The 72,089-nt window shown below is 42.7% G+C and overlaps 3 protein-coding genes across 11 annotated transcripts; 1 reads left to right on the top strand and 2 right to left on the bottom strand.

Moving 5' to 3' along the window:
* Positions 1-10,515: 10,515 nt before the first annotated feature.
* On the bottom strand, positions 10,516-11,462 carry LOC120942851 (olfactory receptor 146-like). Its single transcript, XM_040355776.1, has one exon. It carries the CDS (start codon positions 11,460-11,462, stop codon positions 10,527-10,529), a length of 936 nt encoding a protein of 311 aa, XP_040211710.1. The 3' UTR covers positions 10,516-10,526.
* A 12,971-nt stretch (positions 11,463-24,433) lies between these two features.
* LOC120942942 (olfactory receptor 1019-like) lies at positions 24,434-27,007 on the bottom strand. The gene is made up of 2 exons (XM_040355919.1): positions 26,246-27,007; positions 24,434-24,725 (listed from the first exon to the last, which is right to left on the bottom strand). The coding sequence occupies exons 1-2, from the start codon at positions 26,968-26,970 to the stop codon at positions 24,497-24,499; spliced, it is 954 nt and encodes a 317-aa protein (XP_040211853.1). The 5' UTR covers positions 26,971-27,007; the 3' UTR covers positions 24,434-24,496.
* Positions 27,008-43,250: 16,243 nt separating this feature from the next.
* On the top strand, positions 43,251-65,380 carry LOC120942940. Of its 9 annotated transcripts, none has more exons than XM_040355908.1 (13): positions 43,251-43,385; positions 47,625-47,663; positions 47,922-47,966; positions 50,139-50,183; positions 51,223-51,267; positions 52,528-52,566; positions 52,812-52,856; positions 53,631-53,675; positions 55,108-55,146; positions 55,366-55,410; positions 57,145-57,472; positions 61,793-62,012; positions 65,105-65,380. In XM_040355908.1, exons 1-12 carry the CDS (start codon positions 43,383-43,385, stop codon positions 61,981-61,983), a joined length of 909 nt encoding a protein of 302 aa, XP_040211842.1. In that variant the 5' UTR covers positions 43,251-43,382; the 3' UTR covers positions 61,984-62,012; positions 65,105-65,380. The 9 variants fall into 9 exon arrangements, with proteins under 9 accessions (XP_040211842.1, XP_040211841.1, XP_040211843.1 ...); XM_040355907.1 differs by having other exon boundaries at positions 43,252-43,385; positions 65,119-65,380; XM_040355909.1 differs by lacking the exon at positions 50,139-50,183 and having other exon boundaries at positions 43,252-43,385; positions 65,119-65,380.
* The last annotated feature ends 6,709 nt before the right edge of the window (positions 65,381-72,089 follow it).

The following is a 72,089-nucleotide window of genomic DNA, read 5'->3' as shown; positions in this document are numbered from 1 at the left end:
GCCAGCAGGGGGCCCCGGGCAATCTGAACAGAGTGCAAAATAAAAAAAAAGGCCTTTCTGAATTACAACCATGATCTGACCCCCCGCCCCTTCCTACTAACTTGGTTAATTTTTTCTATCCGTTTTCTGGGCCCCTCTGTTCCTCTGTAATGTGATAGTGGGTGGGACTATTTGTTCTGTTTCGGCACATGTCATAACCCCCCAACCCTGAATAATACAGTTACACTATGGCAGCACTGTGCTACTCTTATGTCAGAATGCTAGAAAAAAAAAAGTAAAAAAAAGAGAAGAAAAATGTTAAAAAGGAAAAAAGTTTAAATAAGGATTTTTTTTTTTTTTTTTTAACTATTATTCTTTATTTTGATAAAAAAAATTATAACAGAGATTGGTTATTTGATTTTTTTTTTACTTTTTTTACACACTGGGCCAGATTCAGGTACAAATACGTTACGCTGCGGCGGCGTAACGTATTCCATTTACGTTACACCGCTGCAGGTTAACAGCGTAAGTGCCTTATTCACAAAGCTCTTACCTGTAAACTTGCGGCGGTGTAACGTAAATCCGCTCGGCGCAAGCCCGCCTAATTCAAATGGGGCGGGCACCATTTAAATTAGGCGCGTTCCCGCGCCGAACGTACTGCGCATGCTCCGTCCGTCAAATTACCCGACGTGCATTGCGCTAAATTACATCGCAAGGACGTCATTGGTTTCGACGTTAACGTAAATGGCGTCCAGCGCCATTCACGGACGACTTACGCAAACGACGTGAATTTTAAAATTTCGACGCGGGAACGACGGCGCAAAATCTTTATGGATTCGAACCAAAGCCAGGTAACGTACGGCGGCGTAGCGTATCTCAGATACGATGCGCCGGGGCAGATCTTTGTGGATCTGCCCCTATATCTTTCACATAGACTAAATAATATACGGTTATTTGGGTTACTTTTACCCCAAAAAATTGCAAAAAACATATGTTCTAAACTTATGAAGAAAAAATATGTGTTTGCAAAACTTTATAACAGAAACATATTTTGTTTTCCGAATTTTTGGTATTTTTTTCTTTTACATAGCAAAAAATAAAAGAATTTAGCAAAATACATATGTCCTAAAGTTATGAAGAAAGAATATTTGTTTGCAAAACTTTATAACAGAAACAGATTGTGTTTTCATCATGTTTGGTATTTTGTATTTCATTTATATAGCAAAAAAAATATAGCAAAATACATATGTCCTAAAATTATGAAGAAAAAAAATTGTTTGCTAAACTTTATAACAGAAACAGATTGTGTTTTCATAATGTTTTGTATTCTTTCTTTTACATAGCAAAAAATAAAAGAATTTAGAAAAATACATATGTCCTAAAGTTATGAAGAAAAAATATGTGTTTGCAAAACTTTATAATAGAAATAGATTTTTTTTTCATATTTTTTTTTTTTCATTTATATAGCAAAATACATATGTCCTAACGTTATGAAGAAAAACTTTATAACAGAAACAGATTTTGTTTTCATAATTTGTGGTATTTATTTAATTTGTATAGCAAAAATAAAAGAAATATAGCAAAATACATATGTCCTAGACCTAAAGTTATGAAGAAAAAATATGTGTTTGCAAAACTTTATAACAGAAACATATTTTGTTTTCAGAATTTTTGGTATTTTTTCTTTTACATAGCAAAAAATAAAAGAATTTAGCAAAAATACATATGTCCTAAAGTTATGAAGAAAGAATATTTGTTTGCAAAATTTTATAACAGAAACAGGTTTTGTTTTCATAATTTTGGGTATTTTATTATTTATATAGCAAAAAAAAAAAAAAAAAAGTGATGATCAAATACCGCCAAATAAAGCTTTATTTGTGTGAAATAAAATAATATAAATGTTAATTTAGGTACAGTGTTGCATGACCAAGCAATTACCAGTTAACGTAGCGCAGGGCTGAAAAGCTAAAGATGCCCTTGTCATTAGGGGGTAAAACCTTCCGAGGTCAAGTGGTTAATCATCTAAAATTCATATAGAAAATAATGAACAGTGAATAAGGAAGTGACATGATCTCTTTAATGTATCAATATATATTCATCTCTCTAAAATATTAACACTTTGTTATCTACTAACATGAGCAGTAAAATACACAATCCAGGCAGAGGCCATCTTTAATATCGATTGGACCCTGGGCAAAACTTTTCTTGGGGCCCCCCATGCAATTTCGCTCTCCACCTGCTCTGCAGCATTAGTAGCAGCACTTCACACTGAGATATTGGGACACAGGACAGGACTAAAATTTCAAGGCACAAGGGAATTTAAACCAGGATAGTTGGTAGCAGATGCTTTGGGCCCCAAAACAATGACAGGGCCCAGGGCAGCTTCCCCTTTTGCCCCGCCTTAAAGACGGCCCTGAATGCAGGAAATCCCTTTAATTAAAGCGGAGGTCCGGTAAAAAAAATAAAAATAATAAAAAATAAAATTCAGCAGCTACTAACACTGTAGCTGCTGACTTTTAATAAGGACACTTACCTGTCCTAGGCGCCAGCGATGTCGGTCCCCCCTGAGGCCGATCCCTCGATCCTGGCAGCTCCAGGCGCCGCCATCCACAGTAAGGGAAACAGGCAGTGAAGCCGTGCGGCTTCACTGCCCGTTTCCTACTGCGCATGTGCGAGGAGCGCGGCGCTTTGTGAATGGGCCGGCTGCTCTCTGGGATTCACACAGTTCCCAGAATGCAGCACAGTTCCACCGCGGGACTTCTGCATAGCAACTGTTATTTTGGGTAAGTACATTTTTTTCTTTTTTTGGTGTAAATTTTTTTTTTCAGGGAGGAACTTCAGTTTAAACATAAAATGGATTGTTAAGTTACTCTCAACTAAAGGCACAGATGAACATATAAAATGAGTGTAAGATGTGACAAACATAATTGAACTTATCAATTTGGACCTGATGCAAAATGTGTTTGTTTTCACATAATGTAATCATTTACATGTGTCTGCTTATCTGCACAGTATCCTGAAGACCAAAAGACATGTTAATAAATGGCAAAAATCTGCCTTTTTTAAAGTATAAATATAATACTCAATTGTTTTATTTGTTTCAACTCGAACATACAAGAAAAACAAATCCTGAAAACATATATACAGTACAGTATATCAACCAGGCTTTACAAGCTTTATAAATTGACAAATGGCAATAGTTTATTAAAAAATGCCAATAAGGGATTAAAAAAAAAAAAATACCTGTGAATTTCCAGGCTGGTAAAATTAAAAATTTTCTTTGTCCTTGATACCTCCAGCAGAGGTCAATTCTGATGGAAGAGGGGTTGGAGGGGTCTCCTCTGTAGGGTCCAGCAGTTCTATCATGGAGACGCTTCACAGATACATTACATTCATTTTACAGAAAATAGGAAATATACAAGAATAGAACATCTGTGTGGCATTTCTTGTTATAATGCCATTTTATTAGCTGCACATACAGATATTTATAATACAGAAATCCCCCCCTGACAGCAACATGGCACACAGGAGAGTACATTGTATCTGTATTCATCTGAGATTAATCTAAAACACGGGTCCCCTGGAAAATGAATCTCTAAAAGATAATGAAGCATCTCCTTAAATTAATGCTTTCTTGATTAACACTCACATTTAACCTAAATATAAAAAAAAAACGCAAAAATTACTGATTTTATTGTGTTCCAATTTACCCTTTAACCACTTAAGACCCGGACCTTTATGCAGGTAAAGGACCTGGCAACATTGAAGAGAAGAAGCTGGGACAGCCGCACTCCAAAAACGTTCCTTTTTATTAAAACTGGTCACAAAACATCACACGCCACAGCAAACAATCAGGAAAAGGCTAACGCGTTTCGCACTTTGCTTCAGTGCTTATTCATAGCTCATGAATAAGCACTGAAGCACAGTGCGAAACGCGTTAGCCTTTTCCTGATTGTTTGCTGTGGCGTGTGATGTTCTGTGACCAGTTTTAATAAAAAGGAACGTTTTTGGAGTGCGGCTGTCCCAGCTTCTTCTCTTCAATTTTGCATTATTTGCATTGCCGGCACCCACGGTTTGGATCCAGTGAGTAAAAGTTCCTTGGTTTATCTGAGCGGTTACTTTTCTTCTCATCTATCAAAGGACCTGGCCAGTTTTTTGCGATTTAGCACTGCGTCCCTTTAACTGACAATTGCGCAGTCGTGCGACGTGGCTCCCAAACAAACTTGGCGTCCTTTTTTCCCCCGAAAAATAGAGCTTTCTTTTGGTGGTATTTGATCACCTCTGCGGTTTTTATTTTTTGCGCTATAAACAAAAATAGAGCGACAATTTTGAAAAAAAACAATATTTTTTACTTTTTGCTATAATAAATATCCCCTAAAAAGATATAAAAAAACTTTTTTTTCCTCAGTTTAGGCCGATACGTATTCTTCTACCTATTTTTGGTTAAAAAAAAAAATCGCAATAAGCGTTTATCGATTGGTTTGCGCAAAATTTATAGCGTTTACATAATAGGAGATAGTTTTATTGCATTTTTATTAATATTTTTTTTTTTTACTACTAATGGCGGCGATCAGCGATTTTTTTATGACCGCGTCATTATGGCGGACACATCGGACTTTTGACACATTTTTGGGACCATTGTCATTTTCACAGCAAACAGTGCTACACAAATGCATTGTTTACTGTGAAAATGACAATTGCAGTTTGGGAGTTAACCACTAGGGGGCGCTGAAGGAGTTTGGTGTGACCTCATATGTGTTTCTAAACTGTAGGGGGCGGGGCTGGACGTGTGATGTCATTGATCGTGTTTCACTGTATCAGGGTACAGACGATCAATGACACTGCCACAACGAAGAACAGGGAAGGTGTGTTTACACACACCTCTCCCCGTTCTTCAGCTCCGGAGGACCGATCGCGGGACGCCGGCGGCGATCAGGTCCGCGGGTCCCGCAGGCGCGGTCACCGAGCTTCGGACCGGGACGCGTACAGGTACATGGATGTGCCCAGCCGTGCCATTCTGCCGACGTATATCGGCGTGAAGGGGTCCTTAAGTGGTTAAATTACATTTTTCCAATAAATGTTTTTCCAGTTTATTTTTTTTATCTATTTCATAAAGTTTGAAATGGGAACTTTTAATACTGAAGTCAAGTATAAAAAGGTTAATCGTGAAGCAGTTGTCAAAAAAAAAGTCAATAAATTGCAAAAGATCAAAAACATCAGAATAAAAAAGAAATTGCAATGACTCCTTATTGAAAGTTGATTTTCTAGCTGCCCTCATTTGAAAATAATAGATGACCTTTTGGAAAGAGATCCTTGAAATTGCCTCCAAAATTGTTTCTGATATTGGTACGACCAGACCCATCTCCCAAAATACCAGATTGCCCGTCTGCAAGTTGTCCAGAACACGGCAGCGCGACTGATAACAGGCAAAAAAACCCGGGAATCGATTTCCCCCACCCTGAGGCCCCTCCATTGGCTGCCCGTCAAGGACCGAATCACATTCAAGGCCCTCTGCCTAACGCACAAATATGTACAAGGCATCGCCCCCAATATCTATGTGGGAAAATAAAATACCACAACCCCAATCGCGTCCTCCGATCAGCCAACCAAAATCTACTACAAATCCCCAAGGCCCGTTACAAAAGCAAAGGAGAACAAAGATTTGCAGTCCAAGGACCTCGACTGTGGAATTCATTACCAACTCATTTACGAACGGAAGAGAATCATCAGGCCTTCAGAAAGAAACTCAAAAACCATCTTTTCTGAAGGCTTAATAGAAGGAAAATGGATACCAAGCGCCTTGAGGCGATTCAGTTCGCATTTGTAGCGCTATACAAGTTATTCACTCACTCACTCACTCACTGCACTACTTAAAGGGGTTATAAAGGTTGTGTTGTGTTTTAAATTCATTTTCTGGGTTTTAATTTTAGATAGAAAATAAATGTTCAACTTTTGATAGGTAGAAACAAGGTCAAACGTTGTCCAACCACTGCGATATGATAGCAGTGCAGAATATCTTAACCATAAGACATCTTGTTTAGAGTTAAGCGAACCGAACTGTAAAGTTCGGGTTCGGTACGGACTTTGGGTTTTTCCCGAACCCGAATAATTGGAAATCGGATCGGAGTTCGGGAAAAATAAAATGCGCGGAGGTCCCCGCAAATTCAATAACCAGACCCTTTACGTCTGGTAAGGATATTAAGGGGAACCCCGCCGTCAATTAAAAAAAAAAATGACGTGCGATTCCCCCTAAATATCCATAACCAGACCCGTTATCCGAGCACGTTGACCTGGCCGGCCGCAGAAAAGAGGGGGGACAGAGTGCTGCCCCCCCTCTCCTGAACCGCACCAGGCCACATGCCCTCAACATGGGGAGGATGTCCCCATGTTGATGGGGACAAGGGTCTCATCCCCACAACCCTTGCCCGGTGGTTGTGGGGGTATGCGGGCGGGAGGCTTATCAGAATCTGGAAGACCCCTTTAACAAAGGGGACCCCCAGATCCTGACCCCCCCCCCTGTGTGAAATGGTAATGGGGTACCCCTACCATTTCACGAAGGAAGTGTAAAGTCTTGTAAAAAAAAAAACACACACCGTAGAATAAAGTCCTTTATTAATAAAAAAAAAAAGAAAAAAACTCCAGCGGTGATAATCCACTCGTTCCCGGCTTCCTGCTTCAACGTTGTCCTGATCCAGCGACGGGTGCGGGTGATCTCCAGCGATGAGAAGATCCAGCAACGGGTGATCTACGGTCCAGCGATGAGAAGATCCATTCATCCGGAGCGCAGCATCGCCGACCTCCTCTCACCACTGGACACAGCCCAGCGAATGACGCGCTGAAGCTGTGACATTACTTATATATGGGAGGCAGGGCCACCCGTCACGTGACCCCGCACCCTCTGACGTACCCTCTGATACGTCACTGGGGAAGCCCAGGAAGAGGGAAGACTTGTTTCCAGTCAATTAAAGTAAAAATAAAGTGGAAATAAATCGATCTAGTCCTATAAAGAAAGAATTGCTATACTTACCTGTTCCAACCACAGTGGTGCCCTCTTTGTGCAGGAAACAACAGCTGGGAAATGCCTGGGAAGTATCCGAATGAATGAAAACCAGTTTAACCACTTAAGGACCCCTTCACGCCGATATACGTCGGCAGAATGGCACGGCTGGGCACATCAACGTACCTGTACGTGACTCTTTAAGCCCAAAAAGATACTAAAATCAATAGCAAAGGTAGGGTGGAGTGGGACTTTGTATGCACCTTGTAGGGTTTATTAAAGATATATACCACAGAGAAAAAATATAATTAATCTTTATTTTCCATATCAATGGTGAAATAAGAGCATTTTACAATTATAACAGGTTAAAATCACAGTTACTGCTATTTGGTCCAGGAAGTGCTGATTCTGACTGAAAAGATCAAGACAGTGACAGATGGCCTACATGTTTCACAGGGAACCACGCTTCGTCAGGGCCTTAAAGTAGCACAAATTTGGTACAAATATTGTAATAACCTATGAATGAAACATTAACAAGGTTATGGGTAAATATCGATAAATGCTTGAATCATTATAAGAGCAGAGAATTTAAGAAATTCGTCCAACAGCCAAATTTGCAGGGTCTTTGGTGGGTATCCGCCCTGCTAAACACCCTGCAATGCACTGCGCTCTGCACAGTGCATTTTGCACCCTGATTTGGCAAAGCTTTGCCCAATTAGGGCTCAGTATAAGCTGGCTGTTAAGGAGTGGGCCAGGAAGCTGGCTGCGGCGTCCTTAACCACAGACGAGTCATCAAGCTGTCAATGAGTTTGCTCTCTGACAGCTAAAAAATAAAAATTGCTGGTTAAAAAAATGGAAAAAAAACGGCGTGGGGCCCCCCAGGCCATACCAGAACCTTCGGCAAAAGGAATTGTCAAAAACTGTGTGTGTGTTTTTATTACTTTTTGAAACTTTTTTGGTGAATGGGTGGGGGTACTATGCACCAGATACCGGATCTGGGGGCCCCCTTTTTCTCCACAGACCCCCACAACCCCTGGCCATGGTTGAGGCCCTTGTCCCTATGTTGATGTACCCAGGATGAGCTCCCTGCCCCAAAGCACCCACCCCCCATGTTGAGGGCATGTGGCCTGGTATGGTTCAGAAGGGGGGATTTCTCAGATTACATGCCTAGATAAGGGTCTGGTATGGATTTTGGGAGGACCCTGCTCCATTTTTTCTATTTTGGCATGGGTTTCCCTTTAAAACTATCATGACTGCGACATTATGGCGGACACATTGGACATTTTTGACGCTATTTTGGGATCACTGTCATTTATACAGCGATCAGTGCTATAAAAATGCACTGATTACTGTGTAAATGACACTGACAGGGAAGGGGATAACCACTAGGGGGCAAGGAAGGGGTTCAGTGTGTTCTAAGGAGTGATTCTAACTATGTGGGGGCGGTGCTTCCTGTGACACAACACTGATCAATGCTCCTGATTACAGGGAGCAGACAATCAGTGTCCTGTCATTAGGCAGAACAGGGAGATGCCTTGTTTACAATGGCATCCCCCCGTTCTGTCACTCCGTGTCGCAGGACATCGAGTGCTGGGGTCCCGTGGGCACGGTCACGGAGCTTGCAACGGCACGCGCGCACCCGCAAGATGGAAATTTCAAAGCAACGTACCCATCCGTTGCTTTGCACACACAGCCATTCTGCTGACGTATATCTACTGGCGGCGGTCGGCAAGTGGTTACTTTCTGTATATTTATTTATATATGAAGTCTCACTTCTCAATTAAATTTTCTTAGTGCTGGACTTTTTTTTTAGTGCTGGGGGAGACATCATGCCCGAACCCCCCTTTTTCCTTGGCAGATACGGGATCTGGCCTTGAGGCTGTATAGTAAGTCTCCCAAATGTCTCCACCTTATTGGGACATAGTCCCTGTCCTCCCTTATTCATAAGGCATTATCATTTACCCTTGTTTATTTTTCTTTCCAGTATATTACTTTATAACTCTCCTGGTGAATAGCTGAAATGACAGGAAACGTGTAAAGTGCCATTAGATGCCAACAGTTACCTGTCTCTATTTCATATGTTTTTCAATTGATTTATCTTACCATGTATACCTGCCATGTCTATTTTTCATTTGTATGGAATGCCATGAGCAGCATATTTAGAGTACCGTATATAGTCGAGTATAAGCCGACCCGAGTATAAGCCGAGGTACCTAATTTTACCACAAAAAAAATGGAAAAACGTATTGACTCGAGTATAAGCCGAGGGTGAGAATGCAGCGGCCACTGTAAGCGGAAAAGAGGGTCAACTGCCCATTTGCACGCCTCACTGTGCCAACCTCACTGTGCCCATTGCAACATCACTGTGCCAATTGTCACTGTGCCAATTGTCACTGTGCCCATCCTCACTGTGCCAATCCTCACTGTGCCCATTGTCACTGTGCCAATCCTCACTGTGCCCATTGTCACTGTGCCAATCCTCACTGTGCCCATTGTCACTGTGCCCATCCTCACTGTGCCAATCCTCACTGTGCCCATCATCACTGTGCCCATTGTCACTGTGCCCATTGTCACTGTGCTCGTCGTCACTGTGCCCATTGTCACTGTGCCCGTCATCACTGTGCCCGTCGTCACTGTATCTGAAATTGAAAGGCTACGGGCGTCCATTCAATGTTTAAATGTCTCCCCCTGGTCCCCTCCGTGATAGGCGTTTCTCAGCTGACACAGTTCTGCCTATCACGGACATTCTCTCATCCTCGGACTCAGTTTCCCAGCAGACACTGTGTTCAGTGTTCCGCCAATCACGGACATCCTCTTGTCCGAGGATGAAAAGGCATCCGTGATTGGCGGAACACTGAACACAGTGTCTGCTGGAATGGGTGAGGATGAGAGAATGTTTGTGATAGGCGTTTCTCTGCTGACACAGTTCTGCCTATCACGGACGTTCTCTCATCCTCGGACTCAGTTTCCCAGCAGACACTGTGTTCAGTGTTCCACCAATCACGGACGTCCTCTTGTCCGAGGATGAAAAGGCATCCGTGATTGGTGGAACACTGAACACAGTGTCTGCTGGAATGGGTGAGGATGAGAGAATGTTCGTGATAGGCGTTTCTCAGCAAACAGAGTTCTGCCTATCACGGAAGGGGCAAGAGGAGGCCGCAAGTTTTAAACGATAGACGCCAGCAGCCTCTCAATATTTCTAGGTACACTGACTCGTGTATAAGCCGAGGGGGGGCATTTTTTTTAGACCTAAAAAAAAGGGCTGAAAATCTTGGCTTATACTCGAGTATATACGGTAAGTCTTGTAACTACCTATCTATTGGATACAAAATATCTGATAGGTATTCAAGATTGTACTGTAACTTCATTTGTATGTTATTATTCCCTTTGACATGGCATTTCCTCACTTATAGTCCTACATACCTTTCTCTTCTATCTTTTTGCATGTTAAAATTTGATATCAATAAATTGTTTTGCTGACTACTTCAGCTATTGGTAACCTGAGTGCAGGAAATATTTTTTTTATATAATGAATTAATTTAGGTGAACTCTATATTGCATTGTGTATAATCTTCCTCACAACATTTCGGAATGCTGATTTGAAGTCCTGGTTTCTCAAACTATAAATCAGAGGATGGAGGAGTGGAAGTATCACGGTGTAAAACATGGACACCACTTTGTTACCACCGAACTGGTGACTTCCATTTGGTTGAAAATAATTAAAGCAAACAGAGCCATAATATAAAATCACCACGGTGAGATGAGGGGTACATGTAGAGAAAACTTTACTCCTATTGACCTTCACTTTTGTTTTCAGGACAGTTTTGAATATATAGACATAGGGGAAGAAGGTCATTATAAGATTCCCAACTGTAAGGATGCCACTCAAGAAAAAGATGAGCAGGATGTTGATGTAGATGTCACTGCAAGAGATCTGAAACAACTGGATCAGGTCACAGAAGAACGTTTCTACGACATCTGATTCACAAAACGTTAATTTAAAAGCATAAAATGTGTGAACCGAAGAATAGAAAAAACTGAGACACCAGACACTGCATACCAACTGTACACAGACTTTCCGACTCATGATCTCTATGTAATGCAACGGCTTACAAATAGCGATATATCGATCATAGGACATGACGGACAACAGAAAAGTCTCAGAAGAAACAAAAAATATAAAGAAAAAGACTTGGATCATACAATCTGTTGTGGTAATCTTTCTCCTCTTGGTGTGAAGGTCAAACAACATTCGCGGGACGATGACCGAGGAACTACAGAGGTCCAAACCGGCCAGGTTCCCAAGGAAGAAATACATAGGAACATTGAGATGAGAGTCGATGACTATGAGGACGATGATCAGCAAATTCCACATTAATGTCAGAAGGTAGATGAGAAGGAAGAAGAGAAAGAGCGGGAGTTGAAGAGGCGGAAGGTCAGATAGTCCACTGAGAAATAATTCCTTCAAAGTTGTCTGATTCCCCATTGCAATAGAACTCACTGATAAGACTGGTATAGAAAAAACATTTAGAATAAACACAGTAATATACAATATATACCCGAATAGAATGCACATTTTAATTCAATTCATAAAATAAATTGATGTATTGCTAATCACAACTATGATGTATTGCAATCATAGATATGGTTGAGTTAATTGTAGCCATATTAGAGCACTCACAACAGAAACAATTGAGTTCTGTCCGTGTTTTTTATTTGCACTAACATATAATTTTTATGAGCTGAGAGGATGAGACAGCCGCTCCCCGCCCCTCCACAGCTCAGCGCACCAATGAGCATGGAAGAGCAGAGCAGGAGAGATGCTGACAGACAGTCAGCAGCTCTTCGCTTGAGGGAGGTGAGAGAACCAAGCCATCGGCTGGGTTTGTGGCTCCTTTCTCAGTGAAGAGGCGGCGGGGGACAGATGCAGCATTGGTCTGATGCTGCATCCACCTAGATAAGTATAATTATGAAAAAAAAACATACTTCTCTTTTAAAGAGGAAGTTAAGTCTATAAAAACAAATCCTAAAAAAAACCCCTGCAAGACAAAGACATCATGAACTAGTATGCATAGCATACTAACTCATTATGTAATACTCACCTCAGATCGAAGCCCCCACAGCCGTCCTTGTACACCGCTCGGGTGGCCAACATCTCTCCTGTGACTGACTTCTGGGTATGGCGGCTTCGGCGCTGTGATTGGCATGCGCACGGGAGGCGGCAGTCACGGCATGGCCTCCATTAGAAACGGCACACTCGCCGTTGCTAAAGTGTGTCTGCGTTGTTGTCTACGGCGCATGCACCATAGACATTGGCGGCTGTAATTTTTGTAAATATCTCCTAAACCGTGGAGGTTTAGGAGATATTTCAAGCACCTACAGGTAAGCCTTAAGCCTCGTACACACGATCAGTCCATCCGATGAGATCGGTCTGAATTGGTTTTAATAGAGGTTCACTAAGACCTAAAGATGCTTTGTGAAGTTCCTCATGTCTAAAAAAGGTTGAGGATGGTTGCTGTAATTCTAAAAAATAATAAAAAAGTTCTGGAACATCAAATGGTATGTGCCTTTAAGAAAACAATGTTGAGTCCATTAGTCTAAATAAAAACATACTTAAGGGCTACAGTATAGAAGGCAGTTATCCCAGGAGTGTGTTCAAGACTTTGTAAAATAGCAGAAAAGGAGAGAGGGGGAGGGTGCCACCTAAGTGCAGTATTAAAATTTCAGCATTTATTGCACAAGTTAAAAACGCTCACAGGATAGAAGTTATATTCATGCTTATCAAAGGTACCAGTCTAGTGGTCTCACCATCCTGCAGACTCCAAGGGCAGTCCAGGAAGGTTGGAAGGAGATGTGGAGAGGCTGGAAGGCCAGGTGTATACAATGAAGTCCACGATAACCACCGTGGACCGCAGAAGTGGCGGGAGTCGGGATCAAGACTGTTCAAGTAACAGGCTAAGTGCTCGGAGCTCATAGCTCCTTCTACTGGTGAGTAGACCAGGGGCCAGTAGAAGGAGCTATGAACCTAGATCAAATAGCTTGTTATTTGGACAGCCTCCAGACTCCTGCCTCTTTCGGGATGTCACTGATCAGTCTCGTGGTCTCCACCATCCTGCAGGCACCACAGGTGGTCCAAGAAGGTTTGAAGGAGATGTGGAGAGGCTGGAAAACCAGGTGTATACAAGGAAGTCCACAATGACCAGCATGGACCGTAGAAGTGACGTGAGTCGGGATAAAGACTGTCCAAGTAACAGGCCACGCGCTCAGAGCTCACACTCCTTCTACTGGTGAGTAGACCAGGAGCCAGTAGAAGGAGCTGTGAGCTCAGAGCGCGTAGCTTGTTATTTGGACAGCCTCAATCCCAACTCCTGCCTCTTCTGAGGACATCACTGATCAGTCTTGTGGTCTCCGCCATACTGCAGGTTCCACAGGCGGTCCAAGAAGGAGATGTGGAGAGGCTTTAATGCCAGGTTACATAGTTACATAGTTACATAGTTACATAGTTACATAGTTAGTCAGGTTGAAAAAAGACACAAGTCCATCCAGTTCAACCACAAAAAACAAAATAAAAAAACACAGTAAAATCCTATACACCCAACTTCATACCCACAGTTGATCCAGAGGAAGGCAAAAAACCCCAGCGGAGCATGATCCAATTTGCTACAGCAGGGGAAAAAATTCCTTCCTGATCCCCCGAGAGGCAATCGGATTTACCCTGGATCAACTTTACCTACAAATCTTAGTACTCAGTTATATTCTGTACATTTAGGAAAGAATCCAGACCTTTCTTAAAGCAATCTACTGATCTGGCCAGAACCACCTCTGGAGGGAGTCTGTTCCACATTTTCACAGCTCTTACTGTGAAAAAACCTTTCCGTATTTGGAGGTGAAATCTCTTTTCCTCTAGACGTAAAGAGTGCCCCCTTGTCCTCAGTGATGACCGTAAAGTGAATAACTCAACACCAAGTTCACTGTATGGACCTCTTATATATTTGTACATGTTGATCATATCCCCCCTTATTCTCCTCTTCTCAAGAGTGAATAAATCTAGTTCCTCTAATCTTTCCTCATAGCTGAGCTCCTCCATGCCTCTTATCAATTTGGTTGCTCTTCTCTGCACTTTCTCCAGTTCTCCTATATCCTTTTTGAGAACTGGTGCCCAAAACTGAACTGCATATTCCAGATGAGGTCTTACTAATGATTTGTACAGGGGCAAAATTATATCTCTGTCTCTGGAGTCCATACCTCTCTTAATACAAGAAAGGACTTTGCTCGCTTTGGAAACCGCAGCTTGGCATTGCATGCCATTATTGAGCTTATGATCAACTAAAACCCCCAGATCTTTCTCCACTACAGACCCCCCCAGTTGTACTCCCCCTAGTATGTATGATGCATGCATATTCTTAGCCCCCAAGTGCATAACTTTACATTTATCTACATTAAACCTCATCTGCCACTTAGTCGCCCAATCAGACAGAGCATTGAGGTCGGCTTGTAAATTGGAGACATCCTGTAAGGATGTTATTCCACTGCATAGCTTGGTGTCATCTGCAAAGACAGAAATGTTACTTTTGATCTCAGACCCAATATCATTTATAAATATATTGAAAAGTAAGGGTCCCAGCACTGAACCTTGGGGTACACCACTGATAACATTGGACCATTCAGAGTAAGAATCATTAACCACGACTCTCTGAATTCTGGCTTTCAGCCAGTTTTCTATCCATTTACAAACTGATATATCCAATCCTGTAGACCTTACCTTACACATGAGCTGGTGTATAAAAGGAAGTCCGTAGACCGCGGAAGTGAAGGGAGTCGAGATCAAGACTGTTTAAGTAACAGGCCACGCGATCAGAGCTCAGATGTCACTGATCAGTCTCATGGTCTCCACCATCCTGCAGGCTCCACGGGGTCCAATAAGGTTGGAAGGAGATGTGGCGAGGCTGAAATGCCAGGTGTATACAAGGAAGTCCTAGATAACCAGCATGGACCGTGGAAGTGACGGGAGTTGGGATCAAGACTGTCCAAGTAACAGGCTACACACTCAATGCTCATAGCTCCTTCTACTGTTAGTAGACCAGGAGCCAGTAGAAGGAGCTGTGAGCTCAGAGTACGTAACTTGTTATTTGGACAGCCCCAATCCTCACTCCTGCCTCTTACGGTGACGTCATTTCTTCTTCTGCATTCCATGGTGGTTAGCATGGACTTCCTTGTATACACCTGGTGTTCCAGCCTCTCCAAATCCTCTTCCAGCCTTCTTGGACCTCCTGCAGGATGGCAGAGACCGCGAGACTGGTACCTTAAATAAGCATGAATATCACTTTCGTCCTGTAAAGCCCTGTACACACGATCAGTCCATCCGATGAAACGGTCCTTCAGTCAGTTTCCATCGGTTTTGACCGACCGTATGTATGCGGCCTAAGTGTTTTTAACTTGTGCAATAAATGCTGATTTTTAAACTGCACTTAGGTGGTGCTTCTCCCACTCTCCTTTTCTTAATGGCTTCTGTACAGAGAGCTCATATAGCTCCAATGCCTGTCAGAAAGGGGGACATGACTATAGTACATTGTGAGTGTTTCTTCTGTCTCTAAATGGAATATAGATGGTGCCACCATTAAGATGTTACAAATAAACACAAAACATTTAAGCATGTTAAATTCAGTATATATATTTTTCCAAATCAAAGAAACACAATCTTAGGAGCAAAACATTTGTGTATATCTTGTCTGTTGGCTAACCAAATGTTTCTAAGTAATAATAACACAGTACCTATAAAGAAAAAAACAATTTTGTGATTTTATTGTTTCAGCTTCTTCCCAGATTTTGATTGTGATACCTTCTGATAGAAGAGGGATAGGGGAGTCTCCTCTGGAAGGATCAATTCAGTGGCAGCAGGTCCAATGTGGAGACATTTTGCTGAAGAAAATTTAAGTAATTTAACAGAATATCGGTGTGACACTTTGAGTAACAATACAGCTTCATCATCTCCACACACATATTTATAATGCAACCCCCCCCCCATGAGATCTTTAGAGCACACAAGTGTGTATGATGATTCTAAATTCATCTGAGATTAATCTTCTAAATAAAAATTATTCTCAATCTCTACAGAAAATAATGCTTTGCCTGAATTAATTTACCCCTTAGTGACCCACATGTCAGGTCAATGCACTGTATACAAAAAATAAGTGCATGGTGTATTAACACAGTTGATTGATATACATTTTTTCAGAGATAGAAAGGAAAGTTGTGTTGACCAAGTGTTATTAGGAGTAAACTAAAGTTTAAAAAAAGTAAAATAAATAAATGCATAAAGAATATATTTGTCTTGTTTTAGATCAGTGTCATAATTGTTGGGATTTACAATCAAAAAAAAGACAAGCCTTCATATACATTCCTTCTGAATTTGTATTTATTTATTTTGGGGTGCTGAGAAGGCACCTTATAAATGGGTTACCTATGAAAGCCTATGTGAGATAGCAAGACGAACTTTTAAAAAAAAAGTTATAGTCTGACATTGTCAATCCATAAAGGTGTGGAGGAGGAGGGGAGGCCAATAAGTTCTTACCCCAGTGCCCCATGATGACATCACCTCTGACGAAACAGTGTAGGGAGGAGCGGCGTGCTGACGTCCCCACGTTAACGCAAAGTCCCGGAAGTAATGGGCAGCTATTAGGAGCCGGCCGGCTCGACTATCTTTTGACACGCTATTTTTATTCACGGCAAATTGTAAGTGCAATCCTGTTTTTTAACCAATAAATGATTTAAGGATTTACACTATGGTAGCCTTTTTATCCTTACATGGGGTCTAATTGACCGCTGTAAAATACTGGGGATATCCAGCGAGGAAGATTCTGGGATTCTTTCTGCCAAGCACAGAGACCCGGGGCTGGGGAATAAGCCACAGACTTTTTTGATCTCCCTAATAAGAGATCTATTCAGCTGGTAGGCTGCAGTGATTTTAAAGGTGGAGGACCTTTCCTATCCTACCCTCTCACTTCTTCTTGGGTGTTTTGGTCATATGTCACCGTGGATGAACCTGTTGAAGAATTTCATATGGATTGTTGCTTTGATTCTTTTATGCTAAAGAAGAGTGATGGAGTCCATTGGGAACCCAAAAGAGTATAAGTGAGCTGGACATTACTAGTAGGGGTATTTATGCATCTGTTGTCCTGCATGGGGGCAAGAAGCATATATGGGGGCTTAATGGATGGCAAACATGCTGTTTTTTTTATTTTTACTTGCATGTTCTTCTCAGAGCTAGAGCAACTGCATTTGCAGTGCCCATACTATACTTCTAGTTGGGAATTTACCAATTGGGACATGAAGTTGGGCTGTCCATTCCACCCAGTCAATGTCGGAAAAGTTGAACTACCTCATTATGATGACATTTCCCAGTCTCACTGATGTTTCTAACTGTGAAAGAAGATCCATCTCCACCTCTTTCCTTAGGTTAGGGGGCCTGTAACATACCCCTACTAGTAATGTCCAGCTCACTTATACTCTTTTGGGTTCCAAATCAAGCTTCGTAAAAAATGTTGCTCCCTTGAGGCGGTCAAATAACTCTGTAATTAATGGAATCAGATATGTGTTTTTAATCGTGGAGCGATTGAGACCCCTATGATCATTACAAGGTTTTAGATCACCATTCTTCTTTTTCGCAAAGAAGAAACCAGCACCAGCAGGAGACGAGGATCTGCAGATGAATCCTCAAGCAAGTGTATCAGCCACATACTACTCCATGGCCTTGTCCACCACCAAGACAGACAAAGGGTAGACCCAACTATGAGGGGGTATGGCACCAGGTTGAAGGTAAATTGCGCAATTATACGACCAGTGTGGAAGTAAACTTCCAGAGCCCACCCTATTTTAATGCCTATTAGACCCTCTGGCTCTAATCATGTGCTTTAAACCCCCCCATTAGAATTTATGCATCTGTCGTCCTGCATGGGGGCAAGAAGCATAGATGGGGGGCTTAATGGATGGCAAACATGCTGTTTTTTTTATTTTTCCTTGCATGTTCTTCTTAGAGCTAGAGCAACTGCATTTGCAGTGCCCATACTATACTTCTAGTTGGGAATTTACCAATTGGGACATGAGAGTCTCTGTACTGCTGTGTTTCAGACTTACCATTCTCCCAATGCTGCTGGCCACCCAGGGAAGAATCAACTCTTTTGGGTCATTTCCCAACAATTCTGGTGGCCTAGTCAACACAGGGTTGCCAACTTTCAGTAAATTTACAAACAGTTTTTTAAAATCCATAATTGTTGCATCTGCCCATGAATGTCAGTGACGGACATGCAGCCTACATGTCCGTAATGGACATTCAAGGACAGATGAAAAAAGTACAGATTTTACAAACGTAAACGTAAATTTACTGAAAGTTGGCAACCCTGAGTCTACGTGCTGATGTAGCCGCCTTCATAGCTCCTTGTTCCGTGTGTGCTCAGATTAAGACACCACAACACCTTCCAGTTGGCCTCCTACAACCAATACCCAATGAAGAGAGGCCTTGGACCCACCTGTCGATGGATTTCATTGTAGAGTCTCACAATCTGGTGATCCTCATTCTATAGGGGTGTGGATCAGCACTTGTGCTATTGGTGAAGGATCTATGGTGTTCAAAATGTTCAACTTTATGAAGAGTTGCATTATTTTCACAAATGTATTATTTTTTGATATTTGAATTAATTAATTTATGATGGACAATTTTTTTGGATTCTATGATGGACACTTTTGAATAATTGTTATTGCTACTATGATTGTGTAGATTGACACTACATTGTTATTCACCCTTTGTTTTATTTTTCTAATTTTCAAGGGCTAAATACATACTACAGTGCACAAAGCAAGGTCCAAAAAGACACCAATGAGCGAGTTTGGGGTGGAAGAACTTGACTGGCCTGACCTCAACCAGATAGAACACCTTTGGGATGAATTATAGAGGAGACTGTGAGCCAGGCTTTGAATCCTATGGACTAAGACTGGAATGCCATTAAAGTTTCATGTGCGTATAAAGGCACACGTCCCAATACTTTTGTACATTTTTGGAACATTGCACCTTCCATTGTCATATTTTTACCTTCATACATTTACTATTGGTTGCATTGTGTTACCCTTTACAAATGTATATTTAATATTTACTATCTCAAAGATATGATATGGGTTAAATAAGAGTTCTTTTGACCAGAAGTGAAAGCTTCAATATAATAAGCATTTATTAGAGAATTGTTATTAGTCTAATACACCGCAAATATTTATAGTCTTAAAGAAGGGAGTAAATATTAGTTTCAAATACAAAGTAGGTACATCCCACTACAAATATCAAACAGAAAAACAGCACTTACAACACAAGGAGATGGTCTGATAATTACCTAAAATAATGACTCCGGGGCCCCGGTCATCTCATCTCTCTTCTCTACTGATCTACTGACTCTACTGACATCTCTCTTCTCTCCTTATATGAGCCCCTCTCCCATTGACTTAAACAGGGCCACTATGATTGGCTACTGTTAGCTCTCTCCTCCCTCCGGGCGTATCTCTTCCAAATATGGGTGATATATTAATTTCCCTCACTAGCCCCCTCACTACTTGAGTTAAGTGATAATTAGATTTGAAGATAAATTAATTAAACCGAAGGTCGTTAACTTCTCTTGAATGGGGCAGTTAGCTATACATGTTATACAGTTAGCTATACATGGTACTAGCTGTGGCAAATTACCCCTTAAATGAATATTGGTTCGTTAACATGGGAGAATAAAAACGCCTTTATCTAGCCAAGAAAGGCGGCTCCGCATAGACTACAGGTTTCAGATGTGATCTCTTCCTGACTTGTTTGAATACTAAGTTAGGTATACAGACAGAATGGCTCCATGGCACCTCATCACCCAGCATTCATGCAAATCAACAGGGGACTGTTAAATAGATTTTATCAGGCCCAGCCTGTCAGTCCAGTTAACCCTTACAGAAACAATATTTCCTACACATTCCTTATCCTAAATTATATATATATATATATATATATATGTATATATGTATTAGAGCTGCAGGATTCTGGTCAAAATGAGAATCACGATTATTTTGCTTAGACTAAAGATCATGATTCTCTCACGATTCTCAAAAACGGAATGCCAGAAAACCCCCCCCCCCCCCAATAAATAAATAAATAAATAAATAAATAAACCTGTGATTTTTCTGAAAATATGAATATATAAAAAACAGACCAGTGATATGTCTATAATGTTAAAGACCATATAACTCCTATGAAAAAAGCAGAATCAAACTTTGATTCTGCTTTTTTTCATAGGAGTTATATGGTCATTAACATTATAGACATATCACTGGTCTCTTTTTTATACATCAGAAGCAGTACCGCCAGCAACCATTGGGTGGTGCATGGATACACACTACAGTTGTACAGATCTCCAAGAGAAGCCCAGGCATCCATCCAGCGGCGCAGGCTGCTGACGCCGGCCGTGAAACAGAAGAATCGCGGGCGGGGAGAATCGAGATCGCGATTCTCTCCGCGATTAATCATACAGCTCTAATATGTATATATATATATATATATATATATATATATATATATATATATGTATACACATCTATATACAAATATTCCCAGTTGCTAATGGAGATTGCTCATAAACTCCTCATAAGGCAACAATTGCTAGGAAGGTGTATGGGGTAGATACTACTATGTATACTTCTATATGCATCTAATATGTTTTTATAAGAACTTACAAATCCATTTTTTTTTTTTACATGTTGCAAATTCATAACAAAGATATGTTTTTGTAATATTTTATTGTATAATATTATGCTCTTTTTCTGAGGGTAAAATGATTAGAACCTTAAAAGTCCCATATACCCACATTTTTAGACAATCAAAGGTCTTTAAAACAGGTGTTTTTGTGGCTCAAGTTGGTATAAGGCCCTAAAGTAGGCTTGATTTTTTCAGGCATATATGGTTTTAGTTAGACAGTATGAAAAAAAAGTGCATCCTAAATGAAATAGTACAATTACATACATTGGGAGAAAATATATAAAGTATAAAAACGTAATAATAATAATAATAATTGAACCTAAATCATTATAGCCTAATTTGTTGGCCAATGTCTGCTTATACTTCATATTATATATTTGCAAAGAAGAGTCGGTATTTATTCTCCTTCTACAATATATACCAAACTGGTTCATTCATCATCATTTACTAGTATTCAGTATATGTTTTAAATTAGACTTTTTTTAAGTTATTGATGCCATGAACCTGTTAAAAATGCCTTGTTTCTTTTGAAAAGTATGTTTATTTTACCTGTATAATTCTTTATCACTCAAATAAAGATATATTGACAAGGAAAAATATGTTTATTTGTAATGTAATAGAAACCATTACAAGACTAAGATTAGGACCCTCTGGGGTCACCGCCAACAACAATCTTTAGTTAAGCTAATCATTAGACAAGGTGAATGCAATAGAAACCATTATAGGACCCCAAACCTCTGGAGTCAATCTTTAATTAAACTAATTATTAGCCAAGGCATCCAGCCGGGTCTTGTTAAAACACACAATGATGTCACACTCCTGGGATTCCCTCCGATTGTATCGTTTAAATTATATGCAAAATAAAGGTCTCATTAAGCAATTGCCATGAGCATTCCCAGCAATGAAGCTGTGACAGGGAATTAGTTATACAATAACTGAATGTAAAATGAATAATAAACCTTTAAGATTGAAAATTCAAACAACAATTGCTTATACACATGTATTAAATGCCTATTGCCCATATACAAAGCATTACCTACCAAGTTATGATAAAAAAGCCTTTACATTTCCTCAGAGTTCCTAACAAATGTCCACTTTGCATGGTATGGCATGGCAATGCACAAAAAAAAGCAAACTTACACTCCAGGGTTTTTACCAAAGAAAGTATATGCCCGTGAATGGTGATAATAATAATAATAATAATAATAATAATAATAATAATAATAATAATAATAATTAGAGTTGAGCGGACACCTGGATGTTCCCCGGCTTCCCTCTTCCTGGGCTTCCCCAGTGACGTAGCAGAGGGTACGTCAGAGGGGGCGGGGTCACGTGACAGGTGGCCCTGCTTCCCCTATATAAGAAATGTCACAGCTTCAGCGCGTTATTCGCTGGGCTGTGTCCAGCGGTGAGAGAAGGTCGGCGATGCTGCGCTCCGGATGAATGGATCTTCTCATCGCTGGAGATCACCCGCAGAGGTCGCAGGATCAGGACAACGTGGGAGCAGGAAGCCGGGAACGAGTGGATTATCACCGCTGGAGTTTTTTTCTTTTTTTTTTTTTATTAATAAAGGACTTTATTCTATGGTGTGTGTGTTTTTTTTTTTTTTTTTACAAGACTTTACACTTCCTTCGTGAAATGGTAGGGGTACAGTGTACCCCATTACCATTTCACACAGGGGGGGGGTCAGGATCTGGGGGGCCCATTTGTTAAAGTGGTCTTCCAGATTCTGATAAGCATCCCGCCCGCATACCCCCACAACCACCGGGCAAGGGTTATGGGGATGAGACCCTTGTCCCCATCAACATGGGGACATCCTCCCCATGTTGAGGGCATGTGGCCTGGTGCGGTTCAGGAGAGGGGGGCGCACTCTGTCCCCCCCTCTTTTCTGCGGCCGGCCAGGTCAAAGTGCTCGGATAACGGGTCTGGTTATGGATATTTAGGGGGAACCGCACGTCATTTTTGTTTTAAATTGACGGCGGGGTTCCCCTTAATATCCATACCAGACCTAAAGGGTCTGCTTATTGAATTTGCGGGGACCTCCGTGCATTTTTTTTTCCCGAACTCCGATCCCGGACCCAAACTTTTTCCAATTATTCGGCTTCGGGTCCGGGTTCGGGAAAAACCCAAAGTCCGTACCGAACCCGAACTTTACAGTTTGGGTTCGCTCAACCCTAATAATAATAGTAATAATAATAATAATAATAACAATTATTATTTGTTTACACACAATCGCATCGGCTCCAGGGGCCAGCATCAGGCATGTGTGCTTGCCTCCGTCGGGGCACACGCGCCCCTAGTGGCCACAGGGCAAAGTGACATAACATAACATTGTTTCGCCCAGCTGAGCCATGTTGCTAGTGGTTAATCTATCTATTATTATATATGTGCTCCAACTTGGGAGACTGGCAGAATTATAGAGTTAGGACGGTAGTATATTGGGGTGCTGTGAAGTAGCCGCTTCAGCTTACACATATATTTGCAAATGTGTGAAAACTAAACCCCTAACAGGAACAGTTAGACAGGGTCATTTCAGTTTGTTGCAGGCTGGCTGCTAAGACAACTGGGAATTTTTGTTTGCTTTTTGAAATGCGTTGCCCTTCCGTGCGCACCTTGCTGTAAAGGCTAGTTATACGTTGGGATGGTTGCCATTTGTTTGTATCCCTGGCATGAAGACATGCTTTTTTCATGGCTGGTGAGTGAACCTTGGTAAGTTCTGTATGCTGGGTGAGCCTCATGAAGTGAGTAGTAGGCACTTCTGGTGCAAACGGGTGTTCCCATCCTTGTGTGTGTTAGGATGGGGGCAAGTCATATATTTTTCATTCTCGTTTTATTGATTTGTCATACCACTTACAATCAGCACCTTTTCTTGGAAATCCCATTTTACTTATTTTATCTATTTTTGCATTTATAATCTTAAAAATAACAGCAGATCTTTAACATAAACAATACCATAAGACTACAAGAACACAAGAGATCGGACTGAGAGTCTAGTATGCTGTGAGGAGCCGGTAAAGGTTTATCTGACCTCTATCTGTTTGCCCCGAGCAGGAAACAGGATGTGGTTTCACATAGTGAAATCCTCCAATTAAAACCATGCTGTGTTAAGAAATCGCTTCCCTAACACTGACCCGCCAATCAGGTGCACCGAGTCTGGTTACCCGTCACCTGATTGGCTGAAGCAACATCAAGGACGGGAGGAGACATCAAGGGAGCGTGGAGGAGGACGGCGCTGACCCGAGGAAGGTAAGTGCCGGGTTGGGGGGAAACTGGCTGCATTTGGAGGCACAAACTGGCTGCAGATGGAGGGATAAACTAGCTGCATTTGGGGGCACAAAATGTCTGCAATTGGGGGGACAAACTGGCTGCATTTGGGGGCACAAACTGGCTACAATTGGGGGGACAAACTGGCTGCATTTGGGGGAACCACCTGACTGCATTTGAGGAGGAAAACTGGCTGCATTTGATGGGGCAAACTGGCTGTATTTGGGGGCAAACTGGTGGCGTTTGATGAGCACAGTGGCTGTGTTTAATGGGCACAGTGGCGGAAATTTTTTTTCAGTTTGTTTGCGCCCCCCAAAAAAATTTGAGCACCAACCACCACTGCTTGAGATCTTTGTTCTGGAGGCTGGAAGTCAGGGGACTGAGAAGCAGTGTAGACAATAGGCACAATATTATCATTCGCAGCATTGGAGGTGGGGTTAGGACATAGGGTAAATGAATACTGCTCATCTATTTAACAACTAACTTTGTTATTCTGTGTCAACTTTTTTCAAGCCTAGACTGTACAAAATTCTTCTAAGTGCTGCTTTGAGATCTTTGTTCCGTAGGCTGTAGATCAAGGGATTTAGGAGTGGTGTAACCACGGTGTAGACAATGGACACAAGACGATCTTCTGAAGCAGTGGAGGTGGGGTTAGGACGGAGGTAGGTAAAGATGAGTGTCCCGTAGAAGATGAAAACTACTGTTAGGTGGGAAGTAGTGTTGAGCAGAATATGCCATATTCGATTTCGCGATATATCTCGAATATATATTCGAATATTCGAGATATATTCGCTAAATTCGAATATTCGTGATATTTTATCGAAAGTAAATGATTGCGATTTTTCGCTATTGCGAATGCGAAAATAATTGCGATTTTTTGATAACTGCGGTAGGAGCGCTCTGATTGGCTCAGAATATTCGTGATATTTTATCGAAATATCGCAACATGCGAATGCGATATTTATTGCGCAATTTCGAGAAATGCTGGAGGAGCGCTCTGATTGGCTCAGAATATTCGTGATATTTTATCGAAATATCGCAACATGCGAATGCGATATTTATTGCGCAATTTCGACAAATGCTGGAGGAGCGCTCTGATTGGCTCAGAATATTCGTGATATTTTACAATACTAAATAATTGCGAATATTCGGCAAATGCGGAAGGAGCACTCTGATTGGCTCAGAATATTCTTGATATTTTACAATACAAAATAATTGCGAATATTCGGCAAATGCAGAAGGAGCACTCTGATTGGCTCAGAATATTCTTGATATTTTACAATACTAAATAATTGCGAATATTCGGCAAATGCGGAAGGAGCACTCTGATTGGCTCAGAATATTCTTGATATTTTACAATACAAAATAATTGCGAATATTCGGCAAATGCGGAAGGAGCACTCTGATTGGCTCAGAATATTCTTGATATTTTACAATAGAAAATAAAAAGTGTTTTGCATTGGTGGTGATTCTTTACTCTATCCATCTGTCACCGCCATTTGTCAATCAAACACCTTGAAGATTGAACACGTTCATGCTGCATGCTTTGGACTTTTTTTCACTTCACATATCAAAGACATTTTTATGAAAGATTATTTTTCTATTATTGGGACTATATTTCTTTATATATTTGTTTCACTGTGTATTTCACAAGTTATTTGCGCTTGCTTATTTTATAATTTGCCCACATGTCTTGTCACTAGACATATTTTTTATTCTTGTAGAGCGACTCCATTTTCTGTCTTGTATTAATTTATGTTGTATAACATTTTTGAGTTGCTGCTGTATTCTCCCCTTTTTTAAGGTATGCGCAATTTTTTCCTTCTTACAAAAAATAATAATATCAAACATACAAATATTCATAACATACACATACACAAAGCCCCCCCCTTTTGCATCAGAGACAATCAGAGTTCTCCTACCACAGTTATCGAAAATTCGCAATAATTTTCGCATTCGCAATAGCGAAAAATCGCAATTTTTTTTTTTTCAATTTGGCAACATAAAAGGATCGCCTCAGCTTAGCTACTCGGCCCAGGGTCTCTAATCATACCAGCAATGCTTTTAGACGTCGATAGGATGTGATCTGTTTTAAAAATCAAATTGAAAAAATGCGAATATTCGGAATTGCGAATATTCACCGCGAAATTCGAAATATAGCGCGATTTCTCGAATATGCTATATTCGAGTCGAATATTCGCAATGCGAATATTCGTGAGCAACACTAGTGGGAAGTACATGTGGAAAAGGCCTTCAGCTTTCCTTGCCGGGAGTCAATCCCCATGATGGTGCGAAGTATACGAATATATGGTACAAAGGTCATACCAAGAGCACCAGAACCCATTATGATACCAACAAGGAACATGACAAAAACATTAATGAAAGTATCAGTACAAGACAAAAGAAACAACTGAGGGAGGTCACAGAAGAAGCTGTTGATGACATTGGGGCCACAGAAATTCAGTCTCAGAATACAGAGGGTATGTATTAATGAGGTGAGGAACCCAATGACCCAAGCTGCAGACACCATTTGAGCACAAATCTTGGGGTGCATTATCTGGATATAATGTAAAGGATGACAGATTGCAATGTATCTATCATAGGACATCACAGCCAGCAAATACAGTTCAATGCATATGAAGGAAAAAAAGAAAAAGAACTGAGTGATACATGAAGAAGCAGTTATTGTCTTGACTTTAGAAAAGATATCTGAGAGAATTCTTGGAGAGGTAACAGAGGAATATAGAATATCCAGCCCAGCCAGGTTACACAGAAATATGTACATGGGAGTGTGGAGGTGAGGATCATGCCAGATCAGAAGGAAAATCAGGAAATTTCCAACCAACGATGCTAGATAGATGAGGAAAAACACCAGAAACAATGGCAACTGGAGGTATGGGACATCTGACAACCCCTGAAGGATGAACTCCGACACTTGGGTTTGATTGATTTCCTTCATCATTTGTACAAAACCACTAAGGGTGGCAAGAACAATCCAATACTGTAATACCTGATAACCCATAACGTACATTTAGTGGTCAATTTTACAAAAGATAAAACAATTCTGTCTCCAGTATAAGCAAAATTGCTATCAGTTATAAAGTGCAACATAGAGGTGCCCATACATAACTTTACAACCCCAATGCTCAACCCTTCTGTTATCTGCAAATGCCAGGGAATTAGAAGCACAGGAAATTCTGACATGCAGAATTCAGACACCTCAGGCCTGGTATTGCTAAAGCTTTGTCATCTCATTCAACAGGTTCCAATTGACTTATCATTATAATGGTCTGCTCAACTGGCCTATATAAATATAGGTGAGCTTCAACACCATAGGGAAATTCTGAACCTCTGCCCCTCAGATTGCCCCCTTACATTGGTGATCAATGGAGCAGCATCCGCTTTTATAGGTTGTTCATTGGAGAAGAATTCCCTTACGTTAGTGATCAGTAACTTACCCTTACTATGGTACTCAGAGGAGAAGGGTTCTCACATTGATGGTCAGCGGACTGTCCCCTTACATTGGTGGTCAGTGGAGGAGGGACCCCTTGTGTTGGTGGTGAGTTTAGAAGTCTAGCACTTCTCACTACTCAAGAAAGCTCTATCAACCTCGGGAGGAACCATTGGGTGTGATATAATTAAAACTGAGAAAGGCTGCTTCATGGATTTGATGGGTGGGTGAAAACATTTACAAATGCATTCATAATACAAGTATAATTCTTCAAACATATACCGTGTTTATCAGCGTTTAACATGCACTTTTCCCCCCTGAAAATAGGGGGAAAATCACGGGTATGTGTTATATGCTGATAGTGTACCTCGGACTCGGAGGGGAAGGAGGGGGACGAGCGCCGCCAGAATTCACTAAACTGGCATCTCCTGTTTACTCGGCTCTGACGTCACACACACAGTCCTGCCTCCACCATCTGCATTGGACCAGTGTTCTGTCAATCACAGGAGCTGGTCCAATGCCAATGGTGGAGGCGGGAAACAGGAGATGATGGCTCGGTGATTCCCTCACTGCACAAGAGATGGCGAGGCTGCAAATGGGCATCAGACTGCATTGATGAGAGACGGGCTGCAAATGGGCGCATAGGCTTCATTTAGGCTGCAGATGGGCACATAGGCTTCATTTAGGCTGCAGATGGGCACATAGGCTTCATTTAGGCTGCAGATGGGCACATAGGCTTCATTTAGGTTGCAGATGGGCACATAGGCTGCATTTAGGTTGCAGATGGGCACATAGGCTTCATTTAGGCTGCAGATGGGCACATAGGCTTCATTTAGGCTGCAGATGGGCACGTAGGCTTCATTTAGGTTGCAGATGGGCACACAGGCTGCATTTAGGTTGCAGATGGGCACATAGGCTTCATTTAGGCTGCAGATGGGCACATAGGCTTCATTTAGGCTGCAGATGGGCACATAGGCTGCATTGAGACTGCAGACTGACACAGATCAGGCTGCATTGAGGCTGCAGATGGACGCTGACCATAATTTTGCTTCAAAGTGGTTTGGTTTATTTTATTTATTTTTATGTTTTTTTTTTCCTGAAACTTTCCTTGTATATTGAAAGTGCGCGTTATTTGCCAATAAATATGGTAGGCATTAAACATTTTGCATGTGCTACAGTGAATCTAGACTGTGATACTTCTTGCTGTTTATCTCTAGAAGTGTCTCGCTAGGATTTGTTGAGATAATGTAGTATGTAGCATTTCCCTTGTCACAGTGGCTTACAATTATTTAAACAAACAAACACACAGTAAAATACCCCAATAAAAATCCAAATCAAGCATAGTTTTAAAAAAGTTGTTTTTCCACCTCTTACTGTGATATAACAAATCCAGCAAGGCAGTCAGCGTGTGTTCTGTGTGGTTACAACTGGGGTTCATTGGGAACAGAGACCAGTCACTAGTGGTGTTCTATTTAATTGGATTATAAGGGACATAAGAAAAGTTTGTTGGGTAAGGTATATATTTCTGCTGGAGACTTCAGTTCAATATTTCAAATGCAAAATACTGTAATGCACCTATGAAAGAATAACCTGAATTAGTATATTTGTGGGGGGATACAGAGTTGGCCAGAACTACAGAAAACTATGACATGGGGTGTACATTTCAGATGATTGCAAAATGAGAGGTGAAAGCAAATACAATTCTGGAATGCATCACTAGAGCAATCAACGGCAGGAGGAAGGAGGTCCTGATTCTTATATATAGAGCTTTATATCACTAGAGGGGTCACCAGCAGGAGGAAAGAGGTCCTGATTCCTCTATATAGATCTTTATATCACTAGAGGGATCACCAGCAGGAGGAAGGAGGTCCTGATTCCTCTATATAGATCTTTATATCACTAGAGGGGTCACCAGCAGGAGGAAGGAGGTCCTGATTCTTATATATAGAGCTTTATATCACTAGAGGGGTCACCAGCAGGAGAAAGGAGGTCCTGATTCCTCTATATAGATCTTTATAACACTAGAGGGGTCACCAGCAGGAGGAAAGATGTCCTGCTTTCTCTATATAGATCTTTATATCACTAGAGGGATCATCAGCAGGAGGAAGGAGTTCCTGATCCCTCTATATAGATCTTTATATCACTAGAGGGATCACCAGCAAGAGGAAGGAGTTCCTGATTCCTCTATATAGTTCTCTAAGGCTATATCACTAGAGGGGTCACCAGCAGGAGGAAGGAGGTCCTGATTCCTCCATATTAATCTTTATATCACTAGAGGGGTCACCAGCAGGAGGAAGGAGGTCCTGATTCCTCCATATTAATCTTTATATCACTAGAGGGATCACCAGCAGGAGAAAGGAGGTCCTGATTCCTCTATATAGATCTGTATATCACTAGAGGGGTCTTCATCAGGAGGAAGGAGGTCCTGATTCTCCATATAAATCTATCACTAGAGGGGTCACCAGCAGGAGGAAGGAGGTCCTGATTCCTCTATATAGATCTTTATATCACAAGAGGGGTCACCAGCAGGAGGAAGGAGGTCCTGATTCCTCCATATAGATCTTTAAATCACTAGAGCAGGTATCCTCAAACTACAGCTCTCCAGCTTTTGTAGAACTACATATCCCATGAGGCATTGTAACACACTGACATTCACAGACATGACTAGGCATGATGGGAATTGTAGTTCCTGAACAACTGGAGGGCCGTAGTTTGAAGACCCATGCACTAGAGGGATCACCAGCAGTAGGGAGGAGGTCCTGATTCCTCTATATAGATCTTTAAATCACTAAAAGGATCACCAGAAGGGGGAAGGAGGTCCTGATTCCTCCATATTGATCTTTAGGTATCACTAGAGGGATCACCAGCAGAAAACAGGAGGTTCTGATTCCTCTATATTTATCTTTAGTGAGACCTCATGTAGAACAATGTGTCCAGTTTTGGAGACCTCACTTACAAAAAGATATTGATAAGACAGAAAAGAAACAAAGATGGTGAAAGGTCTGAGGCCCCGTACACACGTCCGAGGAACTCGACGTGCCAAACACATCGAGTTCCTCGTCAAGTTCAGTGTGGAAGCCACCGAGATCTTGGAGGGCCAACTTTCCTCATTGAACAACGAGGAAATAGAGAACATGTTCTCTTTTCGGCCCGACGAGTTCCTCGTCGGCTTCCTCGCGGAAAAGTGTACACACGACCGAGTTTCTCGGCAGAATCCAGCTCTGACCGAGTTTCTGGCTTAATTCTGCCGAGAAACTCGGTCGTGTGTACAGGGCCTGAGGGATAAAATAAGAGGGAAATTTCTCAATACGAATATAGGATCATGAACTTGTAGACATGACATCAGACTAGTGGGAGTAACGTTCTGTGTAGTTGATGCTTGGAATAGACTTTCAGCAGAAGTAAGGAGTCAGTCAACAATGAATTTAAACATGCTTGGGACAAAAGGAACTATACCCAGACAAAAAGTTTAAAATGAAGAAAGAAAAGAACAAATAATAACACACAAAAAAAAAAAAAACATAAAAATACAGACTTGTTGGACCACTTGGCCCTTTTCTGCTGACACTCCTTTAGGTTTTTAGATTTCTATATCAGTGAACTTACCGTGATTAAACATACACATTATAGATGTCACTTTCTGGTGTGCTTATAGCAAAGGGGAAGGTTCAGTGATCAATGCCTGTGTCATTTTTTTGCTGCAGCTAATAAGAGTTATATGACCCCTGAGCTGAAACTACAAAGAGGCTCAAACAATAGGAGGATCAGGAAGACAATTATGTTTTTCTTGCAATCTCAAGTCCTACAAATGGAATTGAATTGTATTTTGGAATCGTCCTCCTTCCCAGCACAGCACAGCGATTGAAGTGGATCCAGTTCCATGTGTTGTGTGTAATATCAGTGGAGATTTTCTCGGTCTTTTATGTGTGAGAAGTAGACCCAGAGGGAATTGTTATACATCGATGTTATTAGAAAATAATTATTCCCAAATGTTAGCAAATCTCCAGGCTATTCCCTGAAATGTCTACAGATAATTATTAAATCCCTGCTGGATCAATGTCTCTATGTTTGTTTGTTATTATTCAATGCTGGCTTTTACACTTATAGGGCTAAAAAAGTTGCAACGCTTATTCGGTACCATGTTGTACAGCAGTGGCGGCTGGTGCTCAAAATTTTTGGGGGGCGCAAACGGGAAAAAAAATTGCAGCCTCACTGTGCCCATCAAATGCAGCCACTGTGCCATCAATTGTCACCACTCTGCCATGCCATCAAACGCAGCCACTGTGCCATCAATTGTCACCACTGTTCCATGCCATCAAACTCAGCCACTGTGCCATCAATTCGCACCACTGTGCCATGTCATTAAATGCAGTCATTATGCCATGCCATCAAACGCAGCTACTGTGCCATTAATTGTCACCACTGTTCCATGCCATCAAATGTAGTCACTATGCCATGCCATCAAACGCAGCTACTGTGCCATGAATTGTCACCACTGTTCCATGCCATCAAATGCAGTCACTATGCCATGCCATCAAAGGCAGCCACTGTGCCATCAATTGTCACCACTGTGCCATGCCATTAAACGCAGCCACTGTGCCATGCCATCAAACGCAGCCACTGTGCCATGCCATCAAACACAGCCACTGTGCCATCAATTGTCGCCACTGTGCCAATTGTCACCACTGTGCCCTTTAATTGTTGCCACTGTGCCCATTGATGTCACTGTGCCCTTTAATTGTCGCCACTGTGCCCATTCATGCCGCTGTGCCAATTGTCCCCACTGTGCCCATTGTCCCCACTGTGCCTATTGTCGTCAGACTCGTCACTGTGCCCTTTAATTGTCACCGCTGTGCCAATTGTCCCCATTGATGTCACTGTGCCCTTCGTCGCCGCTGTGCCCCTCCCCCCCCGCCCGGCACTTACCTTTACTGGAGTCAGCCATTCATGTCCTCGACCCTCGCCTTGATGTCTTCTCCCGCCCTCGATGACGCTTCAGCCAATCAGGTTACCGGTAGCCAGAACCGGCCAACCTGATTGGCTAAGACGCCTGTCAGTCTTATCCAAGGAGCGCACATATCCTGCGTTCCGAGGATAAGCTTCCCGGGACCCAAGGGCTGTACTCGGAAAGCCTATCAGAGCTGCTGGCTCTGATAGGCACTTCCGTACAGCCAGCCAGCTGCCGTTATTCAGCTGGCTGGCACTCAACATCCGGCCAGATGAATAGTGGGTGGCAGCGGGACAATAACATAGATTCGTGCAATGCATGAATCTATGTTATTAGACTCAGTGGCAGTGAGAGCCAGAGGGGGCGGCGCTCCAGTGCCCTCTATGGACGAACCGCCACTGATTAGCACCCTTCTTGGTCAAAGCAATAATAGGCACGGCAATGGAAGAGTAATTCCTGATGAACTGCCTATATTAATTTGTGAAGCCAAGAAAGTGATGTGTGGCCTTGAGGCTAGCAGGAAGAGTCCAGTTGGTAATGGCTAAGACCTTCCCAGGATCCATACGAAGACCCAAGCTTGAGACAAAGCATCCTAGAAAGAGGACCTCAGAACATTCAAAGGAACATTTCTCCAGCTTGGCATAGATATTATTGTCTCTAAGGTGCTGGAGTACAGTGCGGATGAGTGCACCCCGTAGGTCAGGGATGCACCACAGGGTAGTGAAACCTTTGGCCGACTGCTGCAATTAGAGAGGAAGGGTGAACCCAAGATCGCCCAGGGCGCGGAGTCTAAGACCCAGCTTTGTGTTCACCAGAGCCTCTGGTGGTGAGGATGGCCTTCGCCGCAGCTGGATCCAGGTCGCGACCCCTGGGATCCCCTAGGTCACGCTCCGCAGGGAGAGAGGGGAAGCAGCAAGCAGGTAAAGTGGTAGTGATGGGTAAGCCGAGGTCAGGGAAACAGGCAGACAAGGGTAACCGAGGGACAGGCAAAAGTTCAGGATCACAGGCAAACAGGAGAAGTCAGGGACAAGCCAAAAACGGTACACAGGAAGAAAATTGTAGCACACTGCAGACAGGAACTAAAGCTAACAGCACGGTTGAACAGCACTGCAGGCCTGTAGTGCAACAGTTAATATAGACTTCCTGGGATGGCCTGGGTGGGGCCATGCAGGAAGGAGAGGAGATAAGAAGGTAACCAGAACAGAGTCAAGGCTCTAATGGACAGATGGAGACAGGTAAGCTGCCAGACTATTGCATATCCATGACAGGGAGTCTATGGAAGCGGTGCCCAGCTTTGAAAAATTGGTTCTCTCCAGTCGGAGGTCCCCCAGACAACAAACTTTGCACACTTGTAGAGGAAGAGAGAGTGTAGCTACATGTGTGCCAAGTTTCGGGTCCAGGGGACCTACGACCGGCCGATATCAGGTCCCCAAAGACACTGGGGAAATGACCGTTTAACATGGGAGTCTATGGAAGGGGTGACCGGCTTTGAAAAATCGGTTCTCTCCCAGACAATAAACTTTGCACACTTGTAGAGGAGACATTGGGCTACATGTGTGCCAAGTTTCGGGTCCAGGGGACCTACGACCGGCCAGTACCAGGTCCCCAAAGTCACTGGGGAAATGACCATTTATGGGAGTCTACAGAAGGGGTGACCGGATCTGAAAAATCCCCCGGACAACAAACTTTGCTTGTTTGGGGTCAAGGGGACGGCTTGCCGACTGGTACTGGGTCCCCAAAATCCAGGAGATCAGGCGTAATAAGCCGAGGGGGGCATTTTCAGCACAAAAAAATGTGCTGAAAAACTCGGCTTATACTCGAGTATATACGGTAAGTCCCACATCAATTACGTTGGAGATAATCCTCCCCCGCTGGATTCTCATTGCAACAGACAGTTCCATAGAGCTTCTGGAATGTAAACGACAGTTCCATAGAGCTTCTGGAATGTAAACGACAGTTCCATGGAGCTTCTGGAATGTAAACGACAGTTCCATAGAGCTTCTGGAATGTAAACGACAGTGCCAGAGAGCATGGATGATGTCACTGACCAAATATGGCAATGACTATCATACTTGATTATTTAGGTCACATATGATGCTTGCAGCTTGTTTCAATTAACTGTCACAAAACAAATGACTTCCAGTCCAGCAGGACTGTGACTAAGCCTGGCTACTGAGGTCATCTTTTCAACAAACTGCTCGAAGTCCAGAATAACATCTTTATGGTATGGATTTGGAGGGGAACCCCACTCCAATTTTTTTTAAATCCCGTGGGGTCCCCCCAAAATTCATACCAGATCCTTATAAGAGCATGCAGCCTGGCAGGTCAGGAAAGGGTGGGGACAATCGAGCACCCCCATCCTGAACTATACCAGGCTGCATGCCCTCAACAGAGTGGGTACAATGTATGCCATACTGATTCACATGGGGGGCATGATCTGGGGGTTTTAGATTTCAATAAACCCCCTGCCTGAAGACCCCCACAACTACCACTAATGGTTGTTGGTAAGAGGCCCTTGTCCCCATCAACACGTGGACAAGGTGCTTTGGGGTGAGGGGACAGAGCCACCCTGCCCCACAGCCCCCCTCATTTTGAGGGCACGTGGCCCGGTATGGTTCAGGAGGGGGGGGGGCGCTCGTTTTTCCTATCCCTTTTCTGACCTGCTGGGCTGCGTGCTCGGATAAGAGTCTGGTATGGATTTTGAGGCGGGACCTCACGCTGTTTTTTCCCTAATTTTTATTTTGCCAGCAATTATTTTTAATACATTTAGCTGTCAGCTATACTGTGTATATACAGTATATATATTACTTTATAGAGGTCAAAAGCTCAAGCTAAGATTAACTTACACAGCTGCATGAGTTAAATCAGGCACCCCCTGTTTGATTTTTGTAGGCATATACAGAAGTGTTTAAGTTAGATAGTATACAAAATAAGGTGCACCCTGAATTAAATAAAAGTTTATATACGATAATGTAAAATGATGGCATAAAAGAACATAAATGGTATACAAATATGTCAAACATGGTCCTATGTTTGACATATTTGTATACCATTTATGTTCTTTTATGTCATTATTTTGGTGCTTACCCTTCTGTATGTATATATTTTGACTTTGTATAGAGTACCAGAGCTCATTTTTACGACTTTCAATGTACCAATAAATATCTTTTACTTTTTACATTTATTATTTTTAGTTTAGTTTTATTATACCAACCATTTAACACACTTTGCTGCCCAAAAAACCCCAATGGGGGAGCTTTTCCTATTATCTAAAAGTTTATATACATGGGGAGAAATTATATTGTAACTTAAAAAAATTATAATAATAATACAATTGACCCTAAATCATGATAGCCTCCTTTATGGCCAATATCTGTTGCATAGTGTATATTTGCACAGAAGGGTCAGTATTTTTTTCCTGTTACATTATATAACAAACTGGTTCATTCTTTTACTAGTACAGTAAAACCTTGGTTTGAGAGTAACTTGGTTTGAGAGCGTTTTGCAAGACAAGCAAAATGTTTTAATAAATGTTGCCTTGATATACAAGCGATGTCTTGATATAAGAGTAGCGTCATGTCACAACTGATTATAAAAGAGAAGAGAGGCGCCTCTAAGTGTAGCAATATGGTTACATTTATCCACTTAAGGACCCCTTCACGCCGATATACGTTGGCAGAATGGCACGGCTGGGCACATCCACGTACCTGTACGTGGCCCTTTAAGCCCAGCCGTGGGGTCGCGTGCACGCGACCCGGTCCGAAGCTCCGTGACCGCGCCCGCGGGACCCGTGGACCCGATCGCCGCCGGTGTCCCGCGATTGGTCCTCCGGAGCTGAAGAACGAGGAGAGGTGAGTGTAAACACACCTTCCCTGTTCTTCGTTGTGGCAATGTCATTGATCGTGTGTTCCCTGATATAGGGAAACACGATCAATGACGTCACACGTCCAGCCCCGCCCCCTACAGTTAGAAACACATATGAGGTCACACTTAACCCCTTCAGCGCCCCCTAGTGGTTAACTCCCAAACTGCAATTGTAATTTTCACAGTAAACAATGCATTTTTATAGCATTTTTTGCTGTGAAAATGACAATGGTCCCAAAAATGTGTCAAAATTGTCTGATGTGTCCGCCATAATGTCGCAGTCACGAACAAAATCGCTGATCGTCACCATTAGTAATAAAAAAATATATATTAATAAAAATGCAATAAAACTATCTCCTATCTTGTAAACGTTATAAATTTTGCGCAAAGCAATCGATAAACGCTTTTTGCGATTTTTTTTTACCAAAAATAGGTAGAAGAATACGTATTGGCCTAAACTGAGGAAAGAAAAATGTATATATCTTTTTTGGGGATATTTATTATAGCAAAAAGTTAAAAATATTGTTTTTTTTTTCAAAATCGTCGCTCTATTTTTGTTTATAGCGCAAAAAATAATAACAGCAGAGGTGATCAAATACCACCAAGAGAAAGCTCTATTTGTGGGGAAAAAAGGACGCCAATTTTGTTTGGGAGCCACGTAGCACGGCCGCGCAATTGTCAGTTAAAGCGACGCAGTGCTGAATCGCAAAAACTGGCCAGGTCCTTTACCTGCATAACGGTCCGGGTCTTAAGTGGTTAATGAAGGTACAACATTTAGCAACTTATTGCTACACTTAGAGGCGCCTCTTTTCTCTTTTATACTCTGTAAAAAAAATGCTTTGATATACAAGTGCTTTGGATTACAAGCATGTTTCTGGAACTAATTATCCTCGCAATCCGAGGTTTTACTGTATAGAAGTTTTAAAAGAGGTATTGTTTTAAATATTCGTTGCAATAAACCGGTTAATATGTCGTGTTTATGTTGTATCATTATTTTGAATGTAATAGAAATCATTAGAGGATCCCAATCCTCGGGAGTCACCACCAACAATAATCTTTAATTAATCATTAGTGAGGACAGTGAGTCGGTCTTGGTAAAACACACAATGATGTCACACTCCTGGGATTCTCTACAATTGTAGCTTTTAAATTATCAACAAGATGAAGGTTTCATTTAGAAATGACCCAACCATGAGTATTCCCAGCAATGAAGATGTGACTGGGAATTAATTGCAAACACTAAAGATGAAATTAATAATAAACCTACAAGATTGAAAGGCCCAACAATAATGATTTATAGACACGTATTACACTTCATGTGTCCATATACAAAGCATTATGTATCAATATAAGCCCATAAAAGTCTTCAAAAGTGCTACGAAACTACCACTATCATAAACAATTCTACAAGACAATGTACAATAAAAAATAAAAGGATCAACTTATGCTCCGGGGTTGTTCACAGAGAAAGTATATGTTTATCAATGGTAATAATAATAATTATAATTATCGTCATAAAAATAAAAAAATAAAACTTTATGCCAAGTACACACGATCATTTTTCTGCATGAAAAAAAATGACGTTTTTAAAAACGTCATTTAAAACGATCGTGTGTGGGCTTCACATCGTTTTTCGGCTTCTGAAAAACGACAAGAAAAAAATTCTAACATGCTGCATTTTTTAACGTCGTTTTCCGGGTTGTAAAAAATGATGGTGTGTGGGCTAAAACGATGTGAAAAAACCCGCGCATGCTCAGAAGCAAGTTATGAGATATGTGCGCTCATTCTGGTAAAACTAGCGTTCATAATGGAGATCGCACATTCATTACGCTGTAACAGACAGAAAAGCGTGAATCGTCTTTTACTAACACGGAATCAGCTAAAGCAGCCCCAAGGCGAATAGAACTTCCCCTTTAAAGTGCCGTCGTACGTGTTGTACGTCACCGCGCTTTTTTCATCATTTTTAAAAAACAATGGTGTGTGGGCAACGTCGTTTTTAATGATGAAGTTGGAAAAACTTTGTTTTTTGAACATGCTGAAAAACGACATTTTTTTTCATGCCGAAAAACGATCGTGTGTACGTGGCTCACACGGGGGCAACACGACTTCCAGCACGACTTTGGGAGGCAACTTGGACACGACTTGAGTATGAATCATCAGGCAACTTACAAGGCAACTTCAAGTCGCCTCCAGGACAGGAGGCTTTCCAGTGGCCAATCAAACAACAATCAGCTCTGTGGGAGGGAGGGGTTTGCCTGAGAAATGTATGTTCTCTTCCTGTATTGTTGCTTCAGTTAAGACAGTGATCCGACTTCTGAGGCGACTTCCATTGAAATCAATGGATACAAGTTGCCTAGAAGTCGGATTGAAGTAGTACAGGAACCTTTTCTGAAGTCGGAGCGACTTCAGTAGTGTACATTAAGACGGCTCCCATTCACTTCCATTCATTTTCTCTACCTTGCGACTTGGGGCAACTTCAACACGGATCCCAGGTCGCCCCTGTGTGAATCGGCTCTTATGGTATATAGCAACTTTAACCACTTCAATACCGGACACTTTCTCCCCCTTCCTGCCCAGGACAATTTTCAGCTTTCAGCGCTGTCAACTCTTCCTGAGTCATTGTTCTGGAGTTGGTAATTGTGATGTATTTGCCTATATGTCTCAGTCTAATTCTCCCTGCTTGCCCTGTGTGATTCAGTCCTCGGCTAACAGGTTATTGACGTGCTAATGTCCCCTCACTATTTCTAAAGGTTAATTGATCTATTGTGTTGTGTGAAGGAGATCTGTGTTTAAGTGGCTTGTGTTAATTATTCTGATTGCTCCAGTGTGGTAATTATCTCTCTATATGCGGGGTCGAGCTGTCTAGTTAATGTATTCAGTACAACTAGTAATCAGCGTCCTTGATGTCATTGTCTAAAGAAAATGTGTTTTCAGCATCGGCTCCGTCGTGTCTGCCTAATCATCTGTATGGAAGCCCCAGTGTGAGGGGGCGGAGATTTGTCATTGTAACAGTTTTGGAAATGACATATAAGCTGTGTGATATAACATTAAAGTCTGTCTTGTTCTAGAAGTAAGCCTGGACTAATGTGTGGCTTAATGGGCGATCTCAGGAATATTCCTCCTCGTGGAATATTGGGGTGATGTTCTTATGGAAGAAGGGAATCTTTGACGGGGATATCATACCGATACCGTCACAATTGGTGGCAGCAGTGGGATTTTCCCTTCTATTCCCCTTCACACCCGGATTCCAAGCAGACACTGGAAGAACTACTGGAAGTTCGTGGAAGGATTGCTAGCAACAAAACCAAGCGGGTCATCATAGCAGAATCAATGGAGCGAGACCAGGAGGACGGGATTGCAGCAACGCCAGCAGTACAAGAGATGGAGACACCAGTGATTCAGGAGGAGGAATCGCCAGCCAACAAGCTAATGAGAGAGAAGCTAGCATGGTTCGGCCCGAACCCAACGACGGATGTGGTGCTGAAAGTGATGGACCTGTTAGCGAAGGAGGCTAAACAAATAAGAGACACAGAACTACAGGAGGCTAAACAAATAAGAGACGCAGAACTACAGAAGGCTAAACAAATAAGAGACGCAGAGCTACAGTTAAAACTGGCAGCAGTCCAACAAGCAGCTGCACATCCTCCAAACAGTGAGTACAGCACAGCAGACACAAGGAAGATCCCGTTTAGCGCTTTTAAAGCTTTTGATGAAAAGGACTGTGAAATTAATAACTACCTGGCAGATTTTGAGAGACAATGTAACCTGCACCGAATAGCTAGAAGAGAGTGGGTTGCAATATTGTCAGGCAAACTGTCAGGCAAAGCTTCTGATGCTTTCCGGACCGTGCCAGATCAGGATATCCATAGCTACGCCCGGGTTAAAGAAGCGCTCCTGGCTCGTTATGCAGTAACCCCAGAGTCCCACCGACAGAAGTTCAGGGACTCACGCAAAACCACGAAAGACTCTTACACGGAATGGGCATGCCAGTTGTCCCTGTCGGCCTCTAACTGGGTTAACAGCAGCCAGGCCACCACCGCAGAGGACATTTTGCAACTAATGCTCCTGGAGCAATTTTACAATCACATCCAGACGGATGTCAAAGATTGGGTGAGAGATCGCAGGCCCATGACTCTACCAGAGGCCGCGAAGTTGGCGGATGAATATGCGGATACTCGCAAGACAAACCAGGTCACACCACGGGTACAACCTCCACGACCAACGGCGCCCTCACACCCACCAGCCGCTAGATACCAACCTCCTAACAGACCGATGACATCTAGCCCTCGCTATCCACGCCAGGAGGACAACGAACAACGCTGCTTCCGGTGCAAACAGTTGGGTCACTTCAAGCAGAATTGCCCCATGAACGACAACACCAGGTCAAATTGGTCTCAACCTGGGTATCGCCCACCAGCAGCAGCCCATTGTGTAGACGCGGCTTGGGATCTCCAGGAGCTGGGTCCGGAAGAACCATCGGACACCATTTACGAAGTTCTCACGGTACAATCTGGTATTACGGACAACAGGGAACACCATTGTCAGCTGGTCATGGGCGACAGCCCTGAGCCGGAGGGGCCCTGGAGGGAGCGGGGCAGAAAGAGGCACCGCCAGCTACCCCCCAAGAAGAAGAGGTCCTGGAAGCCGTATAACAAGCTGACCTGGGAGGAGAAGAAGTGACTGGAGGAGAGGGAGTCGCAGCGGGCGTCCCAGATGCGGGCCGAGATGTTCGCCAAGGGCCCACCGGTGGCCCCTTACACCACCACCCAGTTCCTGATGATGAAGGACCACGTGGAGAGCCTGCAGGACATGAGCAAGCAGGAGCTGATCCGTGAGTACATGGAGCTGGAGGAGTGCATAAGCCGCATGGAGGAGGAGAACAACCACCTGAGGTCACAGCAGGCTGACCCCCCCAGGCTCCATGAACTGGAGATGGAGCTGGAGAAGCTCAAAGAGGAGAACTGGCGGCTGCGGAGGGAGCAGAGGGTGGCTGACCTTATGGGGCTCTGATTCCCCTTCCCCCCCCCCGGACTCTGAGCACCAGTGCTACAGCATTTCAACAAATATAACTTTTTCTTTTTATGAATCTCCTGTGACTGTCACTTCAGAGCCATAACCTGCCCCTCCCATAGTGGGACACCTAGATGGCGGCGCACAGACCCATTCGCCGTCTTCACACTGACTTCTGGTGACTTTGCAGATCGCACAAAGACTTGGGGACTGACCGGCGTGTGATCTGACGACCCGGTGGCATACCTGAGTCTGAAGCAGTTGCCAAGGGAGGTCAGTCACGCCAAACGGAGTTAACCTCGGACTAAAAGCTCTAAACCCGTCAACCCTACTGGACCAGGGAAGGTCCAACCGGGTTTGCCGTAGCAGGGAGAAAAAGGGGGGCCATTGTGATGTATTTGCCTATATGTCTCAGTCTAATTCTCCCTGCTTGCCCTGTGTGATTCTGTCCTGGCTAACAGGTTATTGACGTGCTAATGTCCCCTCACTATTTCTAAAGGTTAATTGATCTATTGTGTTGTGTGAAGGAGATCTGTGTTTAAGTGGCTTGTGTTAATTATTCTGATTGCTCCAGTGTGGTAATTATCTCTCTATATGCGGGGTCGAGCTGTCTAGTTAATGTATTCAGTACAACTAGTAATCAGCGTCCTTGATGTCATTGTCTAAAGAAAATGTGTTTTCAGCATCGGCTCCGTCGTGTCTGCCTAATCATCTGTATGGAAGCCCCAGTGTGAGGGGGCGGAGATTTGTCATTGTAACAGTTTTGGAAATGACATATAAGCTGTGTGATATAACATTAAAGTCTGTCTTGTTCTAGCAGTAAGCCTGGACTAATGTGTGGCTTAATGGGCGATCTCAGGAATATTCCTCCTCGTGGAATATTGGGGTGATGTTCTTATGGAAGAAGGGAATCTTTGACGGGGATATCATACCGATACCGTCACAGTAATCATATTTATTCTCTGACTTCAACTATTCTGGCAATATTGATCTGGAGTTGGTTGTCATCCTTATCCTTGGGCTTTAACTCTTCCATACTCATTGATCTGGCGTTAGTTGTCATACTTATCTTTTGACTTCAACTCTTTTTGAGTTACTGTTCTGGAGTTAGCTATCATCCTTATCCTCTGGCTTCAACTCTTCTGGCATCAATAATCTTGAGTTGGTTGTCATCCTTATTCTTAGGCTTCAACCCTTCCCGAGTCATTGATTTGGTGTTGCTTGTCATCCTTAACCTTGGGCTTCAATTCTTCCAGAGTCATTGATCTTAAGTTGTTTATCACAATTATTCTCAGGTTCCAACTCTTTCTTAGTCATTGATCTGAAGTTGGTTGTCACCCTTATCCTCTGGCTTCAATTCTTCATGAGTCATTGCTCTTGATTTGGTTATCATACTTATTCTCAGGTTTCAACTCTTCCTGAGTCATTGATCTGGAGTTGGTTGCCATCCTTATCCTTGGGTTTCAACTCTTCCATACTGATTGATCTGCTGTAAGTTGTCATACTTATCCTCTGGCTTCAACTCTTCTGGCATCATTGATCTGGAGTTGGTTGTCATCCTTATCCTCTATCTGGAGCTCGGATATCACGTACTGCACACTTGTAGGTCAGTGACTCAACAAATGCTGAGACTAAACACAGCCAGGCCCTTGGCTTTTTCAGCCGCAAGTGATGGCAGCCCACACTCTCCCACTAGAGATGGGAGTTCAGGCTGAAAGTGTCAGTCCCCCATACATGATATGTCAGGGATCTGTGGAGTCTGCTGGGCAGAGCCTAGGAGTTTCTGCACAGAGGTGACCCCAGCAGGTGAAGGAGGAGGATGGGTATGACAATCACTTTCAGGTGGAGTGGCCCTTTAAATCTATTTGCTTCGAAGGAAGCAATTGTCAGCAAGTCATTATCTGTACCAGTCATTCAACTTCTCCGAGGACTTTGTGCTGACATGCTGGAACAGGAAGAGGGGGGAGGAGGATGACTGCTTTCACTTTCACTTTTCCCTGATCGTTGTGTCCCAATGTGATCTGACACTGTGCTGAGGACAGACAGACGCTGAGCTCAACACACCGACCACCGAGCACACGCCAAGCGACTCTCCGTAAACATGGTAACATCTGCAACCTCAGAGGGAGCTCAGGACTGCTGGGACTTGTAGTCCTGTATCAGCTATCTAGACACCGGGACTTGTGCCGCTCTCCTCATATAAGTGTGATCATTGTTGGAGCTAGTGCCGTCCCAGGAGCTCCACCAGTATTACAGTCGTGTCAGGAGAGCACCACAAGTCCCAGAAGTCCCAGGCTGACCGTCTCCTGTAATATGTCAGCAGTCTTTTACTGTCTCCTGTAGTATGCCTGCAGTCTCTGACAGTCTCATGTAGTATGTCTGCAGTCTCTGACCATCTCCTGTACCATGTCTGCAGTCTCTGACCAACTTCTGTGGTATGTCTGCAGTCTCTGACCATCTCCTGTAGCATGTCTGCTGTCTCTGACCATCTCCCGTAGTATGTCTGCAGTCTCTGACCGTCTCCTGTAGTATGTCTGCAGTCTCTTACCATCTCCTATAGCATGTCTGCTGTGATCGTCTCATGTACTATGTCTGCAGTCTCTGACCATCTCCCGTAGCATGTCTGTGCTCTCTGGCCATCTCCTGCAGCAGGTCCGCAGTCTTTAACTGTCTCCTGTAGCAGGTCTGCAGTCTCTGACCATCTCCTGTACCCTGTCTGCAGTCTCTGACTCTCTCCTTTATCGTGTCTGCAATCTCTGACCGTCTCCAGTACTACGTCTGTAGTCTCTGACTGTCTCCTGTATCGTGTATGCAGTCTCTGACCATCTCCTGTAGTATGTCTGCAGTCTCTGACCGTATCTTGTATCGTGTCTGCAGTCTCTGACTGTCTCCTGTACTATGTCTATAGTCTCTGACCATCTCCTGTATCGTGTCTGTAGTCTCTGACTGTCTCCTGTACTATGTCTGCAATCTCTGACCGTCTCCTGTACCATGTCTGTAGTCTGAGACTGTCTCCTGTACTATGTCTGCAGTCTCTGACCATCTCCTGTACCATGTCTGTAGTCTCAGACTGTCTCCTGTACCATGTCTGTAGTCTCTGACCGTTTTGTGTTATGTGCTTGTAGTCTCTGACCGTCTCCTGTATCGTGTCTGCAGTCTCTGACCGTTTTGTGTTATGTGCTTGTAGTCTCTGACCGTCTCCTGTACTACATCTGTAGTCTCATACCATCTTCTGTATCATGTCTGCAGTCTCTGACCATCTCCTGCAGTATGTCTGCAGTCTCTGAACATCTCCTGTATCGTGTCTGCAGTCTCTGACTGTCTCCTGTATCGTTTCTGCAGTCTCTGACCATCTCCTGTACCATGTCTGTAGTCTCTGACCGTCTCATGTACCATACAAATATCTCTAATCGTGAACTGTAGCTCAAAAAGATGAAAACAGCGCTAATGAGTGAATATGACAACTCAGAAAGAGAGCACTGGTGGAAAAAATGGCACAAAAGGTGATCAGAACCTGAGTGTAAGTGCACCGAAAACAGCTCAAGTAAAAGATGCCTAAAAGTGGCTAGTGTTAACCCACAAGGGTGCAAACCTGCCACAGCAAAGAGATGACTCTGCATATGCACCATCAATTCCTCCAGGTAATGTATGGGAGATATACGTCTCAGCAAGATAACATGAAAGACAAAAATCAACAAGCAAAGTGATAGTGCAGTGTTGTCTTGATGTAACCAAGTGATAACAGGTCAAACAGAAACCATAAGTATATGCCCGTACAGTATATCACTGAAAATGTAGCAATAAAAACAGAAAGGTTTCACCGCTGTCACCGCTGTTGTCAGACACCTCCTGTGGCCGCGCGCGCTCTGTGCAGTTGTTACTGCCTCAGGTGCTGGGCTGCGATTGGAGATCTGTGGAGCGCGGTGGAACGCAGGCTGCTTCCGTGTGTAGCGTCGTTGTAGCCACGCCCTGACGCGTTTCGTCACTTCCGACTTCAACAGAGGGCGCCCTCTGTTGAAGTCGGAAGTGACGAAACGCGTCAGGGCGTGGCTACAACGACGCTACACACGGAAGCAGCCTGTGTTCCACCGCGCTCCACAGATCTCCAATCGCAGCCCAGCACCTGAGGCAGTAACAACTGCACAGAGCGCGCGCGGCCACAGGAGGTGTCTGACAACAGCGGTGACAGCGGTGAAACCTTTCTGTTTTTATTGCTACATTTTCAGTGATATACTGTACGGGCATATACTTATGGTTTCTGTTTGACCTGTTATCACTTGGTTACATCAAGACAACACTGCACTATCACTTTGCTTGTTGATTTTTGTCTTTCATGTTATCTTGCTGAGACGTATATCTCCCATACATTACCTGGAGGAATTGATGGTGCATATGCAGAGTCATCTCTTTGCTGTGGCAGGTTTGCACCCCTTGTGGGTTAACACTAGCCACTTTTAGGCATCTTTTACTTGAGCTGTTTTCGGTGCACTTACACTCAGGTTCTGATCACCTTTTGTGCCATTTTTTCCACCAGTGCTCTCTTTCTGAGTTGTCATATTCACTCATTAGCGCTGTTTTCATCTTTTTGAGCTACAGTTCACGATTAGAGATATTTGTATTTACACTTTAAAACGGCTTACCCCCGTTTTATTAAAATAGCCGCTCTATCATTCTAAACACCACTTTCACCTATTTTGGTGTTTTTATTTTGCAAGAGGTACATATAGCTCCTGTATTAAGTCACCTTCAATCACTCTGTGCATTTATTTGGCGCCGGCTGTGCATTTTAGGCCCTCACTTGCACTTTTCACTTTCATGTCTCATGTACCATGTCTGTAGTCTCTGACCGTCTCAGTGGCGGTTCGTCCATAGAGGGCGCTGGAGTGCCGCCCCCTCTGGCTCTCACCGCCACTGAGTCCAATAACATAAACTCATGCATTGCACGAATCTATGTTATTGTCGCCGCTGCGCTGTTCTATTCAGATGACCGGACATGAGGCGCCGACCATCTGAATAACGGCAGCTGGTTGGTTGTACGGAAGTGCCTATCAGAGCCAGCGGCCGAGTACAGCCCTCAGGCCCCCTGGAAGCTTATCCTCGGAACGCATAGGGGGTGCGTTCCTTGGATAAGACTGACAGGCGTCTCAGCCAATCAGGTTGGCCGGTTCTGGCTACCGGTAACCTGATTGGCTGAAGCGTCATCGAGGGCGGGAGAAGACATCGAGGGTCGAGGACGTGGATGGCTGACTCCAGTAAAGGTAAGTGCCGGGCGGGGGGGGGGGGGAAGGGGCACAGCGGCGACGAAGGGCACAGTGACATCAATGAGCACAGTGGCGACAATAGGCACAGTGGGGACAATGGGGAAAATTGGCACAGCGGCATGAATGGGCACAGCGGCGACAATTAAAGGGCACAGTGACATCAATGGGCACAGTGGCAACAATAGGCACAGTGGGGACAATGGGCACAGTGGGGACAATTGGCACAGCGGCATGAATGGGCACAGTGGTGACAATTAAAGGGCACAGTGACATCAATGGGCACAGTGGCGACAATTAAAGGGCACAGTGGTGACAATTGGCACAGTGGCGACAATTGATGGCACAGTGGCTGTGTTTGATGGCATGGCACAGTGGCTGTGTTTGATGGTATGGCACAGTGGTGACAATTGATGGCACAGTGGCTGCGTTTGATGGCATGGCACAGTGGTTGCATTTAATGGCATGGCACAGTGGTGTGAATTGATGGCACAGTGGCTGCGTTTGATGGCATGGCATAGTGACTGCATTTGATGGCATGGAACAGTGGTGCGAATTGATGACACAGTGGCTGCGTTTGATGGCATGGCATAGTGACTGCATTTGATGGCATGGAACAGTGGTGACAATTCATGGCACAGTGGCTGCGTTTGATGGCATGGCATGGTGACTGCATTTGATGGCATAGTGGCTGCGTTTGATGGCATGGCACAGTGGTGACAATTGATGGCACAGTGGCTGCATTTGATGGGCACAGTAAGGCTGCAGTTTTTTTTTCTGTTTGCGCCCCCCCAAAAATTTTGAGCACCAGCCGCCACTGCCCGGGCTCCTACATTGTAATAATTAGGATGACAGTTGTGTCTCATCTCAGTAACAGAACTCACTCCACCAGCAGATCGGAGAAGGAAGATCTGGAGAAGATCCTCTCTGGGGAAGGTGGGGGGTCATCTGCCACTTCCATACAACACCATTTTAGTCTCAGATGTCTATCAGATTGCGGCTTTCTAAGACCCCGGAGAATGTAAAGTATCTACAGAACAGTTTGAACACCTCTTGTTTTATATGTTTCTCTTTTTGTCTTTCAGATGTCGTTGTTCACTGTAATCTGGAGTCATTTATCCAAGGTGAGGAATGGAGGAATGGAGGTTATTTGGTCTTTATGGCTTTTTCTGAGGAATTAGGTTGAGGTTTGCTGTCTTTATTATATTTGATTAATGAAGATCCTCCCTGAGGAAGGTGGGGGGCCATCTGCCACCTCCATAGAACACGATATTAGCCTCACATTTTTATCAGATTGCAGCTTTCCTATATTAGGAGATAATATCAGTTAGAACAATGTGAACATGTCTTATTTATAAATGTTTCTCTTGTTTGTCTTTTAGGTGGCTCGGTTTTGTTATGACATGACATTGGGTTTTCTACTCACGGTGAGAAAAATAGGTTCATTCATTGATCTAGAGTGTCGTGTTATCTTTATACTCTGGCTTCAACTTTTTGAAAGTCATTAGTCTGGAGTTTGCTGTCATCCTTGTCCTCAACCCTTCCCAAATCTTTGATCTGGAGTTGATTGCCATCCTTGCCCTCTGGTTTCACCTCTTCCCAAATCATTGGTCTGGAGTTGCTTGCCATCATGGTCATCAGGCCTCATCTCTTCCCAAGACATTTATCACGAGTTGCTTGTCATCTTTATCCTCTGGCTTCAACTCTTCAAAAGTCATTGATCTGGAGTTGTTTGTCATCCTTGTCCTCAACACTTCCCAAATCTTTGATCTGAAGTTGGTTCTCATCCTTGTGATCAGGCCTTAACGCTTCCCAAATGAATTATCTGGAGATGGCTATCATCCTTGTCCTCTGGCCTTAACTCTTCTAAAGTCATTGATCTGGAGATGATTGTCATCCTTGTCTTCTGGCCTCAACACTTCCCAAATTATTGATCTGGAGTTGGTTGTCATCCTTGTGATCAAGCCTTAACTCTTCCCAAATTAATTGTTATGACATGACATTGGGTTTTCTACTCAAGGTGAGAAAAATAGGTTATCTGTAGGGCTGTTTCTGAGGTATTAAGTTGAGCTTTGCAGTCTATATTATATTTGATCAATGAAGTCACCCAAGATCCCTGGCCCATTCATTTATCTGGCATTGATCTGGAGTGTTGTGTCAGTCTTGTCCTCTGACTTCAATTCTTCAAAAGTCATTGATCTGGAGTTGGCTGTCATCCTTGTCCTCAAGCCTTCCCAAATCATTGATCTGGAGTTGGTTGCCATCCTTGCCCTCTGGTTTCACATCTTCCCAAATCATTTGTCTGGAGTTGTTTGCCATCGTTGTCTTCAGGCCTCAACTCTTCCCAAGACATTGATCACAAGTTGCTTGTCATCTTTATCTTTTGGCTTCAACTCTTCAAAGTCATTGATCTGGAGTTGGCTGTCATCCTTGTCCTCAACACTTCCCAAATAATTGACCTGGAGTTTGTTGTTATCCTTGTCCTCTGGTCTCAACTCTTTAAAAGTCATTGGTCTGGAGTTGCTTGTCATCCTTGTCCTAAACTCCTTCCCAAATCTTTGATCTGGAGTTGCTTGTAATGGCTACCATCCTTGTCCTCTGGCCTTAACTCTTCTAAAGTCATTGATCTGGAGATGATTGTCATCCTTGTCCTCTGGGCTTAACTCTTCCCACATCATTAATCTAGAGTTAGTTGCCATCCTTGTCTTTAGACCTCAACTCTTTCAAAGTCATTGATCTGGAGTTGGTTGCCATCGTTGTCCTCTGGCCTCGACCATTTCCAGGTCATTGATCTGGAATCATGTTTTCACTTACTGTACACTTATTTTAGATCAGTGACTCAACAAATGCCAACACTAAACACAGCAAGGCAACTGTTATTTTCAGCCCCAGGTCAGTGATGACAGCCTGTATGCTTCTACTACTCATGCAAGTTCTGGCTGCAAGTGTGTCCCCCAATATATCATTGATAAGTGGAGTCTAATGGGCTGAGCATGAGAGTTCCTGCAGAGAGCTGGCTCCAGCAGGTGAAGATTAAGGGTGGTTTTAAAAATAATTTTCACACAGGGTCTGTATTAATCCCTGAGGCTCCTACATTGTAATAATTCGGATGACAGTTGTGTCTCTTCTCAGTAACAGAACTCACTCCACCAGTAGATCGGAGAAGGAAGATCTGTAGAAGATACTCTCTGGGGAAGGTGGGGGGTCATCTGCCACTTCCATACAACACCATTTTAGTCTCAGATTTCTATCAGATCGCGGCTTTCTAAGACCTGGAGAATGTAAAGTATCTACAGAACAGTTTGAACATCTTTTGTTTAATCTGGAGTCATTTATCCAAGGTGAGGAATGGAGTAATGGAGGTTATTTGGTTTTTATGGCTTTTTCTGAGGAATTAGGTTGAGGTTTGCAGTCGTTATTATATTTGATTAATAAATATCCTCCCTGAGGAAGGTGGGGGGCCATCTGCCACTTCCATAGAATGCGACTTTAGCCTCACATTTTTATCAGATTGCAGCTTTCTTATTTTAGGATAAAAGATCAGTTAGAACAATGTGAACATTTTTTATTTATATATTTTTCTCTTGTTTATCTTTCAGGTGGCTCGTTTTTGTTATGACATGACATTGGGTTTTCTACTCACGGTGAGAAAAATAGGTTATCTGTAGGGCTGTTTCTGAGGTATTAAGTTGAGCTTTGCAGTCTATATTATATTTGATCAATGAAGTCACCCAAGATCCCTGGCCCATTCATTGATCTGGAGTGTCGTGTCATCTTTATCCTCTGGCTTCAAAGCTTTGAAAGTCATTAGTCTGGAGTTGGCTGTCATCCTTGTCCTCAACCCTTTCCAAATCATTGATCTGGAGTTGCTTGCCATCATGGTCCTCAGGCCTCAACTCTTCCCAAGACATTGATCACGAGTTGCGTGTCATCTTTATCCTCTGGCCTCAACTTTTCCCAAGTCATTGCTCTGGAGTTTCTTGTTATCCTTGTCCTCTGGCCTTAACTCTTCCCATATAATTGATCTAGAGTTAGTTGCCATCCTTGTCTTCAGACCTCAACTCTTTCAAAGTCATTGATCTGGAGTTGGTTGCCATTGTTGTCTTCTGGCCTCGACCATTTCCAGGTCATTGATCTGGAATCATGTTTTCACTTACTGTACACTTATTGCAGATCAGTGACTCAGCAAATGCCAAGACTAAACACAGCAAGGCAACTGTTATTTTCAGTCCAGGTCAGTGATGACAGCCTGTATGCTCCTACTACTCATGCAAGTTCTGACTGAAAGTGTGTGTCCCCCATATGTCAGTGATAAGTGAAGTCTAATGGGCTGAGCATGAGAGTTCCTACAGAGAGCTGGCCCCAGCAGGTGAAGAGGATGGGTGGTTTTAAAAATAATTTTCACATGGGGTCTGTATTTAGCCCTGGGGCTCCTACATTGTAATAATTAGAGTGACAGTATGGTCTCTTCTCAGTAACAGAACTCACTCCACCAGCAGATCGGAGAAGGAAGATCTGGAGAAGATCCTCCCTGAGAAAATTGGGGGGTCATCTGCCACTTCCATACACCATTTTCGTCTCACATTTCTATCAGATTGCAGCCTTCTTATATTAGGAGATAACATCAGTTAGACCAATGTGAACATGTCTTATTCATATATTTTTCTCTTGTTTGTCTTTCAGGTGGCTCGGTTTTGTTATGACATGACATTGGGTTTTCTACTCAAGGTGAGAAAAATAGGTTATCTGTAGGGCTGTTTCTGAGGTATTGAGTTGAGCTTTGTAGTCTTTATTATACAGTATTTGATCAATAAAGTCACCCAAGATCCCTGGTCCATTCATTTATCTGGCATTGATCTGGAGTGTCATGCCAATCTTGTCTTCTGGCTTCAATTCTTCGAAAGTCATTTATCTGGAGTTGGCTGTCTTCCTTTTCCTCAACCCTTCCCAAATCATTGATCTGGAGTTGGTTGCCATCCTTGCCCTCTGGTTTCACATCTTCCCAAATCATTGGTCTGGAGTTGCTTGTCATCCTTGTCTTAAGGCCTCAACTCTTCCCAAGACATTGATCACAAGTTGCTTGTCATCTTTGTCTTCTGGCTTCAACTCTTCAAAAGTCATTGATCTGGAGTTGGCTGTCATCCTTGTCCTCAACACTTCCCAAATAATTGATCTGGAGTTTGTTGTTATCCTTGTCCTCTGGTCTCAACTCTTCAAAAGTCATTGGTCTGGACTTGCTTGTCATCCTTGTCCTCAACTCTTTCCCAAATCATAGATCTGGCATTGGTTCTAATCCTTGTGATCAGGCCTTTACTCTTCCCAAATTAATTATCTGGAGATGGCTATCATCCTTGTCCTCTTGCCTTAACTCTTCAAAAGTCATTGATCTGGAGTTGGTTGTCATCCTTGTCCTCTGGCCTCAACTCTTCCCATGTCATTGCTCTGGAGTTTCTTGTTATCCTTGTCCTCTGGCCTTAACGCTTCCCATATAATTGATCTAGAGTTAGCCAGGCAACTGTTATTTTCAGTCCCAGGTCAGTGATGACAGCCTGCATGCTCCTACTACTCATGCAATTTCTGACTGAAAGTGTGTGTCCCCCATATGTCAGTGATAAGTGAAGTCTGATGGGCTGAGCATGGGAGTTCCTACAGAGAGCTGGCCCCATCAGGTGAAGAGGAAGGGTGGTTTTAAAAATAATTTTCACATGGGGTCTGTATTTTGCCCTGGGGCTCTTACATTGTAATTATTAGGGTGACAGTTGTGTCTCTTCTCAGTAACAGAACTCACTCCACCGGTAGATCGGAGTAGGAAGATCTAAAGAAGATTCTCTCTGGGGAAGATGGGGGGTCATATGCCACTTCCATACAACACCATTTTAGTCTCACATTTCTATCAGATTGCGGCTTTCTAAGATCTAGAGAATGTAAAGTATCAACAGGACAGTTTGAACACCTCTTGTTTTATATGTTTCTCTTTTTGTCTTTCAGATGTCGTTGTTCACTGTAATCTGGAGTTTTTTATCCAAGGTGAGGAATGGAGGAATGGAGGTTATTTGGTCTTTATGGCTTTTTCTGAGGAATTAGGTTGAGGTTTGCAGTCTTTATTATATTTGATTAATGAAGAAGGTGGGGGGCCATCTGCCACCTCCATAGAACACCATTTTCGTCTCACATTTTTATCAGATTGGAGATTTCTTATATTAGGAGATAACATCAGTTAGAACAATGTGAACATGTCTTATTTATAAATCTTTCTTTTGTGTGTCTTTCAGGTGGCTCGTTTTTGTTATGACATGACATTGGGTTTTCTACTCGAGGTGAGAAAAATAGGTTATCTGTAGGGCTGTTTCTGAGGTACTAAGTTGAGCTTTGTAGTCTTTATTATATTTGATCAATGAAGTCACCCAAGATCCCTGGCCCATTTATTGATCTGGAGTGTTGTGTGATCCTTGTCCTCTGGCTTCAACTCTTCGAAAGTCATTGGTCTGGAGTTGGTTGCCATCCTTGTCCTCTGGCCTCGACCATTTCCAGGTCATTGATCTGGAATCATGTTTTCACTTACTGTACACTTATTGCAGATCAGTGACTCAGCAAATACCAACACTAAACACAGCCAGGCAACTGTTATTTTCAACCCCAGATCAGTGATGACAGCCTGTATGCTCCTACTACTCATGCAAGTTCTGGCTGAAAGTCTGTGTACCCATATGTCAGTGATAAGTAAAGTCTGATGGGCTGAGCATGGGAGTTCCTACAGAGAGCTGGCCCCAGCAGGTGAAGAGGATGGGTGGTTTTAAAAATAATTTTCACATGGGGTCTGTATTTAGCCCTGGGGCTCCTACATTGTAATAATTAGAGTGACAGTATGGTCTCTTCTCAGTAACAGAACTCACTCCACCAGCAGATCGGAGAAGGAAGTTCTGGAGAAGATCCTCCCTGAGAAAATTGGGGGGTCATCTGCCACTTCCATACACCATTTTCGGCTCACATTTCTATCAGATTGCAGCCTTCTTATATTAGGAGATAACATCAGTTAGACCAATGTGACCAACATGTCTTATTCATATATTTTTCTCTTGTTTGTCTTTCAGGTGGCTCGGTTTTGTTATGACATGACATTGGGTTTTCTACTCAAGGTGAGAAAAATAGGTTATCTGTAGGGCTGTTTCTGAGGTATTGAGTTGAGCTTTGTAGTCTTTATTATACAGTATTTGATCAATGAAGTCACCCAAGATCCCTGGTCCATTCATTTATCTGGCATTGATCTGGAGTGTCATGCCAATCTTGTCTTCTGGCTTAAATTCTTCGAAAGTCATTAATCTGGAGTTGGCTGTCATGCTTTTCCTCAACCCTTCCCAAATCATTGATCTGGAGTTGGTTGCCATCCTTGCCCTCTGGTTTCACATCTTCCCAAATCATTGGTCTGGAGTTGCTTGTCATCCTTGTCTTAAGGCCTCAACTCTTCCCAAGACATTGATCACACGTTGCTTGTCATCTTTGTCTTCTGGCTTCAACTCTTCAAAAGTCATTGATCTGGAGTTGGCTGTCATCCTTGTCCTCAACACTTCCCAAATCATTGATCTGGAGTTTGTTGTTATCCTTGTCCTCTGGTCTCAACTCTTCAAAAGTCATTGGTCTGGACTTGCTTGTCATCCTTGTCCTCAACTCCTTCCCAAATCATAGATCTGGCATTGGTTCTCATCTTTGTGATCAGGCCTTTACTCTTCCCAAATTAATTATCTGGAGATGGCTATCATCCTTGTCCTCTTGCCTTAACTCTTCAAAAGTCTTTGATCTGGAGTTGGTTGTCATCCTTGTCCTCTGGCCTCAACTCTTCCCATGTCATTGCTCTGGAGTTTCTTGTTATTCTTGTCCTCTGGCCTTAACTCTTCCCACATCATTGATCTAGAGTTAGTTGCCATCCTTGTCTTCAGACCCTAACTCTTTCAAAGTCATTGATCTGGAGTTGGTTGCCATTGTTGTCTTCTGGCCTCGACCATTTCCAGGTCATTGATCTGGAATCATGTTGTCACTTACTGTACACTTATTGCAGATCAGTGACTCAGCAAATGCCAAGACTAAACACAGCCAGGCAACTGTTATTTTCAGTCCAGGTCACTGATGACAGCCTGTATGCTCCTACTACTCATGCAAGTTCTGACTGAAAGTGTGTGTCCCCCATATGTCAGTGATAAGTGGAGTCTGATGGGCTGAGCATGGGAGTTCCTACAGAGAGCTGGCCCCATCAGGTGAAGAGGAAGGGTGGTTTTAAAAATAATTTTCACATGGGGTCTGTATTTTGCCCTGGGGCTCCTACATTGTAATAATTAGGATGACAGTTGTGTCTCTTCTCAGTAACAGAACTCACTCCACCAGCAGATCGGAGAAGGAAGATCTGAAGAAGATCCTCTCTGGGGAAGGTGGGGGGTCATCTGCCACTTCCATACAACACCATTTTAGTCTCACATTTCTATCAGATTGCGTCTTTCTAAGATCTGGAAAATGTATAATATCTACAGAATAGTTTGAACACCTCTTGTTTTATATGTTTCTCTTTTTGTCTTTCAGATGTCGTTGTTCACTGTAATCTGGAGTTTTTTATCCAAGGTGAGGAATGGAAGAATGAAGGTTATTTGGTCTTCATGGCTTTTTCTGAAGAATTAGGTTGAGGTTTGCAGTCTTCTGCCACCTTCTGGCACCTCCATAAAACACGATTTTAGCCTCACATTTTTATCAGATTGCAGCTTACTTATATTGGGAGATAATATCAGTTAGAACAATGTGAACATGTCTTATTTATAAATCTTTCTCTTGTTTGTCTTTCAGGTGGCTCAGTTTTGTTATGACATGACATTGGGTTTTCTACTCGAGGTGAGAAAAATAGGTTATCTGTAGAGCTGTTTCTGAGGTACTAAGTTGAGCTTTGCAGTCTATATTATATTTGATCAATGAAGTCACCCAAGATCCCTGGCCCATTTATTGATCTGGAGTGTCGTGTGATCCTTGTCCTCTGGCTTCAACTCTTCGAAAGTCATTGGTCTGGAGTTGGTTGCCATCCTTGTCCTCTGGCCTCGACCATTTCCAGGTCATTGATCTGGAATCATGTTTTCACTTACTGTACACTTATTGTAGATCAGGAACTCAACAAATGGCAAGACTAAATACAGCCAGGCAACTGTTATTTTCAGCTCAGGCCAGTGATGACAGCCTGTATGCTCCTAAGTACTCAGTGGCGGCTGGTAGTCAAATTTTTTTGGGGGGCGCAAACAAACTGAAAAAAAAACATCAATTGCCACCACTGTGCCCATTAAACTCATCCAATGTTCCCATCAAATGCCGCCAGTTTGCCCCCTCAAATGCAGCCAGTTTTCCCCTCAAAAGCAGCCAGTTTGTCCCCCCAATTGCAGCCAGTTTGTACCCCCAATTGCAGCCAGTTTGGGAACAGCCGTGGTCAGACTCATTACCCTGCAGCTGATGGGAACAGCTAGAAGCTTGAGAAGACACTGTTTCCTTTAGGTGGCAGGAGAAGATGGAAGACTGACTGACACCCTCACATTTGCTTTTGCTGGACAGTTTGGATTCTTACAGAAAGTGGAAAAAATCAGGTCTAATGGTGGGATCAACAGGTAATAAATAATGTCATGGGAGGTTCATGAAAAACCCATGTAAGAGACACTCGGATTTCAATTCTTGTTCAAAAAGTTCAACCTACAAGAAGGCCTGCAAGTAAGCTTACTGGCTTTGGTAAGGCGGCTCTCAAACAGACCCCTCAGTGGGTACTTGGAAGTATACAAGTATATTAAAGTATAGAAATAAGGCACCAAACCAAAAGTCCAAACAAAAACACCCAACATGTTTATGGGCAACAATGCCCACCCCCCCCCCTCATCAGGACTATATAACAGACATAAAATATAATGAACAAAATAACAAAATGAATAATAAAAAAAAAAACATAATATATTACATGTTCCTTTATTCATTATTAAAATCTGGGGTGTAGTTATAAAAAAAAAGCAAATTCACCACCAGATGGTGCTAAGTATTATAGGAAATGCCTTTGATACTTAGAGCCATCTAGTGACCAAATATTGTATTTTTTGTATTAAATCATTAAAGGGGTTGTAAACCCTTACAGACCACTTTTACCTACAGGTAAGACTAGATTAAGGCCTACCTGTAAGTGCTAGAAATATCTCCCAGAACCTACACGGTTTAGGAGATATTTACACTAGAGACTTGCGCCAATGTCTACGGCACAGGCGCCGCAGACATCGGCGCAAGTCTCTAGTGTAAATATCTCGGGTGCACTTTAGAAATGGTGGTCGTGCCGTTTCTAAAAGAGGTCATGCCGTGACTGGTGGCTCCTGCATGCATGCACAGGAGTTACGTCATCGTGGCTCCGGCCAATCACAGTGCCGGTTTGAGGTCGGTGCTGTGTCGGGCATTGCAGCGGGGGCTTCGATCCAAGGTGAGTATTACATAATGAGCTAGTATGCTAATGCACCCCTTTATGTTAATGCTACAGGCCGACTGCATTATGTGTGTCATTTTTTGGAGCAGAGTTCTCTTACTATTTATTTTGCTTCTTATTTCATTTTTCAGATCATGAACATACCTGAAAAAATAAATTCAGCAGTGCAGAGATTGGTTCCAGGAAGGACAATAAGAAAAAGAGTTGTGGGTTTATTTTCCCGGGAAGCAGAGGACTCTTACCATTTCCTCCGTGAGGCCCTGAGATTCCACGATGTACTGGTCAGAGAAGTTCGGACATTCACCATAACAAACAACGGAGGGTCCAGATTCAGAGACGAGGTGTCCCAATGTGACTTTGCCATTTTGTATCATTCCAAGAAACGAGGAAGACTCAACATCACAGATGTGACGGATTCCATCTATGACGAGGAACTCAAACATCTTTCCAAAACACTAGGTGAGACCTGGATACTTCTATTCCTAAGGCTCCTTTTGGGTGGATTTCTGGAGGTGTAGAAGCTCATTAGCTGTATAAAACTAGCTATAGAGGGATAGAAATTCAACCGTTCAGAGGTGACCCCGCTGAACCATCTGAATTTCAACTTATCTATGACTATTCCTTCTCTTGACAGAAGTCGATCTAATGATGGACTTTTGTCAAATGGTAATGTTGGAAATTTTTCTCGATCATCAATGCATCCTGACAGCGGAGAGCCATGGTCATATTACAATGGCACATTGAGGAATCCATTATCCACCTTACTTGTGTGGATGAGGGAATCCACTAGTTTTTTTGGTGATCAGCCCGTTGGCTGGCCGAATTTTTTTTTTTTAAATAATCAATGAAGGAAATATCCAAGAGGCACTGGGACTTTAAAACGTATTCACTCAGTAAAATGGAGCTCATTGGTTCTGGGGATGTTGCTCATACAAAACAAGACTCCCCTTCAGTGGGTACCCAGAAAGTGGCTCAAAATGAAAAAAAAAACGGGAGCGCCAGACCAAATGGTGAAAGAGTCCAAGTTTAAAGCGGAGTTCCAACCACAATTAGCATTTTTTAAATGTCCTTTCATCCTGCGTTTTTATAATATAAATCCGGTCACTTACTATTTTACAATCCGCCGCCGATCCGCATAGTTATTCAAAAAAGATAGTTTATAAAACTATATCTACACCGTTGTCATTTTGCTTGTGGGCAATGTGAAGCCTACAGGCACTTACTTCCTGGAAGTCTTGGATGGGGAGTGATAATTGGACAGCGCACTGCATCCTGGGAAATGATGACACAAATTTCCCAGGAGCATTAGAGGGAGATGATGTCAGAATCCTAGGTGGATTCAAAGGCAGATTTTGTGGGACCGCATAGCAACAGGCATTTCCAGATGAGTAAAAAAAAATAAAAATTTATTTTTTATTTTTTAGTCGTAAGTTAGAGTTTAAAGCAAAATAGTTTTTTTGATGGAACCTCCACTTTAATGATTCATTATAGAATCACATTATTTATTTATTTATTACAGGTACTTGTATAGTGCCATCAATTTACATATATACCTGTACGTTCACATCAATCCCTGCCCCCCAAGGAGCTTACAATCTGAGGTCCCTAATGCCCCGTACGCACGATCGGAAATTCCGACAAGAAAAGTCCAATCTGAGCTTTTGGTCAGAAATTTAGACCGTGTGTAGTCTCCATCGGACTTTTGCTGTCGTAATTTCCGCCAACAAAAGATTGAGAGCAGGTTCTCAATTTTTCCGACGGAAAAAAATTCCAATTGGAAATTCCGATTGTCCGTAGCAATTCCGACGCGCAAAATTCCGGTGCATGCTCGGAAACAATTCAACGCATGTTCAGAAGCATTGAACTTAATTTTCTCGGCTAGTCGTAGTGTTGTACGTCACCGCGTTCTTGACGGTTGAAAGTTCAGAGAACTTTTGTGTGACCGTGTGTATGCAAGCCAAGCTTGAGCGGAATTCCATCGGAAAAACTATCCAAGGTTTTTCTGACGGAATTTTCGCTTGTGTGTACGAGGCATAACTTACATACTTACATATACTAGGGTCAGTTTAGACAGCAGCCAATAAACCTACCAGCATGTCTTTAGAGAAGAAGAAGAGACCGATGTACCCAGGGGTAGTGCCGTGGTTGGGATTCCAAACGAAATCCCGCTTGCTGGCAGGCAGAAGTGCTAACCACTTAGCCACTGTATAAAACACCCAATGCATTTTGAGGCCCCAAAATGTTCTTCCTTCATCAGGGCTTGGATATTTCTTGTGGTTGAAGGACTCATAGGCACAATCACCTAGTTATGTTATTTAAACAGTGATAAAACTAATATACCCAGAAATAGAGTTTAACTCTTTCACTTTTCCTTCTGGCACTCCTGTTGTGTACATTCTGAGGCTGTTTGGGTACTTGAGTAATATCCATTCATTACCAGGATGTGATAGTTTTTAGACATGTGCAATTCGTTTCGTTCTAAATTCGTTTTTTAACAAATTTTTTAAAATTTGTTAATTTGGAAATATTTGATTTAACGAAAACCCATTAAACAAATTTTTCTGAATATTTGTAAATTTGAATATTCGTAAATTTGTAGATTCAAAAATTCTCAAATTTGAAAATTCGGAATAACAGAAATATTAACTTAACTATTACTAGCTATTAAATTATAGGTATTGGAATTTCCTTTCAAATTTGGCTGTTAGTGAACGTAACAAATACAAATTTATCTGAAGTAACGAATTATCTGAAATAACGAATGCCGCATCTAAACGAATGGAATGTAACAAATGAATAATAATAAATAATAATAATGAAATGTTATTATTATTATTATTATTATTATTATTATTATTATTATTATTATTATTCATTATTAATTAGTTCCGTTCCATTTGTTTAGATGCGACATTCGTTATTTCGGATAATTCTTAAAGCGGATGTGCCACTAAAAAAACATATTAAAAGCCAGCAGCTACAAATACTGCAGCTGCTGACTTTTAATATAAGGACACTTACCTGTCCTGGAGTCCAGCGGTGATCGCAGCAGATGACGAGCCGATCGCTCGTCACCCTGCTGCTCCCCCCTCCATCCACGGTGAGGGAACCAGGAAGTGAAGCGCTCCGGCTTCACTGCCCGGTTCCCTACGGCGCATGCGCGAGTCGCGCTGCGCCCGCCGATTGGCTCCCGCTGTGTGCTGGGAGCCGAGTGTTCCCAGCATACAACGGGGGACGGACGGGAAACGAGGAAAAAACCCGTCTTTTGCCCGTATCGTAGGGCCGGAAGTGGGTGCAGATACCTGTCTGTAGACAGGTATCTGCACCCCCCTCCCCCCTGAAAGGTGTCAAATGTGACACCGGAGGGGGGGAGGGTGCCGATCAGCGGGACTCCACTTTAGAGTGGAGATCCGCTTTAACTGAGCTGGAAAAATTTGTATTTGTTAAGTTCACTAACCTATCATTTAAAGTGGAGGTTCACCAGTATAATGCATTTTTTTCCCTTAGATTCCTGCTCATTTAGTCTAGGGGAATCGGCTATTTGTTTTAAAATCCGAGCATTACTTACCGTTGTAGAGGGCGATCTTCTCCGCCACTTCCGGGTATGGGCTGCGGGACTGGGCGTTCCTTCTTGATTGACAGTCTTCCGACAGGTCTTCCGAAAAGGCTTCCGACGGTCGCATCCATCGCGTCACGATTTTCCGAAAGTAGCCGAACGTCGGTGCACAGGCGCAGTATAGAGCCGCACCGACGTTCGGCTTCTTTCGGCTACTTGTGGCGCGATGGATGCGACCGTCGAAAGCCTTTCGGAAGCCTGTCGGAAGACTGTCAATCATGAAGGAACACCCAGTCCCGAAGACCCATACCCGGAAGTGGCGGAGAAGATTGCCCTCTACAACGGTAAGTAATGCTCGGATTTTAAAACAAATAGCTAATTCCCCTAGACTAAATGAGCAGGAATCTAAGGGTATCTAAGGTTAAAAAAAAATGATGGGAGAACCCCCTCTTTAATAGTTAGCTATTATTAGTTAGTTATTCTCTCAAATTTGGGGATTTTCTTTCTTATTTTTGGGTTTTAAAATTTTCTAATTTATGAATTTTCTAATTTACAAATTTACAAATTTACGAATTGCGATCATAATGAATCAAAAAAAGTATGAAAACTAAAATAAACAAATTTTGTCGGCAGTGCATATGTTAAATATAGTTTGACTGACAATTACTCGGTCACTCACATAAAACATTTAAATTGAAAAGTTATCAAAATGGAACCACCTCCACTGTTTAAGCATCAAAAAATATCCAGAAGATACTGGGATGTTCAGGGTGCCTTCTGTCAGGGGCTTATATCAGGGGGGATATCTTTCAATGGGGATCTTAGTTCTGGTGATCCTGGTGGCAACCAGGGATTCCCTCACTTTGGAGGGATTTCCTCTCACTTCCTGTTTTGGCTATAGTATAGGAAGTGGAGGGAACTCCCCTACACCCCTCCAATTGGACAAAGATGGAAAAAATAAAAATTACAGGGGTTATAATCCTCCCTTACTCCCTAACTTATAAAACAAAGTTTTGCCTTTAGTTCTACTTTAAGGTTTGGTGCCTGTTTCTGTAGGTCTATACTTTGACCCAGACTCTTCTCTGACATGATCATCTGCATTCTTTGGGGCAGGAGAGTGATGGTAGAACCCAATGGTCTATCATGTTCTCAGGTAGTGCTGTGATCTCTTTTCTTAGCCTTATCTACTACGTAATAGTGAAATGTTTATTGTGTTCTTGCAGGTAAGGAGAATGTGCTTGTGGTTGCCGATGACCTGGACTCCACCACTCAAGGGGACAAGGCGAAGATACTCAACAGTCAGCCTCTAATCCAGGAAAGGGCCCGAGACCTCATTCTCTTCAGATCAGATAAGAATACATATAACAAAGAGACACAAGAGAAGATCAATAAAATACTATCACATATAGGTTGAAAGACACAAGCCTATCGCCATCTATAAAGGTAAGTTCTAGACCGATCCATTTGTGTCTATGGAAATAGAACAACTGAATACTGTCTGTGATACTTTTTTATTTGCACTAACATCCACATTTTCAGAACACGATTTTGGGGAGTGCCCCCCTTCTTCAAGGTCCAAGGAGTACTTATTGGTACTCCCTGGACTTTGATGAAGGCCCCTTTCACACTGAGGCACTTCTAGACTGCCAGTAAATCAGTGAGTGCTTTTGAAGAACTTTTCAGGCGCTTTTGAAGAACTTTCCATTAATTTCAATGGAGAGAGGCGTTTTTTTTTACCTCCCTGCCAGCACACTGCCCCAGTGTGAAAGCATGCATTGATTTGAATGGAAATTGTTTTTTTTGTGAGCTTTTCAGGTGCTTTTATTTTAGCGTGAATGCGTCTGAAAAGCACCTCAGTGTGAAAGGGGTCTAAGGGGGTACATCCAAAAAGCTTGTTCTGAAAATGTGGATGTTAGGGCAAATAAAAAAGTGTCACAGACAGCATTTAATTGTCCTTGTTGCACTTAGGTACAATCCCCTCAAGCATCCCTATGGAAATAATATCTGAAGCTCATGGTGTCTATATAGAATTATGGGTCAAATCCACAAGTCCAGTACTAGATAGTAGACATGTGCACTACCCAAAAAAATGTTCATTTTCATTTCATTCGTTTTTCTTTTTTTTTTGGGGTCATTCGTTATGATCGAAATTTGCAAATTAAAAAAATAAAAAATTAGAAATAACTAACTAACTAATAAGAACTTCTTATCTGAATGCCCAGCCTGTTAGCCATGATGGTGCCACATCCCGGTAAGTAGATACAGAAAGAAGAAGGTTTATGGAAGGGACATTTGGAAAGGCACCACTCTGACAAATATATAAAAAAATACAATCTTGAGACAATAATAAAATACATGCAAATTTTGCACAGAATAACAGGACTTTCTTCATAAATAGAAATGGCTCAAAAAGAATTGTGTGTACCCCCGCATTTTTTTATTATTCTGTGCAAAATGTGCATTTACTGGTGCATGTGTGCATGTATTTTATTATTGTCTTAAGATTGTATTTAATAAAAATTACATTTTGTATTTTTTTTTTTTATATATATATTTGTCATAGTGGTGCCTTTCCAAAAGTCCCATCCATAAACCTTCTTCTTTCTGTAACTAATAATAACTAACTATTATATTATAGGTATTGGAATTTCCTTTCAGATTTGACTGTTAGTGAACAAATACAAATTTATCTGAAGTTTCAAATTATCCGAAATAATGAATGCCGCATCTAAACAAATGGAACGAAACAAATTAATAATAAATAATGATAATAATAATAATAGAAAGTTGTTATTATTATTATTATTATTGTTATTTAATAATATAAATTTTTTACATTCCATTAATTTAGATATTGCATTCGTAACTTTGGATGAATTTGTATTCGTTACATTCACTAATAGCCAAAGTTGAAAGGACATTCCAATATAACATTATACATCTATTTCTATTCAATATACCGAATCTTATTCAATGTTCATAAATCACATTGCCTTTTAAAAGAAGGTTTCCTACATCATATACCCTCCATTTACTCACAATCATACATTCTCATGCATCCTCCCATCCCCCCAAAAAAATTATATATATATATATATATATATATATATATATATATATATATATATATATATATATATATATATATAAATTGGGGAAAAAAAGAGAAACGAGTGGGCATCCACTACTATTCAATTAAGAAAAGTGAATGTATGAATCAATTAAAAAAGTGATACCAAAAAAAGGGATTGAAGTGTTACATTTTAAAGGAAAAAATTAATTGCCGATGATCAACAAAATTAACATAACATGATGAATATAATAATCAATGTAAAGAAATGATAAGAAAAAAAAAGAAAAACTATTAGATGTGCTCAAAAATAGTAGTCCACATAGATATAATAATAGCGATGTGAGACACTGTATATCTTCCAATATTCCGAAGTCAGGAAATAATATCAATGCCGCTTACCAGATTCGAAGGATCTCAGATTATAGAGATCAAAGACCCTTGTGACTCCTTTCAGGGGAAACTACTCCTTCTCTTACAGCGGGATATCCAAACAAACACGAGACTTCAAGATGAAAATAACTATATATATATATATATATATATATATATATATATATATATATATATATATATATATATATATATATAAAACCCTTATATTTTCTCTCTTTCCATCTAAGCATTCTATATTTCCCTTTTCATAATTTATATATATATATATATATATTTTCTTTATTATATATATTCTTTCATTCTTTTTGAGAGCCGAAATTCATCCCATTTTTGCCATATATCTGGCATTGGACTATTTATATATTCTTCTTCTCTTATCTGTCTTTCCATATATTGTATTTCGTTCATTTCACATATTCATTCTGCTATATTTTTACTTCTAGTTAGATGTCATATGGTGAAAAATATCCTTCTTAATGATCTTTATTGATTCTGGCATCAGAGAGAATAATGAGGTATCTATATTTAGATTCCTATCTAATCCAGATATTTTTTTTATATATCTCATAGACTGTTTTCCAGAGCTTTCTCACCATATGACACTCAAACCACATGTGTTCCATAGTGCCCTTTTGCATCCTGCATCGCCAACAAATATCTGTTTGTCCACTATTTATTTTATTTAACGCTACAGGGCTCCAATACCATCTCATTATTATTTTGTAACTTCTTTCTTGATATTTATTTGCTATTGATGTTTTATGAATTATTTCAAATATTTTTTTCCCATTCAGTTTCTGATATTGATCTCCCTATCTCTTTTTCCCATGTTTTCATCCCTGTTAACTCTCGAAGGTACAGTAGTAGTAATAGTTAAGTTATTATTAGTTAGTTATTATTTCCGATTTTCACATTTTCGGGTTTTCTAATTTGCGTACTTATTTTAGATTTTCAAATTTTCTGATTTCCGAACTTTCAGAAACATTTGTTAAAGAGGTTTTCGGTAATTCGGATATCTCCGAATGAACAAATTTGTCAAAATTTGTAAAAAAAAACTAATTTAAAACAGCATGTGATCTCCAGCCACATCACCAAGCTGCTGCAGCGATCAGAGAGAGTCTCGTCTGCCTCTAGGAACCTTCCACATTTAGGACCTGCACTCCACCCTGAAGAACACCAGCTTTGGAGATCTGCCTCTGCCGCCTCTGCTTTGTATGGACTCTTGCTTGAGCAGGTATGCTGCGGCAGCCACAAACCTGAGTTAGGGATTCGTTTTGGGGAAATACTGTGCACTTTGTTTTGAAACTGTTATGCTGAGAGTTTCAGTAAAGATTTTGAAACCTTATCTTAGCCTGGTCTGAAGTTACTTAACCACTTCCATACCGGGGGGCACTTACGCACCTTCCTGCCCAAGCCTAATTTCAGCTTTCAGCACTGTCGCACTTTGAATGACAATTGCGCGGTCATACAACACTGTACCCAAACAATTTTTTTATAATTTGGTTCCCATAAAAAGAGCTTTCTTTTGGGGGTATTTGATCACCTCTGTGATTTTTATTTTTTGCGCAACAACTAAAAAAAGACTGAAAATGTTGGAAAAAAAAATTCTGTTAATTTTTTTAATGTAAATAAGTATGTTTTCTTCTTCAATTACGAGCACTGATATGGCGGCACTGATGGGCACTGATGAGGTGGCACTGATGGGCACTGATGAGGTGGCACTGATGGGCACTGATGAGGCGGCACTGATGGGCACTGATAGGTGGCACTGATGGGCACTGGTATGCGGCACTGATGGGCACTCATAGGCGGCACTGGGCACTCATAGGTGGCACTGATGGGCACTCATAGGCGAAACTGATGGGCATTCATAGGCGGCACTTATGGGTGGCACAGATGGGCACCGATAGGTGGGCACTGGGCATAGATGGGCACTGAGAGGTGGCACTGATGGACACTGATGGACACTGAGGGGTGGCACTGATGGACACTGAGGGGTGGCACTGATGGCATTGCTGGGCATCACTTGTTTATTCCATATTGTGCCAGTCAGTGCCCAGGTTGCCAGTCAGTGCCCTGTGGGCACTGATTGGCATCTATTGTTCTAATTTTTTTCTTGTTTTTTTCTTGTTGCCCCCTTCCCTGGTGGTCCTGGCGGCTTCCCTGGTGGTCCAGTGTGGGCATCCGAGGGGGGGCTGCGCTGATAGACAATCAGCGCGGACCCCCCTGTCAGGAGACCCGCCAATCGTCTCTCCTCTACTCGCATCTGTCAGACGGCTCTTCCTGTTTACATCGTGATCAGCCGTGATTGGACACGGCTGATCACGTGGTAAAGAGCCTCCACCGGAGTCTCTTTACCGAGATCGGAGATGCAGCGTGTCAGACTGACACCCCGCATCACCGATCGCTGCGCTGCACGCCCCCACGCACCAGCATGTTATCGTGCTGGAAGTCAATAGACGTCCAGTCAGGATTACACAACCACTTCCCGGATGTTAATTTACTATTGATCGGGCGGGAAGTGGTTAAAGGGCTGCATGGTGGTAATGATGTATGGATGAAGAGGGCCTATAATGCACACACACAGGGTGAAGTGATGACATGCCATTGCTAGGGGCAACAAGTAAAAGAGAAGGATGAAATGATGATGAATGAGTCATCGCTTCTGAGAGATTGCACACCAGCCCCTACCTGATGTATTCCACAATCTTGTGGTTCAGGAGTTACCTGTGTACTGCCTGAAGCTGGGCTTGGCCGATGTGGTTTGCAAAAAGATTTTTTCAGGGATTTGAAAATTGCTAAGTATGTTTATCATCAGAGGACTTTTAGATAATGCAACCAGAGGCGGCTCTTTAATTAGGCAAATTAGGCGGTCGCCTAAGGCCTCACACTTTTAACAAACTTTTTTGGTGTTTGTGCTAAATACTGCATACGAGCAATAGTGCATTTACATTTTCAATATCGCATGCGTTAAGTGGTCACATCACCGCCATGACGCATGCGATAACCTTTAGAGAATTGTGCCTGATATGGACAATATGTGAACGACACTTCTCAAAATGAGTTCAGGTGTTTTCAATGAAGAGACCCATCAAAGACTTTGAGATAATTGTTCTCCACCAACGTGGTGGTAAAATTTAGGGGAAGACCCTTTTCTGTTCCAGTGTACAAAGTGTGTACGAAGCCAGCTCCGTGAAGACATGATTTGACCAGTTTTGGGTGGAGGAACTCAAGTGTCCTGCACAGAGCCCTGACCTCAACCCAACTGAACACATCCTCAGTACTCCTCTCTGACATTTCTAAAAAGGTAGTTTGAGACCCTAATTTACCCTGCACCCTATTGATTTGTATTGTTTTGTTATTCACTCAGGGCTTTTTTTCTCATGGAATAGGTGCAGCTACTCCATTCTTCTTCCGAATCACCCCTTGTCTCCGCCCCCTGCCCACCTCTGAGCACCGTCCCTTGGATCCGCCCCCTACCCACCTTCCTGTACCATCCCTTTTAGAGAATACAGAACCAAGTAATTTGTATGTAATTTGATATTGATAACAAGAAAAGCAATAAAATAGATCCCCTAGAGCCAACAACAATAGACCCCCCCCCATCAATAATAGACCCCAGCAAAAATAGATCCGCCCAGCAACACACTAAAAAATACCCCCCACCCCAGCAACAATAGACTCCCACACTAGCAACAATAGATCCCCCCAGAAGCCAGCAATAATAGAATCCTCCACCAACAGTAGATCCCTCCCAGCAACAATTGTAACGGTCAGGGGTTAACACCATTTACGATCTTCCATTCCACCAACCCATGACAGCTTACCCGACAATCCACAATCCAGCAGACAGGACCCATTCCATTCCCCAGAAGGACGAGACACGCGCTCTGTCTCTGGTTCAAACGAATTAATGCTTTAATGGTAACTCAGCCTTGTTATATACAGTTACAAGCATGCTACAGTAATCACAGGGACAATGACACTCTCCACCCAAAACATCACACAATGGGTGCTTAACGAGTCCCACCCCCAATCCACATCCCAGACAGACATTTGGGCACCGAATCTAGAGGAGTTAATAATAATTACTACAGCTGACGAGTCACATTCCACATCTATTATCAATAGCATTTTCACACAAAACAGTGTCATTAGCATACGCAATGAAAGATCTTAGGAGAAGACTAAATTAGCACAATGGACAATAGAATGCAATCACAGCTTTCATCACTACAGCCAGGTGGACTTAATTAGTATCTCAACAGTCTATTTTACACATGAGAATGAGACTCTATTGACCTGCTGTGGTCAGAATAAACGACCTGGTGGCTCAACGCGATTGGCACTGCGCTGACAAGCCATTCACCTATGCAGCTAGGGGTTCGGATCCCGGTCTCGGCTACATGTGAATTGAGTTTGGTGGTCTCAGCCCGGCTCCCAGTGGGTGTGCTATGCGAGGTAAGCCTGCTCTTAGTACGCCCACCCCCCTCCCACAAAAACCACCACACTTACACGCATTCGAAAATTGGATTAACATGCACGCACTTTGACCACGCGGTCTCTAAAAAAAAGAGAGGCGAAGGACTAACGGGGCTGGTTGAGCGGGCAAATCCTCTCACTCCCTTACTGCCCGTTGGGCTTCAAAGCGGAGCAGGTAGGGCGGGCTCTGGGGGAGGCCTGCCTACTCCCAACTCCTGCAGTCCGGCTCCTCTCTCGAGTACACGAACAAAATACACTTTAAAAAAAAGAAAAGAAAAAAAAAAGAAGAATAAACCACCTGTGTAATATGTCAATATATCCTGCAATACATGAATTATCATTTCTCAGTCATCCTATGCCCAAAAGGGACATAGAATGACCCTAGACCCAAGAGTCATTAGTGAAGCTGGCACAGTACCCCACATCCTTCCAAAGTCTCTGGGTATCACGGGCCATTCCGTTACAACAATTATCCCCACTCCAGCAACAATAGATCCCCCACTAAAATAAACCTCACCGGCAACACTAGATCCCCACAGCGACCATAGATTACCCAGCAGCCAGCATCAGTAGACCCTCCAGCACGCTCTAGTCGCCCTTGCCATTACAAACATTCTGTGCTGGAGGTGCCGGAACTGCGCTCCCCCACGTTCCCGCTGAAAAAAAGCCCTGCATTCACTTATCAATAACAGAAAAGTAAAACATAACTTTCTAAATTAAACAAAGAAACACAAAGATATTTTTGGATCGTCTTGTGTCTGGAGGCCCCAGTGAGATCTCAGTAGTGTAATGAGACACAGGAGGGATTTGTCTGGAGATCTCAGGGAGATGCTGAATGATTTTATATACAGTGAGATGGTACATGATGGGGGGAGAACCTGTGTGTCCTCTCTACCCGACACTCCGATCTCCTCTATAGATCTGGCTGAAGGAACCCGACCAACACAAGATCTGATAACACGACCTCTACAGGACACATTGTATCCGTCTACAACAGGAAGGTGTCAGCTGTTATATACATAAAATATTTTTCTACAAGGTGATCGATCATTTCTGACATGTATACATTGTTGTATATTCCTCATCTCCATCCCCTGTATTTCCATACACAGACCCCATCCATCATCAATAAGAGATTCTGAATATACAGGTGAGTGGCAGCAACGGGGTTTATTTACTAAAGCTGGATGGTGCAAAATCTGGTGCAGCTCTGCATGGGAGCCAATCAGCTTCTAAGTTCAGCTTGTTCAATGAAGCTTTGACAATAAAACCTGGAAGCTGATTGGTTTCTATGCTGAACTTCTCCAGATTTAGCTCTCTACAGTTTTACTAAAATGTGTCTTATTGCACATTCCTGGTATATTCAACTCTGAATCCTCGTACACACGCTCGGTTTTCTCGGCAAGAACCGGCAAGAAAACTGCTGGCAGAGCTTTCTTGCCGAGTATACAGAGCGTGTGTACGAGGCTTTCAGGTTTCTCATCAAGAAAACTGCCTAAAATCTCGACGAGGAAAATAGAGATCCTGCTCTCTATTTTCTCGTTGTGATTCTCGGCAGCGTTTTCCTGCCGAGAAACCAGAGAGTGTGTATACTTGTCGCCGTGGAAACCCGAAAAATGACTTTGACATATGCGCGGTAGCTTCCTAAGCATAGGTAGGGTGCAGCAAGATGGCGGCGACGGCATCGAATGTGACGAGCGCATGCTCGTCGTACGTGATGACGTCACCGCGTTCTTGCTATTTAAAAGAACCGCGGTTCTTTTGAATCTCGGCAGGAAAAATAAGGGTTCTTTCCTGATGAGATTCTGGCCCGTGTGTACAGGGCTTGATTCTGTATTTCTCCGAAAAGGGTGTCCTGTAATGATAAGATGTTCTGGAGATACATTTTTACTATATAAGTCATAAAAGCAATCACAGCCAGCTTTACACTGACACCCATGAGAATTGCTGTTCATTCTTATCATTGTACAGATTTTACACACTAAGGCCCGGATTCACAAAGGAGTTACAACGGCGTATCTCCAAAGACCAGCTTGTGTGATAGACAGAACACTGGCTCTATCACATGAGCTAGTCTAGGTCAAGAGGAGGGCGGGACATTTATCACAGCGCGCCCGAACTGTTAACACTGTGAGCTCCATGACACAGCGGGACCACTGTGTTACAACCTGTCTGGCATGTTAGGAATCTGGCCGTGGGTGGGGTGTGCCGGATAAATGTCCTCCGCGGGCCGCAGTTTGAGGACCCCTGCTTTATATGATGGAAAGATTTCATGGTAGAAATGGAAAAGTCAAAGAATACAAAATTGATACAAAGTTTTGTTGGAGGTTTGGTGTCATTGGTTAAAATGCTCTATCAGTGAAACTTACCCAAATATTGAATTCAATAAATAATGCCGTTAAAGAGCTCAGAAATACATGAGATGGGGTGTACTGACTTATCACACTACAGCCTGGATGTATGGAGGCTGATTAGTTCCCTTTTATTGATGATTTGCTGAACTCTTCCCAGGCCAATCTGTCTGTCTATAGGACATCACACAATTCAGGAACCCAGACAATGGTGATCTATGAATATTGGGATTCTCCATAGATTAGAGTGACCAGATGTCCCCGAATTGAGGAGACTGTCCCCGGAGGAGGTCTGTCCCCGGTTTTGTCCCTGGATTGCAGGGCCGATCCTGGGCGGGTGCCCCACATGCTGGTGCAGAGGGGGGGGGGGGTCACCCAGGCCCAGCCCTGCCATGGAACTGTCTCAGAGGGGGAGTGGGAGACGAGTGCCGCCGGATGTCAGAGCGGGGATCTCCCACTTACCCGTTTGTCAGATGAAGTCCCGCCTCCTGGGCCAACTCCTATGATAGGCAGTGCACTGGTGATGTCTATCATAGGAGGCTGTGCTTTTTCTGAGGACAGCGGCCACGCAGGTTTAACAGGAGACAGGAGATCCCCGCTCTGTGTAATCCGGCTGCTCTCCTCACTCGCTGATCACAGGTAAGGCTGGGCACTGAACAAGCTGGGCTGCTGGGAACTGAACAGGTTGGGCTGCTGGGCACTGAACAAGCTGGGCTGCTGGGCACTCAACAGGCTAAGCTACTGGACACTGAACAGGCTGGGCTTATGGGCACTGAACAGGCTGGGCTGATGGGCACTGAACAGACTGGGCTGGTGGGCACTGAACAGACTGGACTGGTGGGCACTGAACAGGCTGTATTGATGGGCACGGAACTGGCTGAGCTGCTGGGCATCGATCAGACTACATTGATGGACACCGGTGAGACTGCACTGATGAAGCTGAGCTGATGGGCACTGATGAGGCTGCATTGATGGTCACTGATAAGGCTGCATTGATGGGCACTAATCAGGCTGCATTGATGGGCACTGGTGAAGCTGAACTAATGGGCACTGGTGAAGCTGATCTAATGGGCACTGGTGAGGATGCATTGGATGGGCACTGGTGAGACTGCATTGGATGGGCACTGTTGAGTCTGCATTGGATGGGCACTGGTGAGGCTGCATTGACAGACACTAGTAAGGTTGGATTGATGGGTATTGATCAGGCTGCATTGGTGGGCA

The sequence above is a fragment of the Rana temporaria genome, chromosome 6 (genome assembly GCF_905171775.1).
Source record: "Rana temporaria chromosome 6, aRanTem1.1, whole genome shotgun sequence".
In the NCBI taxonomy this organism is placed as follows: Eukaryota; Metazoa; Chordata; class Amphibia; order Anura; family Ranidae; genus Rana; species Rana temporaria.
Note: the sequence above shows the minus strand (reverse complement) of the source record. Positions and strands in the feature narration are given on the sequence as shown.

Excerpts from the sequence above, each read along its gene's own strand:
- LOC120942940 (XM_040355908.1), top strand. Across the intron at positions 47,967-50,138 it reads CATTGGGTTTTCTACTCACG|GTGGCTCGTTTTTGTTATGA; the intron begins GTGAGAAAAATA and ends TTTATCTTTCAG. Across the intron at positions 57,473-61,792 it reads ACATCTTTCCAAAACACTAG|GTAAGGAGAATGTGCTTGTG; the intron begins GTGAGACCTGGA and ends GTGTTCTTGCAG.
- LOC120942851 (XM_040355776.1), bottom strand. The coding sequence starts at position 11,462 with ATGGGGAATCAGACAACTTTGAAGGAATTATTTCTCAGTGGACTATCT.
- LOC120942942 (XM_040355919.1), bottom strand. The coding sequence starts at position 26,970 with ATGATGAAGGAAATCAATCAAACCCAAGTGTCGGAGTTCATCCTTCAG. Across the intron at positions 24,726-26,245 it reads CTGAAGGCCTTTTCCACATG|TACTTCCCACCTAACAGTAG; the intron begins TACTTCCCACTA and ends TCTGCTCAACAC.